Source organism: Argiope bruennichi, chromosome 9, assembly GCF_947563725.1.
Source record: "Argiope bruennichi chromosome 9, qqArgBrue1.1, whole genome shotgun sequence".
Taxonomy (NCBI): Eukaryota; Metazoa; Arthropoda; class Arachnida; order Araneae; family Araneidae; genus Argiope; species Argiope bruennichi.
In genome coordinates, this window is record NC_079159.1 from 62,163,978 (window position 1) to 62,224,925 (window position 60,948).

General features: G+C 29.2%; 1 protein-coding gene across 1 annotated transcript; it reads right to left on the bottom strand.

The window, feature by feature from the left end:
* Window positions 1-3,756: 3,756 nt before the first annotated feature.
* Window positions 3,757-60,452, bottom strand: LOC129984159 (uncharacterized). The gene is made up of 2 exons (XM_056093960.1): window positions 60,359-60,452; window positions 3,757-5,796 (listed from the first exon to the last, which is right to left on the bottom strand). Exon 2 carries the CDS (start codon window positions 5,764-5,766, stop codon window positions 4,714-4,716), a length of 1,053 nt encoding a protein of 350 aa, XP_055949935.1. The 5' UTR covers window positions 5,767-5,796; window positions 60,359-60,452; the 3' UTR covers window positions 3,757-4,713.
* Window positions 60,453-60,948: the final 496 nt, after the last annotated feature.

Consider the following 60,948-nt stretch of genomic DNA (forward strand, 5'->3'; position numbering starts at 1 on the left):
TTTATCTGACAGATAATTCAAGAAATAAGATAAAAGTTATTAGTACTCCATTAAATTAGCATTCAAATAATAATTGTTTTTGAACTGGATTGCATAAAAATGGAAAAGCTCTGTTATGCAAATGAAGTGAGAGTTTTTTTTCTTTTTTTCATGTTAATATTTTCTTCAAATTTTGTTTTGCATTTGAAAGATTCTATTTTCTAAAACAGGATTATTAATTTTTTTAATTTTGAGATCTGACTTTGAAAAGCGTACTAAGACTATATTACTGGAATTGGGTAAAATCTTATTTTTTTGCCTAGTGCACTATTTTAGAAAAATATAATCTGAAAGAAGGCACTGTACATTGAAGAGAGAAACTGTATGTTTTCTATAAGGATGTTCCTTTATCTAATCCATCATCAGTCATTTACTTTTACATCGATATAATAAGCTGTATTGACATTTCTTGTGCATGGAATGTAAAATTCATATTCATTGCTGGAAAATTTCTGTAAAATATTGCATTAATAGCTCTTCAATATGTACTAGTTGTAAAAATCATCTAAAATAAAGTACTATATTATTGAAAATCATGTCTGTTAATGTTATTTTGTTTTTAGGGAAAATGGAAAATTATTATGAATGGAAAATTTAATTGAGATACAGAAATTACAAAATGTAGATTCTTGATCATTGGTAATTATTTATATTAAAGTTATGAAGGTCATAAAAATTTTGCTTATTTTAAATAAAAATTATAATTAAATATAAAAAAAAATGCTCAAAGCTTTAAAGGGTATGCAAAAGTTTTTTATGACTGTATATATGACTACAGTTTTGCTTACAGCAACATTGCAGTTTTGTTAAGCATTCTTTTACTTGCATAGTTTTGGAATGTTCTATTTTGTTTACAATGATTCAATTTCTTCAGATTGAAAATTACATTTCAGCCATACCTTTATCTTTAAACTTAACTTGAATCTCCACATCATTTGTTTCGCTAAAAATCCTGCGTATCTGCATCACATTAAATCTGACATGGTGGGTCAAAGGCTACCCATTGATGTGGCGGCTAAATTTATCAAAGGTAAAGGGTATGCCTGCTCTGCTGTCGTCTTTGTCATCTGTCCGAGGCTCAAGGTTACGAGATCCGTCCTATAATAACGTCAAGTTGTTCCAAAATGGGACGTTACTAAACCTGAACTAAACCAACTAACTTTCCAATTGTTTTTCAAGTTTTTTTTTTATTAATATTTTAAAAATCTTTGCTTGAAAAAGTTTAAAAATTAAATTTTTCCGCATTATAAATGTTAGAAGTGGTTTCGCACTGGGTTGTTATTTTTTTTTTAAATTTTTTTTTACTGCAATTAGCAGGATAAAAACATTTTTATAGGCTTAATAAGTGTATTTTACCAGCCGCTCTTAAGAATATGTTAGCTACAAACATGTTAAAATTTGTGGAAATCGAAAACATTTTGTTTTTCTGATCAAAATAAGATCATTTTTAATAAACATAGAAGGAATCTAATTATCCTCGCAAATTATTACGTTAAATTTTTTTGGTTACACGAACTAAATTAAATCAATTAACTTGTTTCGAGTGGTAAGAAATTAAATATTCCAAAATTCTTTATTATTATTATTATTTTGAAATACCTCTACACATCAACATTTCCCCACAATATTATTAATTTTTGCTGTATTTGTAAAATTAATATTTTCTAAACTCTCAATATTTTTTAGTGTAAGATTTCAGATACCTTAACGAATTTAATGCATAAACGAATAATATCATTTTTAACAACTCGCTTTTTACGACCATCTGATCTACCGGGGATACTGATTATATACCTAATTTCAGATAAATCGTTAAGATATATGTCTCTGCTAAATTGACAGATATTAAAGCGATGTTATTTTAATTGTCTTACTTAAATTATGTTCACTGTGTACACGGAACTTTCTAATGGAAACCAGTCCCTAAATATCATAGCATTATCAAAAATGAAAGCGTCCTGTTTATCTGCCTTTTAAATTTCGCAGTATTGCAACTTCACTCTTTTAATTGTCTTGTAAACTACACCGATATTAAACAACTTTTTCTTTTTTTTTTTTGTCAATTTCCTATAATGGGAAAAAAAATATTATTAAATATTTCATGAAGCAATGAAAACCATTTGAATTTCAGGGCAATAATATAATCTTTTGATTAATATGTATATATAATATATATATAATCACAAAGTCCTACATGTTGAGAGTACTGGATCAGGGGTGATCGTTCTCTGATTCAGGTCTAAATTACGATCTGTGGATGAGTAAATGAAATGCGTGAATGAAGTCCGTCCCGTAAAAAGGGTTGTGACGTGTGTGTAGCTAAGTCGTTCTCTTGGCCCTAGATGGCGCTACTATAAAAACAAGAGACGCTCCCCCACCGGCTTAAAATCGCTGTCTCCGTAACAGCGGGCTTGTCCATGGCAAGTGCCATAAGAAACAACAACAACATATATATTATTGCATGTTTTGCCAATTCTAAAAGTATATTTTTTAAATTGGTAAATTCGGAGAATTTTTTCACAACTATTCAATTGATATAAGATTAAAAAGATAATAATTTTTTTTAATTAAAATTTATTTTTGAGTAATAATATTTATCGTTAAAAATTGTTGAAAAATACCAAAATTCAGCTTAATTTTTATTTGAATTAAAATAAAAAATTTTTCTGAAATGCACATTTCCATTCTCCAAAAAAAAAAAAAAAAATGTATGTGACAAATATGGAAGCTATAGGTAAAACAATCTGCTTGTAGAGTTCTAACACATTCACATGCGCGCGCACACAGTAGTATTATATTTAGAGATGGAGATAACTTTAGAGGCAATAAATTCTTTATTTAACAACGGACATAGTAACTAAGCTCAGGCTGTTGTATCATTCAACTACATGAACCTGTTGAAATGAAAGCAAGTGAAAAGATATTTCTGCAAACATTTAATGCAAAATTTTAATAATGTCGCATATATCCAATAGCAACTTTTTAAGAAAATAGTTCATATCTGCATTCTGTATATGCATGAAAAACTTTAAGTAGCGCTATTACATTTAACATAAAAATGCATACGAAATTTTAATTTTTTTACTTCCTCGTATACGATAAAAAAAGTTTTATCATCCTCAACAAATTCGAACTCGAGGGTTTGACGAATCTCTATGTTTAAGACCTATCTGAGTTCGAAAATTTTTCCACCCCCCCCCTCCCATCCTTTTATTTTTACTACACTAAGAAGTATAAATTTTTCATGTGCGGATTCCTCAAAATAAAAATCTGCGCACTCGTGACTTTCACATTCTACCCAAAGTCCATAATTTTATGCAGAGGAGATAAGACCTTTTATCAGGAAGTATCTGAGAATGTTCGTTCAGACCACTCCTGATGGTTGCAAAAAGAAAATGTGAAAGACCGAATTAAAGATATCAGTTGACCAATTAAAAATATTAATTAAAGCAAAGAAACTTATTTTTTTAAATAAAGCAGTTTGTTACCCCGTTAATATGGTTAAATAAATTACATTATTTTTATATCACTGCACTCATTACAGTGTTTTTATATTCTTGCATTTATTACACTATTTTTTATATTTCTGCACTTTTTAAACTGTTTTCATATCATTGTATATTATTTTTCATAAAGTGATAATCATAGCTTTAATATAAATTGTATGGTTACAGGGTATTTTCCGTGAGGATGTTTCCAATTAAAAATTGATTAAAATTCCACAAAATCAGTATTGGCTTTTATTTCTTCCTACTTTTTTTACAAAAAGAAATACATCTATTCTTTAACAGGCAGACTATTCTGTCTATTTTGAGCAGGCATTAAAATGGGAGATTATAAAGAATATTATAAAAAAAACTAAACTATCATAATACATTTTTTTCCTTCCATTTTTGTACAAATGAAATAAGCACAGCTCCGCACTGAAATATTTAGTAGAAGTTGTTGAAACAGATAACTTAGTTTGGCATTTCAGCAGTCTGTGCATGAATGAACAGAAAAATATTCCTGTTGATGATTCTTAAATATTTCACAACCAAGAAGTGATATGTTTGCATCATATGAATCATTCATTATCCTAAACAAAAAGTGATCGAGTTCATGAAAATTATAATTTTAACCTAAAATGTCACTTTTAGTCGACAAAAGAAGTCAGTAATTCTAATCACATCACAGAAAATTATTGTTCATTTCTGTCTTTGGTGTGACAGTTTTGTTGAAAAAGTGGAGGTCTCTAAAATTATGAAAGTAGGTGTCATATCCTACTAATTTTATTCCACTAATTAATTTGTTATGCTCCTGATTCTGACTTGAAGAATTAATTCTAATCTTTTTCCGAAGAGTTCTTCAGATATTTTCAGTGTATTTCTCCAAGAGGTAATGAGAAAAAATAAAACCCACAAAGCTCTGCTTTCCACCATTTATAATAAATAACTTTCAAAGTCATTCATAGAAGCAAGACAATCCAATAGCAATCCCGTTCAATGTCTTTATTTGCATTGTTACTGGGCAGCTTTTGGTACCATGTTTAGATCATTGTATTTAACCCCATTCTAATGAGGGATTAATTGATGAATATGATTGTCAAAAATTGGGAGAAAACTTGCTCTTGAAGTATTGAAATTAAATTGCAGTACTACGAGAGAGACACTATGAGTTTTTGAAATTTTCACCTCAGAAATTCCATGTCCTATCAATGAATTCCTCAGATAATTTCTTATCAAGTGCAAAATACTTCTCATCAAGAACTGCTGGATTTTGGCGGGAATCATTGACATCTCTTGGCACGGATTCTGGTATTCGATTATTCGGGCGGGAAGACTGTTCCTGTTCATGGCGTCGTAACTGGGGATCTTCCCTTTGCCTTCTCTCGCCTCTCCGTTTACCTGATCTATCTGCCTTGACCAGAGGCATATTTGTGTGGGTGGATGCCTCACCACTTGAAGAAGAGGGTGGCGAATCATTTAGGTCAACACCCGGGGGGAACATACGCATGGTGGAAGGTGTTTTCGGCCGTGTGGGGCGCTTTTGGGCAGATGGAACCAGTTTCACTGTTGGAAGATTTACCACCTTTTGTGGTGGCAGCGTACCCTGTTGAGAACCCAGCCAGCTGATCAAACGATCTCTTCTCTGGGAATGGACAACCGCTGGAGTAGGACGTCCACAGCAGCATACTTCTCGGCCACTAATAACGCAACAAGCTAGCGAAAGCAAGCAATCTGCTGTAGCTGTAGCTAGCAACAACAGCTGAACTACAAATGGGGACGCGTTTTCTACGCCTCTCCACACCAGAGCGCCAGCCACATCTTCCATGTACACTTCAGCCACCAATCCCATGGCGGTAAAGGTAGCCAATAGTCCTGTATTGAAGAAACCAAGCACTGAAAGAACTAATAATGCAACCAAGAGTGATTTCCTTTGAGGTTTCTGCTTGCGAGCTGTCAGAATGATGCAAAGGCCAGTGAAAATGGCGAAAAGTCCACTCCAGATTCCGCCGTACATCCATGCAGACCAGGCCTGGACATAAACAGCCATACCACCCAGAAGGGCCAGACAGGCTCCGCAGAGGAACTTGGCTGTCCCCATACCACTGGCCAGTCGACTTGGAAAGCCACTTTCGGATGCGATGTCATCATCGCTGTCATTGCGAACTGCTGGATAAAAGAGGGAAGGACGGCCTTGGTAGGCAAGCAATCCGTCTGGGGTTTTAGGTACTTGGTTTTCCATGAGCAATTAGCCAAGAAAAATTGGTAGAGCCTATGGGAATAAGAAAAAAAATACTGAATAACTTTGCATAGAAAATTGAATACATAGTGATATTCTACGGTACGAAATTAAGTTTACTCAGTACATGTTTTGATAACACTTTCCTTTTGAGTCTGGGAAAAATATAATTAAATTATTACCAATATGATATTAAAATGATTGTTAATTTTTTTATTCTCAATATGTTTCTTTCCAGTATAGAAATAAAAAATTTAAATTTATTGAACAAAAATTTATTCTGATAAAGATGTGATTAAAGATATATTGATCAGTAATTAATGCTTTTGCAATTTCAACGATTCGAAAGAGACTCTCTATATTCTAAGGATAAGTAAGCAAAGTATAACATAAAAATTACATTGACCATAAGAAGTTATAAGAAATTTTGGCTATGTTAAATTCCATTTTGATGCTACAAAACTTTTTTTGGCCTAATAATTTGGTACCTCGGTCAAATGATATAGGCTCCATCAACCAAAACCATCTCACTAAGTTTCCTTTCACATCAGCTGCAGGACATTTGATCTTCAATAGATTTATCATATATCAGACCTGAATATACGACAAATCAAATTTCAAACCGCCAGTCTCAACATTAACATTAACAGATATGATTTTCAATAATATAATACTTTATTTTAGATACAACTGGTACATATTGAATAGCTATTAATGCAATATTTTACAGAAATTTTCCAGCAATGGATATGAATTTTACATTCCATGCACAAGAAATGTTAATACAACTTATTCAAACCTCCAAAAATCAACCATTTTCCAAAAATCAACCAATTTCGAAGCCCAAACTGCCCGATCTTAGGTCATAGCTAAGAAATAACTTCAAAGCAAGAGTCAGGTATGTCACAGTCGAATATTATTCATTCATTGTTTTTGAATGTTTTTAAAAAAGTATTCATTTAATGAAAAAATTCAAAGCAAAACCTGATGTTAACATGCAGGGTCGGCTTTACCATTAGATGGTTCCAAGAGACTGCTAGTAATTCTTATTCGTCAATCGAAACTGTTATTCCTTTGTCGGATTTTTCCACTCAAAATTATTATCGAATTGAAATATAAATTTATTATTGTAAATTTGCTTTTAATTATGTTAATGAGTTCTTACTGTTAATTCGTTTATCATCGACCCATGCATCATATGGGTGTGGAGTTATCATTTCTTAAATTTATAAGATTAAATTAAATTATTCACTGATGCTATAATTCGATACAAAAATTACTTATAATCTGAAATACCTCAATTTTTCTGTAGACTCTTGGTTGAATCATTAAGAAATCTTTATATGACACTTCCTGAAGCGGAAGTATACTATTTTATTATTATATATAATACTATATATATATATATATATACTATATACTATATTTTTATTATTATATAATTAGATGATACTTCCTGAAGCGGAAGTATCATCTAATTATATAATAATAAAAAGAACACTGTTACAGGGGCACAGTTAATGCCGTTTAATAGATATTACTGAAAATTATTTTATCTTGTTAGGTAATCTAGATATTTGTTTATTTAAAAAAATAATACATTTCTTAACCAATTGTGTTAATGTTTTGAATTCTTTTTGAAAGTTTGGCCATGCATGCAAATAAGGAAGTACGCATTGGTAAATGCATTTTTTTTTTTACCCGGATCGTCAGGTAAGTTAGCAACAACTTCGAATCAGGCATATGTAATTCCAGCAGCTTTTTAAAGCCTTGTGTATAATTTGCTAAAAATTAGAATTTCATGACTTCAACAATTTACAGCTGTGACTTAACATATGAATCGAAACAATAACTTATGAGAGTTAATTACATTACCCAACAAGTTTCAGTAAACGAAAATGCTAATTTTGAGAAACTGCAACAAGTTCTGGCCGTGAGAAACGGGAAGTGCGAGTGAAAAATCTGGCATGTTTATAATAATGCAAAACAGAATGCCATATCATTAAAACAGCCAGTTTTTGGAACTTTTTTTTTAACCAATGCCTCGCTTGTTCACTTGGTTCATTAACCTTGAGAGTCGCCAGAGGAAATGTGGCTTTCTGAAAGCGAAAAGTTACATAGAAAATATAAAACAATATTTCCAGGAGTTCCACCCATCTCTACAATAGCAAGGAATGCAGCGGACGGCCATCAAGAAACTCGTGAGAGAAATGGGAAAATGCAGCTCGCCTTGGATTGACGTGTTGAGGTTCCATCTTTATGAATGGAAGCATCTTCCGTCATCCGAAAAGAACGCTACATAGGTCAGGTCTGTTTTTGGACGGTGTTATGTGATAATTAAAGCAACTCATTTGTTTCGCATTCGAGATTCCGTGAAAGGTGAAATCTCGAATGCGAATCTTTGTTTTGGGAAGTGAAACTGGATTTTGGTTTTTAAAGATTTGCCGTGATCTTCGGTGATAGGATGACATTTCAATTTTTTTAAAAATTTTATTTCCGATTGTTCGGGGCCGGAATTTTAGACAACCGTAAAGCCCTCTTCCTTTAACAGAACTTTTGGGGTTACTGAGATCTCATTAATTTTATTTTTGTAGTATTTTCAAAATAATTTAATTTTGTGTTTTTATTTACATTACAAGGGCTGAGTATTAGGACTTATTTAAATTAAAAACAAGAATCGTTTAAATTTTGGAACATTATTTTAACAACATTCCTGATTTATTTTTTGACAGTTTCATATTGTTTTATTAAGCCAAGAAAAATTGTGTATTTTGAAAAAATATTATTGTTAAGTTTAATTTAGATTGTATTAACAATGTCATAAAGCTTTTACAATATTGCAAAATATTGCCTTTAAATTGAATTTTTTTAAATTCAAAAAATATTGGAACATCTTTCCTGAAAATTGCTCACAATGAAAAGCTTTGTTATTTCATTACTTCATAATTTGCTCCTTCCGAATGCTTAAGAAGAGATCAAATTAAAATTAATAAGCAAATTCCTCAGTTAACTGATCAAATCGACTTACTTGTGGGCCCCTTTCAGCTTAGCGGCAGCTGCCGAGCTTGCCTGACTAGAAATCCGTCATTGATCTAAATCGAGAATTTTTACTTGCTGATTTAAAACCAGATGAAGTGGTTTAAAATCATTGGGATAAAATTTTCATGCAAACTCTCTAATAAAGATTTTATCCCAAAGTGAGCCTTGCATGGCATGAGCGTACAATAATTATGAAATGTTACCTTTGGCATGAATTAAATGTTTTTAATGACTTTATCGCGTGATCTTTGGAGAATATTTTGTCGATTACTTACTGATTTAAAAAGTGCTCTCAAATTAAATAATAATAGTTCGAACTTAAAAGAGCATATGTTTATCATATTGTAATAAATATATAGAGAAGACAATATATTATTTCGTATTTCCTTCAATTCAATGTTTTTAAATAATGCATTTACTTAAATATAATAGATACATATAATATCAACTTATAATGGCTCTTCGTAAATTCTTCAGAATAATAAATCATTGATGTATTGATCCATTCAATTAAGGTAGTTTGAAGTTATAAAATTCTTATTTATGTAATTCGAACTTATATAATGTCGCATTAATAGTTTGACACTCTCTTTTTAAGATTTGATGTTCCGCGGATTATACACACAGTTGCGCGTCCAATTTTCAAAATGGCTATGAACTTGAGTTAGTTAAATTTTTATCTAAAAAGAATAGTCATTACTTTTTAATATTTTAAAAATCTTGCCATGTGTATAATAAAAGGTTTTTAATGATTATCATTATGGTTGAACTTTTTAAAAAATGCCAATGAGAACATAATGTATGTAAGATACGGGCACTCTATTCGTGCCCAAACGATTTCCTCTTTCCAAAGTCTTATATTAGAGATGCAGTTCCAGAGAGAAAAATACGCAAAATGACATAAAGAATTATATTTAATGTTGTTTGAATCAATAAATAAGCATCTGAAAAATTTACAAAAGCTGAATTTCTATACATTCCCGGTCTTATTAAAATATACTTTGCATTCTAATATTAAAAACAAAACATATATATATATATATATATATATATATATATATATATATATATATATATATATATATATATATATATATATATATATATATATATAAAGTTGGACACTTCTGTGAATAATAATAATAAACTGCCAGTTATGAAGCTGCCAATATCGCTATTTTAGACGATATTAGATAATTTTAATGGATGTATCTATGAAAATTTACTGCATAACTCATAAACTCGAGGAGGCTGTTGATTGGTTTAAAAATAATGAAATTAAAAGCTTCGTAACTCGGTCATTTTTGCTCGATGGGAGTGGAATTTTTTTTTGTGTTCAAAATATTAGTGTGTCATAATTATTTTATTAAACACGACTAATAGGGACGGGAAACTATATTAAAATTTAGATTTCCAAATTTTTTCTGCAATTCGGTCATTGATTCAAAAACAATAGGAAATATAATTTTTTATAACATTTAAAGCATTTTTCTAGTTTGAAGAAAGCTTAATTCGTTGATGCCCATCATGTAATGTTGATTTTACAGTCGCGCATATCCTAACTGAGTGTCCCACCTTTAATTCTCATCGTATGATGTACTTAATTTAACTCATCATCATTGAACATAGGGGAATTAGGGGAAGAACCTCTAAATCAGTATATTTTTAACTTTTTAAAAGCTATTGGTTTTTATCATTTTATATAGATGTTTTTCAACATTTTACTTGCTTTCTAATTTACCTCTCAAGTTTTAATTACAGCTATTTTACCGAATTAATATGTAATGTACTTTAATGTTCTTTAATCTTTAATATACTTTATCTATTTAAACTTTTAACTCCTCACCTGGTATCATCTTAAACCATATGATTGGTATAACCTATTTTTGGCTCTTGGGGCCACTAAACTTAAACTTAGCTGGAAGCATATCCCCAACTCTAATGGTTTAGAAATTATTCTCTGCTGGTCAGCAATTAGAGTGGACGCACAATATAAAGTATTAAAAGCTTAAAACTATGTTTGTATTTCATGCTTTTTGGTATTTTATTTATCTTAATAAACGTGCAAGGAAGAAACCAACAACTATAAAAGAATCATAGTTAGTTATAGTTATCATAGTTAGAAGTAGTTGATGGAGTTTGAAGGGATGTCAGTCCTTAAAGTCGCGTGAGAAGTAGTTTCCTCTTTGCTCGATTTTTGTCTGGAATTAAGATCTGAGTTCCGCTTCACAGTTGAAGTCCGTCAGAACATTTCCTCTTGAAATCCTTTTTATTTAATTCGCATTAAAGAAATATTTCTGTCAAAATTGAATCTGAGCTTACATCTCGAAGCACTTCCGGATATTAAAGGTTCTCTCTTTTTTTATTTTTTGGTGTATCTGAAGTTCTGTTTACAAATGAGTAAACAAAAGCAATGGTGCAAAACGAAAAAACGAAATAAATAAGTGAACAATAAAATATCAGTGATATATCCATAACATCATTTTTGTATTGTTACAAAATAAATTTATTTATTCAAATCGATACAGATTTCAATGTTTGTTTTGAGGACTAAAAACGCTCCCAGAATGTTAATAAAATATTTTTGTTTCCTTATAAATGGATGATCAGAATAAACTTCAAATCATAATTATCTTTATATTATTTTCTAATTGCCTTTGGGGATCAGTTGCTCAGAAATATTGTTTTTCCTTTTTATTAAAATAAACTATTTAAAATACCCTTTTAATTATTTCAAGATAGTGAAAATGTCAAAGTTATCAAACTGAGATTTATACGAAAATAATTTACTCATTTATATAGCAATAAGTACTTTAATATTTATAGTTTTCAGTTAAAATTTTCTACTAAATTAAGAATTTAACAGCAAAAAAATTAAGAATAACAACAAAATAGTTTTGAAAATTTCCAAAATATATACGCTATAATTGCAAGACAATATAATAATAAATTGATATAATAAAGCAAATAGTATGATGATTTTGAAGAATAGAATAAAATAACCTTAAAATGGAGATAGATTTCAGAAAATATTATTAAGAAACATATTAAAAAAAAAAGGCAAATGCCTAATTATTTTATGGAGAATAAAATCTTTTTTTTTTTCCTGTGAATACTTAGATATATTATCGATAAGGAAAAAAAAAGCAAGAATTAAGCTATTTATTTATTTACTATTAATTCTTACAAATGTAATAATCTTAAATATACAAATTTTTAACATAAATAGCTATAAGCTGTCCTAAAAATTTTCCAACAAAGTTAACCACAAGTCATAAATTTACCAAATAAATCAGTCTCAATGTTTATAGTTAAATTTTTCACAAATATCTCTATGTTTATAATTTTATAACATAGCACTTGATATATAGTAATATTTGTTATCTCTCTCTCTCTCTTTTCTTTTTAAAACATTTCTGAATACAAGAGAAGTTAGAAAAGATACTTATCAATGGTCAATAAAGTGAATGCATATTTTTACCAAGTATATTAAAAATTACTCTTTTTGAAAAAAAAAGAGTAATTCTCATATTTTGCAAACTTTTTTTGATTGAAAATCAAATTTACTTCTTTCGTTGCAGTCACTTAAGTTTTCATTTTTTAAAAATAGAAATTTCTTAAGTAATTCGCATGAATGTTTTTCAACTTTCCATTAAAAAAATAAAGAATGTTTAGAATTATTATAATATTTTTTTAAATATATTATTATATTTAAAAAAATATTTCAAAATGATTGAATTTTAGAAAATTTTATAGCTGAATATTTTATGAAATGAATAATTAAGGAAATTCCATTTTCTTTTATGCGTATAAACTGAGAAAATATTCCTCTCTAAACAAGCATTTTTTACACCATTTTCATGATTATTTGTCAAAGGAAGTATTAGTAAACGTGCATATGCGATGTTTTGATTTTTAATGAATTCATGAAGTTTTAGAAAATGCTTATATTGTCATACGTTTAACAAACTTGGAATCACTGCCAATAAAACCTGGAAATTCACAAACAGTATGATTTGTAAGTTCCTTTAAACATTCTTCAATCATCATGTAAATATTTTAAAACCCCTTTTTGGAGATAGTTTGATTTTAAGTCTATTTTTTTTTCTCATTTCTTCTTGATTATGAAAATTATTTAAATATACTATTATACCATCATGCAATGTTATAATATAAATTTATTATAAATATTCTAGATAATTAATCTGAAAACACTAATTAAGTGAACAGACTATTAAAAAGAAGCAGTGTTATCAATCGAAAAAATTAGGATTTTAAAGTGAAATAAATGAATAAAATGCGAAAATAAACTATATATATTTTGGTAAAATTCGAAGAGTGCGCTTATTCGTTTTGTTAGACAAAATCTTAAGTAGTAGCTAAAATAATTAAAATAATTATTTATGTGCAGTTTGTATAGGTATACTTAATATTTTGGCATTCAATAAAAAAAATTGTAAAAGCATGAAAAAAATATTAATGGAAAAACATTTATTTAAAAGTAATGCTTGTAAAAAGGGAAAGCGAATAAAAAACATTAACTTTGTTTTTTGAAAAAAATTTAGAAAATGTCAGAATTAATTTAACTGCTACTACAAAAATAAAAGAAACATTTTATTATGCTAAAGCAAATTATGCTAAATGCGCCATTTCTTGTCACTAGCATTTCCCAGTAATCAAAACTTTTTTTATACTAGAATTCATTTTTTTAGCTGTAAAATCTGCTAGCATTTGCTTTGAATAACATTCTCAGTTTTAAAGTAAAGAAATAGTTAGACTATGCATATACTTAGATCCTTCTATGACAAAATAATTAAGTCGATTTGTGTTCCCCCGCCATTTATAGTTAACTAAGATTTAACAGTCGAATCATTAGTTGTCTCAGAGATTTCCTCGATAGCAGTCGTGTGCTCAGATATTTATACGGCTTAGTTCTGTGATAACGGAGTGACTGGCTGAATTCATTCTTTATTCTATGCAAGCACACTAGATAAGCGCCATCGGCTCCATAGTAATAATTTTTCTTATAGATACTCCATTTCATTATTATTCGAAATTCCACAAATTCATTTCCAGTTTCCTTTTATTTTCTATACCTACCAAGCTCTTTCGCTTTTGGATAAACATCAGAATCTTTTATAGTGATTTTTAAAATAACCCAGGCCTCTTTCCTATACACTCATTCAATAATTCCAATTCGTTCGTAATACCCCCTCCCCCTCCCCCGTTTTCAGAATTAAATGCTGCTAAATGTAGCACAGGTTTCTTTTTTACTCATGCAATTTCTTCCTATCATTTGTAATTGCACACCAAAAAAAAATAAAAATTGCACACCAATTTCAGAGTTCCAATCGTGATCTTCAGCTGAAAATGAAAGGAATGGAATAACTATTCAGCCGAATATACGTGTGAGCTAATACACAGTCGTGATAATTGTCCAATTGTGTAGTTAAAAGTCGATCGACTCGATCCTTTGATTATTTAGTCGAAAACTGTCGTGTCGATAATATACGGTCAGCAACTTATTCCCGCAGATTTTCAATAGGTAACCTAACAGCCAAACTATTGAAAATCACATGTTCGCGCATATGGCGCTTGATCTTAATCTTAGAAGTCGGTTTTTCTCCACTATTTCCATTCGTAAACATTTCTCTACTATTTCGATTCGTAAACATTTCTCTACTATTTTCATTCGTAAACATTTCTCTACTATTTCCATTCGTTCTGTAGCATTTCCATTCGGAACATGAATGTTTTGATAATAGTTCTTACATTTTTTTTGAGCTCCACTGATTACTATATAATTAAAATGATCTTTATTTTAGAAACTCCTACTTTACTAGTTTATATTTCAACATTTTAGAACACCGTCATGGCCTGTTGACAAAGTTTAGACTTTGCGACAGGAGAAACTCAATTCAGTTGATTATTTGTTATGTTTGTGGGTTTGGTATGTTGTAATCTAACGTAAAGAGTCAAATTTCCTTTGCTGGTGTGGCATGAAAGTTTAGAGGGGCGATGTCAAAATTCAAATTTTATACGTATCTTTTTTACAACGATTCAAAATTACAATGTCTATTCCAATACAGTCCTCGTGTTGTTTTGAAACGGGAAGCTCATATAACTGAACCAAACTATATAATTAAAAAAAAGTTCCTTTCAGATTATTGGTAATGTCTAAGGAATATATAAAATAACTAGATTTTCATTGAATATAATTCCATTTTTAGTGTTCTGTACAAACCCTAATAGCACAAGATGCTTACAATAATATAAAGATAATATCTTCTGGATATTGTAAGCATTCAGAATATCGAATAACGTTGTGGAAATATCATAATATATCACATGCTAATAGGGATGGTCATACGCTGTCATTTCTTACTAAAATGATAAATGTAAGGCATGTATGTTAAGATTTCATCTAAAAATGGTGGGATGGAAAAAGGAATAATGCCAAAGTTTTGTTTGCTATCATCGGATTAGAAGTGGAATTTACAATGTGAAGAAGCTTAAATGATTCTTGAGCAAAGGACCCAATGAATATTTAAAACACTAATCAATAAGAAGTTTTCACAAATAAAGGAATTTCAAATATTCATTAGTAACTTCTCTGTATTATCCACACAGATAATATATTTTAATAAACTTCTGGGTTACTGAAGAAAAAAGAGTTTAATAATAAAATATCAAACCATAAGATAAATGAGAAAATTATTTTTTTAATAAAAAGTTTCAAAATTATATAGCCAAAGTTAAAAAAAAAAAAGCTGAAATCTGAGAATGTTTATTTTAAAAAAAATTCAATAAACCCTAAGAAAAAAGCGCATTTTTATTTGACCTTAACCTAAATCATAAATAATGCCGAATATCCCATACTAGAAATTATCCACCGATTCGGTTGAAAAAACAAGTTAAAACTGCTTACTTCTCTCGGAAGAAGAGAAAGCCGTATGTCCTACTCACTGTTGTCCAAATGTAATGAGATTTTCAATACGATCTACCAACAGGTGTCCACCTCCGTATCCTTGGTGACACATTTCGCGAGTGCTGAATGCTAACGAAGGGAAATGTCTTTGAAACGATTCAATTCACAAACACTGCACAGGCGACGACGCGTGAATAGGTACACCAAGCTTACAATCTGTCGAAGCCTTCTCTGGAGTGTGAAAAACATCCTGGAATAGCAGGACAGATTAAGGAATTGAATCTCCAAGCATATCAAAAAACGCACCTTAGGAAAGATAAACATCCGTTCAAGAATTCTTTCGAAAAAGCACTGTTCCAACTGAAACATTTCAGTTCCCTTTGATGTTTTTATACAAAATTGAAGAATTTTTGTTCTCTTCAGTTTTCGACATTCGTACTAAAATTCGCCAAATCCTTTCTAAAATAGTCTTAAGACAGAAGATGCAATAATTCGAATTGACAGAACACTATGAATGGCCATATTATTGATTAATGATTGCATATGTTACTCGTTTTAGAGTAAAGAAAGAGCCTTTAGAATAAGGAATCAAATCTCAAAACATATCAAAGATATACACCTAATGAAAGATAAAGTTCCATTCAATGATTCTTTCAAGGAAATACTGTTCCAACTCGAACATTTCAGTTCCCTTCGACCTTTTTAAATAAAAGTGAAGAACTTTTGTTATCTGCCGGCGACCTGGCTTAGGGGTAGCGCATATTCCCGTTGATGTGGGCTTCCCGCGTTCGAGTTCTGGTGCGGGCATGGGTGTTCTCTGCCCTGTGTTCTCTCTCTGAGGTGTGTGCTAGAGCACCCCTGTAAATAGGGGTTGTGCAAGCGAATGTGTGTATCATCTTCATATGAGCTAGAAGTCGAACATCTGTCTTCGGGTGCTCAGGCGCCTATGCACCCAGAAGCTACTGCACACTCGGCTTAAATCGCTGATAGTTCGTCAGCGGACTTGTAAAGTGCCATAAGTAACAATTAACTATTGTTACCTTCAATTTCAATGTTCTTGTTAAAATTGATCAAATTCTTTCTAAAATATTCTTAAGTTAGAAGATATAATAATTAGAATTAATAGAACACTATGAATGGTCATATTATTGACTAATGGCAGCATATGTTATGCGTTTTAGAGTACAGAAAGAGTCTCATGAACTAAAACAAATTTAAATGCATACTTTTGTTACATAGAATGTTGGTTTAGATATTTCAAGTCTATTTTTTTCTAATATACTCATTATTTTTTATATACATTAAGATTATGTTCAGAACTAATTAACAGAGTATAATGATATTTAATATAGTTTTTATCTAAATTATCAACGTGTTACCAATTACCATTTTACCAATTATATTTTCTAAGGAAACTTTCGAAAGATTCTGCTGAAACTTCCTTTATAACTAGATTTCAACACTATTTAATAATCCTGACACTTTTAGCATCAAAATATGATGTTAAATTTGCATTGTTTTAGCTGTAAATGAAATATTCAAGAGAAGCACATAACGTTTCAAAGAAGTCCAAAAAATGAAAATTAAAAAAAAAAAATTACCCATATATGTTAAAGAGATCTGAAAGAAAGCTTATTTACGGATAACAGATATCTTAATATCAAAAGAAAAGATTGAGATTGTTTTCTCAAAAAATTCAATTTAATAGTAAAAAGTAAATCACGGCAGAGAATTAAACAATCACAAATTGACTCCTCCAACCCGCCTTTAGGCACATGAAAAAAAGAAAAAAAAAAAAAAAAAAAGAATCACCGGACCACCGCGACAGCAACACTGGCGGGAATTGTGGTCCAGTTCTAAGAGCCATCACCGGCCACGGTACGACCCTCCTGTGAGAAGTACGTTCCGTCATTGATGGGAGGTAGCCCGCCCCCACTTTTTTTTGTACCCACCAGAGTGGCTAGAACCAGCCACCATATCGGAAACTTCTTATCCTCATTTTGGAGGTCCCCCCCCCCAAGTGGCAGAGAGAATTAAGTAAAATTAACAGAAATTTTTTTCTGTGTAAATGTGTATGAATAAAAATTCCGTTAAAATTTTTGAAACAAAATTTTACATCCATAAAGAGCAAATAATTAATTTAGTTTCCAACTCTCAATGCATTAAAATCTAATAAAAAATGTATAACAGAAAAATAAACAAAGTAATTTTGTATGGAAAATTATATGGAATTATTAAATGTTTTATATGTTTTTTTTTGACGATTCTATAAATAATGAGCGTGATATCAGTCAGTATTTTCGTTTACGATATAAATTACCTAAAGCTATGAAAATAATCATCCATTTCCTTGAAAGTGAGAGTCAATATTATCACGTTTTTGCCTATATTTGATAAAATGCGGAAGAAGAAAAAAAGGTCTAACAGTAATTTGCCCCCATTTATTTGTATTTAACCCTTTTTATTATTACTCGGAAAGTCACGTTGAAGAACGTGAAGAATATTGACCTGAAAAACCACTTATTTTCACATCATATTTTGAATATCACACATTTCAACTGCCGAAATAGCTTTCTTATAGATTAATTTTCCATCACCTTATATCAGATTTCCCGGAAAAACTTTTCCTTTAACGAATGCGACATGCCATTTTTTTAAATATAAAATCTGGTAAGTAGTTTACATGGCAGAAGTTCCAAAGAACACACGTCATAAATATGACTAGAACACAATAGGAAGCGTCGATCGCAGAAAGGTTGCACGACAACAATTGAAAATTTATTTGTGGATGAATAGGAAATGTAGGTCAGGTAAATAGAGGTGGAAATCTGAAAACTCCCTCAGAATAATTACACATGGAGCATTCTTTTCTTTTAGAATTCAAAATGAAGGCAGCGAGGATCACGTGTAGAACATCAAAATTCCATCATCCTATTAACAAAAGAACAATGACTATACAACTGTTCTCGCAAACGAACATTAGCTTGTTAGAATGTTTGGCATACTCGTTTCACAGAACATTAGTTAGTATACTTAGTTTTACATAATGTCTGCTTTCTTTTTTTTTTTTTTTTTTTTTTTTTTTTTTTTTTGAGTAATGAAATGGTAAAAAAATCTTCTGGAAAATGCTGTTGCCATTTTCGACAATATACATTTAATTCAATGTTGCTTTATTAATCTTAAAAATATTTGATAATGAATGAAAATGTAAGTTTTACTACTTTATAGAGGAATGTATTACTTTAATATCTGAAATTGAAAGTATTTAGTAATTAAATGACGAAGTAAATTTAAATAATGAATACAAAAGTTAAGAGTTGATCAGAAAATCATAAATGATATAACACGAAAGGAATTTTATTATTATTATTTATTTTGTGTGATATTTTTTCTATTGCGATCAAGTAATTGAAAACTCAATATCGGCAAAAAAAAATTTTTTTTTTGTTTTTGTTTTGCTGATATAGATATCTATAGATATTCAATATTTTGACATTTTTTGCCGCATTAATGCACTCAAAAATGTTCAAAGTTGTATTTGAAACTTATGGAAAGAGCGAAATTAAATACGTTTTACAAATTATAAATATATTGTGAAGCCATTGAAGAGTAGAGTGATGAATTTTCAAAACAGCCTTCTATGCAGTCTTCTTGAGAACTATATCGATTTCAAATCGATATTATTAATTAAATCTTAAAATTCTTGACAGTAAAAGAATGCAGCACAACGACAAAAAAATTTATTGTCCCTTAGCGGAAAAAAAAAGACTTTAGACGTGTATATTCCACACTTGATTCCGAAAAAAAAATTGGAAAGGCTGTGTTTAGATCTTGGCATGGGTAATACGATTATTAAATGAAAAATTTTATCTACATAAATGAACAAAAAAAATTATTTTGAAGCCAAAATCGCATTTTTCATTATCGGATAATTAATAAAATTAATTTTGCTTTTCGAATGCATTTAAATTTTAAAATTTCTTTTCAATGTATACAAAGGAAGTAGAAATCCTGATACCACTTATCATTTTAAAAAAGCATAAGCATTAATATATTTATTGTAAATGCATTCCGGGCAACGGCGGTTGTAGACATTTTGCAATGTCCTCTTAATGGCATTATTAGGATGGCACATCTAATGCTGTGATGGACTTTTAGTGCACATTATTATATAGGATATAAGGAATGCACATTATGAAGCACTTTTCTTAGTAAATTGATCAATTTTCTTTTCCATTTCAACAATTTTTTAATTTTTATTTTGTTAACGTTGAGTTATTCGATCTGTTTTGACTTTAGACTGCTCATCATCCATATTTTTGCTCAAAACTATTGAAGCAGACTTTCTATATTGTTAAATATTCTAGCAGTTAAGTGAAATGTAATGAAAAATATAGAAACTTCACCAAATACACTAGATGAAATTTAATACTACTCGATTATTATATAATTTATAGAATTTGTCTTTTTTTTTAAACATTTATTTGGCAACTAAGAGAATCAAGTTTCCTAATTGTTCTGTTTAAGACCCGAAGCAGCTATCTAGTCTTAAAGTCAGAAATCCGCCACAGATTCGATGAGAAAGCTGTTTTTTTTTTCCCTCTTCGAATTCTACTTATTTCCGGATGAAACCATTCATTCTTAAGAAAATTTTAAGCATTCATAACAAAAATTCTTCAAATACAGAAGAAGATATGAAACCCAATTACGAGTAATTAACAATGCAATGAAGTATTAACGGTAGCCATTGTACCAAAATCAGAAATCTGCCACCATGATAAAGCTGTTTTATTTCTTTGAATTCTACTTATTTCCGGATGAAATCATCTATTCTTAAAAAAAAAACTACGCATTCATAAAAAATAATTCTTTACCTACGCGAAGAAGATATGAAACCTAATTACAAATAATTAACAAAACAACGAAGTATTAACGGTAGCCATTGTACCGAAAGCAGAAATTCGTCTATTAGAAGCCAATGTCCACCTAGCGATGCGTAACTGATTTGAAGTTCCCTCTCCAAGGTCATGATCATCGGAATCGTGATAGCTAATAAATCCGGAGAAGCAAAAAAACAAAAAAAAACAACAACAACAAAAAAAAAAAACACGATTTCTTTTCTCTAAAAAACCGATATTGTTTCCTTTTTCAACTTGAAACCTCACGAAGTGGCTGTTGCCGATAACATTCGATACCTTCTGCTGCCATAAAATTGATACAAACAGGGAAGTTAAAACACAAACCTTACACTTTTGTTAATGAGGATGCGTAGAAATTATCATGATTGTTTTAAAATGGTGTCTATTTTTATCATGATGTTTCAAATAATCGTTATGTGTTTTAAATACCGTTATCATCTATCTTCATTTTCTGAATTTGTATAGACGTTGGAAGAGAGGTTTTTCATCTACAACGAGAACAAGAATAGAAGCTTTAATTACTTGTTTATAAAATGGTAGATTTTTAAACACCGAAAGGAATTTCGTTTTCTTTCAATTACCTGAAAAAAGGGGAAAAAAAAAGTTTTCCTTTTAGAATTCAACTTTCGTCATCCTTGTTCCTCAATGCGAAAGATACTGAATGAAGGTATGCAGAAAATGATTCCATACTTTTCGATATTTAATGAACATATTCAATTATTATATCACATTTAATTTTGAAGTCATTAATGCATCATATATTATTATCGTCTGCTTTTAAGTTTTGTAATTATTTTATTATTAAAAATTATTATTTTGAAAAAAATGAATAAATTACGCTTGCGTTATACTTGGGGAGGGGGGGGGAAATCAGAGTAACTGAAATTTTCTAAGACAAAAAAAAGCTTCATATAACAATTAAATTCAACTTTCCTTATCATTTCAATTCACTGTTATTACAAAATAGTATTGAAAACAATGGAGTTGTTATAAATAAGTTGTTAGCTTTAACAAATTGAAATGCAATTCGAATTCCTTCAGTTTTTTTCATACAAATTTGATAAAGCGTCCCCCTGTAAGACGAATCTCCATTTTTTAATTTTTTTCAAGGGTCTCCTTTTGTAGAAAACTGACTGGTTACGAGATTATTTTTAAACTTTGTTATATCTTTCTTGTATCTGGCAACTTCTTTTTATGCGCACTTCTGTTTTCAATGTTTATGTTTTCATGTAATGTTTGTGTGCGTCGTAGTTTTAGATGTCCGTGAATGTAATTAGATGTAGTTAAAGTAGATTAAAAGCTGTAGTAAGTCTTAGAAGAGCATTGAGTTTTATATACTACATCACATAAGTATTGAGAATATACAGAAAAAAAAAATAAATGTTCTACATAAAATCGTCTTTTATAAATAAATTAACGTTTTCTGTAAATATATAAAAATTGAAAGTTCATATTTCGTTTAAAAATATATAATTGCTTTCAAATCAATTCAGTATTTTCCTTCAAATTTAGCTTTCATGTGTCTTAAAAAGCTTTACAATTTATATCAAGAAAATCTACCCAAAGTTCAGTGTATTTGCACTTATTTCAAAATCTATCATACAAGCATTGAACAAGTTTCACTTGCTTTCATAAAATAAAAATCAAGTTTTCATTGTTGCCCGTTCTCTAGCTTTAACTGACCTCGCGTTACTTGATCCACGACTTCAGATTTAGATGCGGAATCATTTTTCTTTACCCAGTTTTGTTGTTAAAAGAATATGCTAATCTCTGTCTGAGCTAGAAGGCCCGATCTCACTCTGGCACAAAATTCAGCACTGGGTGATTAAATCCACACTAGCCTTGATTTAAAGCGGAAATGGTTAGAGCAAAAAGATTTAATGTCTGCCGAGAATCTGGATTACAATGCAAATATAATTACTGTTCGAGTAAAACTTGATTTGAAGTATAGAAAGAGGATAGGAAACTCAAGGAGTTTCCATTTTTTTAAGGAAAAGACAAATAAATATTTTTTGAATTGCATTAAAAAAACTGATTTCTGTTTAAATGCTTTAAAATTGATTGTTTTCTGATTTCATCAAATATGAATCAAGAGTGAAAAGTTTTGATGCACATATCTTCTGGATTATATTGATTAAATTGGTGCAATGCCAAATATTCATCAGCATATCAGGTCAACCTTTTTAAGCTTTATATTTCCATAGAACGCAGGTCAAATTTTCCAACAGTATGTATATAAGAGAAACGTTAAATATGCTCGAAGATCATTTTTCTAAATCTTAGCTTCTTTGATAAAAATGAACATTGGTACCAGTACTAATTTTTTCTATCAAAAGATTTAAATAATGTTGGTGAGAAACCGTTAAAAATAACCAATCGAGATAGACGAAAAGTTTTTTTTTCTTTCATAAAAAAGTTACACAGCTTTTGTCAATTTTCTGATACAAAAAAATCCCCCCCCCTTTTTTTTTTTAAAGAAAGGAAGTCAGATTTTTTTTTCAACAAACGCATGCTGATACTATTTAATTTGTTTGTAACTTTATTTTTTATTTTTATTTTGAATGCAAACAAGGGATGGAGTGTGTGCGGGGGGGGGACAAAATCAAGATACTATATATAATTTAATTTCTTCAACTCTTCAACATCAGCTGTTTTAGTCCTTTATATTAAGCTTTTATTGTGATGAGTTAATATTTGCAGAATATATAAAACAGAAATATGGATCGTTTAGGTTATTTATGATCTTATCAACTAAAGAAAACTTAAAAATTCTTAGAAACTTAATGATTAAACAAAGAATTGAAGAAATGGATAGTAATGCAATTTTATTTTAAAAAGGAATGGAAAAAAATATCAGATTAAATTTTGTTGATCAAACCTTGTTCATAATGGATTTTCAATCGTTTATTTTTTATTTCAAACAGAAAGCTCACAGTATTCAAAATTAGCGGACATTATGCAGACTTCTAGTAACTATAACTAAGAGAACTAACTTTAGATGAAAGTATTTTTTAATGTATTTCCAACTGTTTGATATTAAATTTGTGGCTTAATGTTTGTATCTTGCTATTATCATTTTGTTTGTATTTATGCACGTAAGTACATATTCCTTATTTATTATTAAGTTATAATAAATGAAGCAGATTTTTTTTAGCTCACCTTTCACTCACTTTTTTAGCTTTTCAAGGTGTTGGGTAGACCGCAACACCTTGAAAAAATTAGAAGTAGCCCGTTCCCTGGGAAAGCCTGTCCAAACCTGTTTTAAAGTGTAAAAGGTTGCACTTACGAGTTATAATTATAAAAGAAATAGTTATAAAATCAGTATACGCATTTAACTAAGCCAATTATTATGTCGCAAGAAAGGTCCACAATACATGTTTTAATCAATGGCTTAATGGTATTAGATTTGATCCATTGATTCAATAATTTCTAAATTATATTCTTGAGATCTTTTAAATATTTACTTGAAAAGTGATTGATATAATTTTCAATGCATTTCCTATTAAGTATAAAGAACTCTAACCTCTGTTTCCATAGAATTATAACTTATTTCCTCCCGAGATTATTAGCTAAATAACTAAATCTCGTTCAAACCTTTGTTAAACAAGTTGCAACGACAATTTGCTTCCTTATTTTCTTCCATTAAAAATTTTTAAACAAAATTCATTATTTGATTCTTTCAATTCAATCTCCAGAAATTATGAAGTATTATTCTGTTCCATGCTTGTTTATAATAATTTGCATTTTCAACAACAACACTAATTTATGCCAATTGGAACAACAATGGGCAATCAAGGATTTCAACAATCAATATTGACTCTTAAGATGAGTCAAATTAGGTTTTCGCATTGCGAATTTTTAAACTTCTACCTGGGAAAGCTTTTTAAATTATGCACCAATTCATGCTCTTTTTTTGTAGACAGCAGAAGAACCACGTATAAAACCTGATTTTCAGTGTACGTTTTATGAATTCGATTCCAACTCCGGCAGCAGTAATATTTTATCACATACAGATTAAATATTACTATTAGGCAAGGATTTAACTGGATTTAAATAGGTAGAATCTATAATAATAAAACTAATTTTGATGTTTTTCTTACTTTAAATCACTTTTCACATTCTTCTATTTGTTCATTGTTCGTAAAGATGGAATTTTGTAATCAATTTCTCATTCAATTTCTGATGCGCTAAATTACGTGTTCTAAATGATAATATACTATTTAAAATTTTTGGAATTTTACTATCGATTAATCAATTACTTTAATTAAATTTTAATTCCTTAGCTTAACGTTTATATTGTTTAATAACTAATTAAAGGAAAAAACTAACTATGAGATTCCTTAATATTTATAATAATGAATTAAAAATAAAAGCAAATATTTTAATTAAAATACTTTTTTTAGAATTCCAATAAAAGTATTTTAAAATTCATTTTTATTATATTATTTTTTCATTAATACTTATTACACTTTTCTCTTATACAGTTAATATGTTCTTTGGGAAATATTTTGAAGCGTTGTTTAAAAATGCAAGCATACAAGAGTCCGAACGATTATTTAAAAAAAAAATAGTACGTTCATTAGTTCGATAATATGATTCATTAACTTTGAATTTTTGAAATAATTTTATTCAGGTGAATTTCGAAATAATTTTTTTATTTAAAGTTTATGTAAATTCTATTTTTTTCCGATAAAAATAGGCTATTCCTAGATATGTTTCAAAGATCATCTTGCATTGGATAAAAATACATTTATTTTCTTATTTTTCGATGATCTTTTAAGTAAGTAATCAAGTGAAAATTATCAAAGATCAGCTGAAGCACGCGAAGTTATCTGAATTATAGCCATTGCTGTAACACAGAGGTGGAAATTTAGAAAGAATTCTAATGGCTATCATCGGCCACAGTGCAACCCCTCCTGCAGGAGGTACGTCCCGTCATTGAAGTGAAAGTAATTCGATATCACACCATCGCTGTACCTCACCAGATAAGCGAGTCAATCACTTCTCATTCCCACATTTGAAACGTTCCCTAGTGGGGTTTTAGAGAACGCATTTAATAGCTATAGATAACATGAAATAATAAGGATCTTTAAAGTTAAAGAAGACAATCTAAACGTCTTTATATGTTAGGCAAAATATTATAAGTTAGTTGTTGGCGCAGATCAAATACAATATTTTAATAAACGACAGTGTTTTCAGGAATAAAAGAATATAACTAAATGAAAATTTACTTACTAAAGCATATACGCACTTCAAGTTTAACGCAATTCTGCGCAATAGAATACGATAACCATGAAAAAGAATAAATGTGCATAAAAATTCCACTTTTATTTTTTGCTATAATCATTTTTCTAGAATAGCTCAAGGACATGAATTCGGAAAATAGCTCCTGATATTATTCGTTATTCGATTAGAAAATTTTAAGTGAATGTGAGAAATTAACAAATTAGCGGTTTCACTTGTCTGTAGAGCCAAAGTCACATAACTGCTGTGTCTGTAATTAACTGTTCATACAGATGAGCTGTACTTTTACGTGACAAGAAATGAAAATGAAATGATTGTACTCAAAACAAGTAGAGGATTTGATGAAGCGCATTTTTAAAATTTCGTTAGAATAATTAATTAGAAATGCTTATAGATGATAAATATATTTTAATTCCCTTTTTTTATATTTTCATGTATTAAGAAGGGGAAGACACGGGTTAGGACGGCTTCGTATGAGGCTTGGTATAGTAGAGGATATTTTTATGATGCCTATTCATTAAAATATTAATGCGCAATTGCCTGCTAATTCCAAGAAAATAACCTTCGTTTTCTGCATAGCGTATATTATAAAAGTATTTTGTCGCTTTTGTAAACACATGCAGTCATTTATTAGTTGTGCAAGATGTCAGAATATTTTTTTTGTTTCCAATATTTTTATGGTAATTATAATTTTGGTTCTAGTACATAATTAAAAATCAATAGAAGAATAATATATATATTTTTTAAATTTTCGAAAGAAAAAATAAAAGAACACGCGAATTTTTTTTTTCATGATGAGAATATATTTAATCTTCATCATCATTAAAGTTGTAGTAAATTTTTTTTTGTTTCAAAATTAAATTTTAACTTTGATTTAAATATCATATGATCTTTATAGACTATAATGCCTAGTATTTTAATGAAAAATATTTGTAAATTATTAATTAAAAAATGAGCAGGACCAGTCTTTGACCACATGGCCCGAAGTTGGGTACACTACCAAACACCCTGCGTAGCATCTGCGTGACAATTTACAAGCATATAAGTTATGTTGAAAATTTGAAAGTTATTTTTTCTGAAATAACCTATAATACTTTACCGTGACCTTCCCTTGTCAGAATTCGAAGAGAAAAAAATACTGCAATTATAAAAAATTTGTCCTCGAAGTTTTGAAAATCTCGAAAAAATTTTGAAATTATTTCTGCTGTTTATGACCACGCTAACTCAAGAATAATACAAGCAGGATTTGTGAAATTTATTAAGGGTTTTTTTTATATAAAAATTGTAGATCTATATTAAAGTTTTGGAGAAATCTGTGATTAGAAAATCCAAATATTCGTCTATTTGTTTATACGGAATTTGATAATCTCGAATGTAATTAGCTAGATAAATGGTATTTGGCATTTGATTATATAACGCATTTTAATTTTCTATCAAATTTTACATGAATCTATTTAATGGTTAATCTGCCTGTAAGGGATTGTCAAAACAATCAATCAGTGGGAGGGGTCCCCACAAAACTTTCTCTCTCATAAAGGTATGCCTGCTGCATAAAATAGTGGACCTTGGGCAAGGCAGCGAAAGCTTGCAAGGCATTGGCGAACAATAGTTACATTGTTAGATTAGCATTTTTGCTGGATCTATTGTATGACCATTGACGATTTTTTAAAACATAAGTATCCGAGAATCGAATTTTTATCTTATGCGGATTTTTTCAGAGAGATCGAAACTAAAATTTGAAGCAGAGTACAATTGTGGCAAAAGATCATATACCAAATTTTATTTATTTGATTTTCGAATTACATTGCATTGAGGTTTAGAATTTTTGTGTTAACATGCGTATCAAATACCGACATACAGATAATCAATCCTAGTATATATTTGGTGCAAAATGTGGTAAGATGTTAAATCTATGTCCAAAATTTTATGCTTTGTATTTTTAATGTTCGCTTATATTCGGGCAGATGAACAGACAGACTACCTCAGAATAGATTTTATTCAAAACTTGATAGAAATCTGCAAATGTTGTGTAAAATCTATAAAACCAAATTTCATATATAGAGCGAAAGTCTTAATATGAATATATTTCATATATTCAGCTCATAGCATTTAAGCGTAATTATGTTCATAGGCAGAAATAATTCCAAAAATAAGTTTTTAGGATAAAGTAAAGTGTAAAACGTAGAGATTCGTTAAAAAACCAATTAAAATACTTTATCTTCGCATACAAGAAAATTAAAACATAACGACTATATTAAAGGAATCTGGTATGTGATCTCGTCGTTAAACTGTAGATCTCACAATATTTCAAATCTAGAAATAATTTAGCAATAATTCGAGGAAAAAAAACTAGACGAGTGAAATTAAGTATTTTGAAACGAAAAATATAGGTATGTATTAAAATTTGGCTGGAATTTGTCGGTTTTTTTTCGTATTTTTCCAAATTTCATACTCGATTCTTTTCACAATTCGACAAAGTTAAACTCAAAACATGCCATACTGTGGAATTATACTAAACAATTGAAGAAAAGCACTTCCACAGCTATATTTAGAAATTTCTGAAAGGGAGAACAATGGGAAAAATCAACTACATTAAATTCATTTCATTATTTTAAAATTAAATGGGAAGTTAATTATGCTACACCTACATATTATTTAAGAAAATGAAATTGCTCAGTTTTAAATTTATTTCCTTAATACATATGTTTTTGTCATGTTTTGTTTCCTTTACATATGTTTTTGTCACTAAGACCTTTTACGAATATATTTGCGAGTTTTAAAAAAACTTTTTGTTATGCCATATCACTTTTATTAAGAAACTATGGTTATAAAAAAATTTTAACTCAAAAATTAGAATAAAAGATAAAATTTGTATTTGTTAAAATAATAATAATAATAGAAAGGATAAATTGCGAATCTCGATGTATGCGTTGCTTTCGGGTAGGAATAATTTACAAATAAATTTTACTCGTTTAAACTATCACTTCAAAGAATTAATTATTTCTAAGAGGTAAACAATAAGCAGACTTTATTCTCACTTAAAAAACATTAAAACAAAACATAATGGCTATAATCCACAACAATTTTTATCAGAAATGACTAGATAATCAAAATGGTAGATGTCTTAAGACGTTAACCTTGAAATTTATAAATGACGCCACTTTTACTCGTTCCAAACAGACCTTTCCAGAAAATGCCAATCCTGCCTCCCAAATACCCAATTACTCGAAAGAACAACTCAGGACGTCATTTTCTGTGTGTGAAGATTCCATTTCCATTACAAAGCACGATGATCTTCGACATCCATTTGCAGAGACTCAAGGTAAATTTGCGGAATCTGATTTCTCTTGCGTCATACTCTGGAAGAGAAAACAGCCTCAAGCAGTTGTTTTGGTCCCCTTCTCGCAAACAGGTTGCTGGTGTTAGCTTTCTTGTCACGACCGCGACCTCTGGCCCATCGGTTCAGAAGATTACAGCAAGTGTACACGATGCAAGTGGTATCAGAGATGAGTGATATCCTTTTCACGCCTTAAGTTTATTTCAGTTCTTAAAAATACCTGAAGGCAAGTTCTTACGATTTACTGTGATTTCATTGAGTAAGCATTAGGTTTCAGGATATAAAGACTTCTGAGCTGGTTTAAGGTTCTGAAGACCGTCTGTAAACCGATCAAATTGATTATGTTTCAGGTTTTCATTGTTTAAACAGTTGATTCTCAGTCTTTTACAACAATTTCGTACATATCTTATATGGTCATATGTTAAATTTTGAATATGGCAATTCCGTTTTTAGGTTTTATTCTGTCTCCAATCTCAAGTTCTCGAGATGGACATGAGTAACCCATCATAACAATTTAGAAGGAAGAATAAAAACGAACCGAGATTTAGAAGTATTAGATGAATATTTACATACTTTTAACTACATTACACCGAAAAAAAAAAGAACATAATGGAGCATCGTGAATATTAAAAAAAAAATCTTTGAATTATTTATCCATTTACATATTAATAATTTGAGCCTTAGAAGACTTCATATAATTATTGTATGTATTTTATACCTGCCCAGCAACAATGTATCCATGGAAAAAAATTCTTTTCTTTTATGAATAAGCTACGGACGAATGAAAAGGTACAGTCACAGCTCTTAAAGAAATGTTGCCAAAGTAAATCCTGCCAAGAATTTCATTTATATTTGGAATTAGCATCAAATATATTTAAACAAATTTGTTTTTCAGAAAGAAAATGATTCAAAAGAAATCCTGAATAAAGAAGAATGCTTAAAAAATAGAACAGAATAAAAATTAGAAACATTAAATGAATTATTATTAATAATTAATAAGAAATTAGAAACACTAGAATGAAAATTAAACATTAGAATAAAATGTTTCAATTAAATATTTATGTACTTTGTTCTCTTAATAGTTTCTAAATCAAATACAGACTAAGACCAAGTGCAGAATATTCCCTCCCCCCTCCCCGGTTACCAAGCCATACTTGGTTTCAAAAGCGAAATAAACGCACTACTAATTTGTCTTTGGGGAATCTTTGAAAATTAGCATCTGGGACATCAACCCTCACGCCTTGGAGCCTCGTCGCTAATTCCTGTTATGCAAATCATGCCCACGTGGTTAAATAATCTCACACTTAATTTTTATAATTTTCAAGAATAAATTTTAAGACTATTAAGATTGAACTTGAAGATAATATAGCCACAGTTTTCTTATTTTTTTGTGTAGAAAATGTATAAAAATTTTGCATCCAAAATATATATATATATATAGATATGAGCACTATTTACATACCGCACATACACACACACACACAAAAAAAAAAAAACCAGCTGAAGAACTTACTGTTTATATTTGTTCAAATAGAGTCAGTGTAAAAGTTCTAATCTACTTTATTTAATAATCCAGAATGATTTTTCATTCTTTACATCGAATTGACCTGAATACCAAGTACTTTTAACTTTAAAATGTTATAGCCAAGAATGTAATAGTCAAGAAGTGATTGCCACACCTGTATTTAATAGTTTCCCATTTTATTGCGTATGCGAAAGCGACATGACGGGAAAGTAAGAAAGATAATGCGTAAAAACCTGCGATTTTAGAGAAAAGGTATTAGAAAAATATGGACTTTGCTAAAGATTTTGTGGTTAAAATTTTTTTATAATTTTCAAAAATAAAATTTAAAACTATTAAGACAGAAATTGAAGATAATATGATGAAAGTTTTCTTATATCATTATATATTTAAAATTATAGAAATTTTGCATCCATAATATATATAAATATGAGTACTCTTTGCATATTGAACAAAAGAAGTTAAATAACTTGCAATTTTATTTGTTCAAATAGAGTCCTGTATAAAAGTTCTAATCTACTTTAGTAAATAATCCAAAATGATTTTTCATTCTTTACATCGAATTTGACCTTGTCATCAAGTACTTTTAACTTTAAGATGTTGGTCAAGAAGTGCTTGCCACACCTATGTCTAGGGAGTTCCATTTTATTGCATATGCGAATGTTACATGACAAGAAATTAACCCCCCCCCGCCCAAAAAAAATAGCGCATAGGAACCTGCGATTTTAGTGAAAAAGTGATAGAAAAATGTGACTCTTCTGAATACTTTCTAGTTAAAACTTTTTTTTAATAATTTTATTGAAACAAAAGTATTTGTCAATGAATTCTGCAACAGATTCATGTATTGCAGATCAGGAATCAGTAAAAAACTTTTGCTCAAATAATTTATTTTGATTACTCAAGTATAATCCGAACAAATAGATTAGCACTTCTTTTATATTACATGTATAAAAGTAAAAAATTGGAAAAATTCAAACTTTTTGCTGATATTCTAAGTTTATAAGTTTCACTAATTATTATCATTAATTATTTATGCAAATTTATTCGTTTAAATGTTTTGATGATAATCATTAATGTTTCCTAGATTATTCAGCTTTTATTGTTATAATATTAAAATGTAATTTAATTCTTAAGAAAGTACTTTCTTATTCTTCGAAATTCTTAAAGATGAGTGATTTCAAAATCAGGCAGGTGCGGTTTCTAAAACGACAAAGACCGAGCACTTATGAACTGGTATGACCTAAATATCCAGGTGTTTCGATATGCAAGGAAAACTTATTTCTAAAATACTTCTTCAAACTCTTCTAGTTGACGAAAAGAGTTTGGAATTTTAATAATGAGAAAGGAAATAATTTTTTTTTCTTGATTATCGATTCTTATACTAGTTAAAACAGGGATGGGCTGAATGTAGTTCTATCTGATAGCAACAATTTTGAATTAAAAACATGAAGAGTTCAAACACGCTGGAGAAAAATCGGATGAAGACCGATAGAGGCCTTAAAGCATCTGAAAGCTTGGGAACCCTCTGAAAACATAATATGTTTTCAGATGTATATGATAAAAACATAACATATATTTCGACTATACAGTCATTATGTTTTAAAATACTATTTATAATGTTATAGGTTTTAAATTAGCGTATTACTTCCACAGTAATCCACAACCATACCATAGATTAATCTAATTTTAAATCACAGTTTAATTCTACAATTTCATCCATTTTTATTCGTAATATTTGCGGTTTATACTTTAATAATTTGCTTGAAAATAAGTTGTGAGATAAAAATGGAGGAAAATTTAAATGAATTTATTTTTTATTTTTGACTTGGTTATTAAATGACATATTTAATTAAATAAGGATATAAATTAACTTTATATGCCAAACCGTTCTATTAGTAGTTATAATTATAAAGAATTTGTGAGTCATTGAAAACTAAAACCCATCATTTAGCTTCATGACTTTATACTATATAAGAGAATTTCTTTCTTAGAAACATATACCTATCTCTAAAGGTTTTGAAATCAACGTTTGAGAAATCTCTATCATGTATTTTTTTCCATTCATGCAATTTACGCATTTTTCATTCCATATTTCCACAAAGCAAAATAAATTTAATATTTATTGGCGCATCATATACATACAGCATTTTTCAACATTTTTCAACATTTTTCGTTAAAATTTCTGAAAATGCATAAAGAAATAATAAGAATTTTATTATGACATATGAATATGAATACCATGAAATAGAAAAAAAATCATATTAAGAAGGCTATTTTTACATAAAGGGGGAGCATTTGTGATGTAATGTATCCTAAAATTTTAAATAAATTTTAATTAGTAAATCAATGAGAAATATTTTTATACTTAGAACATCAATAACTGCTAAAGATTCAGGTAGCATTAAAAATAAATTTTTTAAAGATTGAAGAGTCATTAAATGAATATATTTTCAGGTTTATTTATTTTTATTTATAGATTAATGATTGATATTCAGTAATTAAGTTATATATTAATATGAATATTAGAATGCCAAAAGAATCTGCTTTGCTTCCGAGTTAGTTCAGACTTTATGTTAATCATTGTAAAAGTTTTCATTTTACTATGAAAGAACAGTGATTATATAGTAAATATAGGTAGTTCATTTTGAATGTAGAATGTAGCTTTATTATATAATATTGTAAAGCTATTATTATATTATTTTAATTTTATAAAATATGAATGAAAATTAATTAAAATCCCACTTTTTATTCACTTTCATACGCATGTTTTAACAGCAAAATGAGTAAGCAGAATAGAGAAAAAAAAATAATCATGTCATTATAACGCTATAGGCATCTAAAGATAATAAAGCTCGTCGCTGGTTTAAAGAAAACATTCCAGTTTATTAAATAGCACTCGTTTTAAATCTTATAGCGAATTTAAAGCTGCATTTTCGATTCCAGATAGATTAGCATCAGTTACTGGTTCAGTTACTTTTATTTCATTATTGTATTGCAGATATTTAAGATTGCAATGTACATTTGCTGTTCTAGTTTTATGAAACATGCTTCTATAGATATAATCATTCAGTATTTCTGTTTATCGTAAAAAAGTCAAAAAATCGGACCTGTTTTTTGCTTTCTGGAATTGGTGTGGTTGTTATCCTCAATTTGATAATATATCGAGGGAGTAGAATTTCATAATAAGTAGAGAACCGAGCTGCCAGAAAAATTTCACAATTCTTTTAATTGCAAGTCATTATATCTAGTAAAGTATCTACAGTTTTGCTCTTTCTTAATTCATTTCAATTTATGTAAAAGGAAACTGTCGATTGTTTAATCTTTCAAATAAAAAAAATCATTTAGCAGTTCAAATAAAATAATTTGGGTTATAAATGTTTTTAAGTGCATAATGAAAATTTAAATGGATTGATAAAAAAATCTCATTATTAAAAAACATCAAAAGAGGGAATATATTACGCTTTTTTACACAATATGAGAAAAATAAAGCATGTGTTAACTACTTTTCAATTAATTCTTGCAGAGGAAAAACAGATGCAAATGACAGTTCTTGCATAATTTTGTTTTCACTATTCTCAAATACAAACACTTGATAGAAATGTCAAGTATAAAAAATTTTAAAACTTATTATATAATTAAAAAAATTGAATTCAGATTGGATTAGTAAAACTAAGCATTTATTATCAAAATAGATTTTTTAACTTGTAATTATATTGTTAATGGTAATCATACTCTGTTAATATTATTATCAATTAAGAGACTATATAAAAATTATACTGTAACAACGCTTTTTATATTAGCTTTACAGCACAAAATTATTTCTGAAATTTTTTTCCCATATGTAAAATTGCACTTTCTTGTCCCTACTACTAATAAAGATAAATATATGTTTGTGTTTTGGTTCACTACAGGCCAGACTGTTTGGCCTACAACTACTGATTTAGGAACATATGTAACTTGGAGAGTAGAAATATGCATCTCTGTACGATTCTTTGAAATTTTAATAAAATAAAATTATGCTGAATTTTGAGTTTATTAAACACTATTTTGTACAATAAAGTGTTTTCGAAAACACAGTTAATTGCACAAAATTAAATATTACAAGGTTTTAAAATTTAAAAAAATGTCTTTTGAATAATATCAATTTAATGGTTGTGCAAATTTCTTCTGAATTCTGACAGCTAAAAAAATTTTTTTTTCTAATTTTCGACAAAAGATGTTATTGTTGCCCTGAAATACATATAGTTTTCAATGTTTCATCAAATATTTAATCGCACGATTTTTCTTTATTATTGGAGGCTAAAGAAGAAGGATGCCATTTAGTATTTGTGTACAGTTCATTTCAGTATCCTAAGACGACCACTTTTCGAAGATTTTATCCCACTAAGGGGTAAGAAAAAGAAACATGAGCACATTTCGAAATTCTTCGTCATTCTTTGACCTTGATTTCCGCCCTATTAGATACCTTTTCGCTCATTTCCTCCCACAAGTATGTAAGTGTCGTATTGCATTGCATGATTGCATTATTTCATTTTTAATAAGTTCACGAGTAATCTGAGTTTACTTTATTGTTAAATGCAAACATCTCCTCCTTTCCTCTCACCCCTATTTTAATGAATTAAACCCATCCTAACGCATGCGCAAAAGTGCGGAAGGTTTTAGAATCCGTTGGCGAACAATATTTCACACGATGAATGAAAAAGTGAACTTACTGTACCACGGAAGTTGGAAGATAGAAGAAACTGACATTTATCTTAAAAATGTTGTAATGCCATGAAATTGATCTCCATTAATAAGGTTCATTACAGAATAAACAGAAGATATATAATATATTTAAAATAGCATGGTTTTAGTGTCTAACAATTTCACAGAATTTTAGGCACGAAGCTATGACTAAACATTTTAACTGAAAATAAATTTCACCAATACCCTCGACGAATCTGCTGATCATCAGAAGCGTCTATAGTTTAATGAACGATAACACTTCCTATATCAATGAAAACACAATAGTTGATTATATACAGTGTGATTAAAGCAATTTGTTTCATCTATTAAGGTCACTGACCTTTTTCAAGAATTTGAAAAATAATTTAATACGAAATTAAGGAAGCAATTACAATTCAGAAAAGGTAGAGAAAGAACCGTTTTAAAATATTCCTTTAAAGTTGAATTGTGAAATGTGTTTTATTTTAGCTATTGTAAAGGAAATAGAACAAATATTCTTGACAATTCCAATTTGTGAAATTGCTCAGTTTTTCATCTTGCATGATCAGAACGATTTAAAATATTGAGGTCAACAAGTGTTTATTTTCTTTCTCCCAATCCATTGAGCTTTATGTGATTGATGCAGAAATAATTACAAAAGCAATCAGTCTGTTGATAATTTAAAAGAGAGAGGGGAAATTGAGCATATAATTTACTATAAAAATGTTTTCAACGTATTTTTAAATTTCGTTATTTGATTTCCTTTTATTTAAAAAACAAAGAAAGAAAATTATCGAAGTCATATTTCAGAGTAAAAGGAAATGAAGAAAGGTATATTCCATTGCATTTTGTTTCAAATTTTATTTCGTTACTGAAATTCAAATCTGGACCAATTTAAATTAAAGAGAGAACGTTCATTTAATTAACAGAAGTAAAATGAGCCTCTTATCTAGTTAGTTATAAAATAATAGTTATAATTTTGTTAGAGCATTCTTATTGGTTCTTGGTTGGTTAAAAAGCAGAATTTTAGAAGTAATCGCCTTTTTGGAGCAACAATTTGTTCTAGCTAATTAGAGAATATTCCACCACAGAGGACAGGGAAAATTTAAGAAATAGCAATAAATTAGAAGCGATGTGGTTCTTCAAGCATGAAAAATGCATTTTAAGTTTCTAATAATTTAAAATCTATCGAAAACCACAAACGATTTTAAGGACGAGGAAGTTGGAATTTGATGTCATTACATCGATTATATGTTATTTTTAATGTGAACACGAATACCATAAACAAATCAGTACGATTGTGTTATTGATTTCTTTTTATTTTATTAAGGACCAATCAGTTCACTCTTCTGTCAAATCTTTACGACTACTTGAAACATTTTTTACTGCTTCTTTTATTGCTCAAAACACAGGAAACTAACAGCAAATATTTTATTGATTCATAAACGATATACATCCGCTTAGTCATAGAAGTACTTATCTTAATTGTTTTAACGCCAGTTTTTTTTTTTAACATTTGAAGAATTGATGTCTTATAATCCTCACATTAAACATTATTATCTATTTTTCTTTTTTTAACCGATTCGTCGTGCTTTATGTGGCATGACAATGATTGAATCTAAAATCCTTCAATGATAGGGATTGAACTAAAGACGATAACGGATGTAGCAGTTTCGTGCTGACTAATAACATAGATAAACTACTGAAAAATTTGAGTGGATTCTTATTAATAAAGATTATTTAGATTATTTTAATTATTTCAAACTGTATCAATAATTTATTACAAATTAGTACCCTTTATATACTATTGGATGGCAAAGAATATTGATTGTATTTAAATTTTATTAAATCTCTTATGCATAACCTCGTACGTGACTGCTTCAAAAAAGTACTTTTAAGCATCAAATTTTGATAGAATTGGAACAGTGTCACTATAATAGACTAACACTTATTTTATTTATAATTTAAATTAAGCTTCTCAGTGGAATCAAATCCCATGATATCATAATGCTATTGAAAATGTAGCTATCTGAATAATCAAACTGCACGTCGTCTTTCGCAATATACACTTTTCAATTTCATTTTTAATACAAATATTTCTCAAATAATAAACAGAATCTTTATTTAGATCAGTAGAAAAAGATCATCCAATTAAATATTGTTAGAAACAATGAAAAGGCTTACATTTCCATTGTAGCAATGAAATGTATTCTTGAAAATTATGCAAAAAATATTTTGAAAAAATAGCCTGAATATATACATAAAAAAATAGATGGCAATTCAAAAGATAATTTTTTCAATTTTTAAACGGCGTAAAAATTATTTCTGAAATAATATTGTCGGTTGTTATTATGAATAAAAGTTCAAACTCTTGCATACTCTTTGATTTATTAATTCTTATTCAAATTTCAAAAAAGATATATCCCGAGGTTCACTTTCTCATCCTCCAACGTACATTTGTATTTAATTTGTTGCTTTTGGTCAAAAGGTATTTTCTGTTGAGCGCCAAATACACAGAGATATATTTTCGCTTTTATTTTTCTAGAAATTTCCTAAAAGATACTGCAAAGGCTTAATCAAATAAACATTTCATTTATTTTAAACTCTATTTTAACACTCTGATTGCTTAATTTTTTAAAATCACTATTTAGATTCGATTTTTGAAAATAAGTTCAAATATTTTTCAAACGAAGTGAACTGATAACGATAATAATATGATATAATGACAATCTGTAATCCTAAAAATAAACACTCTAAATTCCGAAAAACGCGGGATGCAATAGAAAATGGACTGATTGCCAACCCGCGGAAATCGCGGATAAGCAGCTGGAGGGTTAAAAGAACAAATAATAAAATAAAATAATAATTTTAAATAATTATAAAAAAATGTATAAAACAAAATTTCTGTTTATAAACAATGTTTATAATTTATATATTCCGATTTTAAACTAATTTTTTTTATCTTTTTGCATAAAAAAACAATAAAACATTTGTTTTTATTCCTTTTACATCTACCATTGCTATATTATTCTATCACATCCGTTTCAATAGAGCAGTTTCATATATTAATCTACATTTTCTTCAAATACATACGTAATTCTTTAGATAGACAACATTTCAAACACGAGTTAATCGCATCTTACAATTTCTAATATTAAAAGTTCAAGTCAAGATTAGCCACAGATAATATTTTAAATAGCAAAATTTTACAGAAATTATATTCTAGATTTTTTTTTAGATAGCAACAAACAGGATTGAATCTGAGAGTTGAAATTTTGAGGTCGGATTAAGTCTAATTCCAAAATTAGAGTATTGATTATATAAGCAAACGTATAACAAGATAATAAAGATATAACAAATTCCTAAGACGCCCTCTCCCCTTCTCTGAAGCCAAATAGAATTTCTTTTCCCAAATTTAACGTCTTTCAAATCCAAATTTCTTTTCTGAAAACGTCGTTATTCAGATATGTTGAACGTAGCGTTTTTATAATTCTTTCAAAGCACAGCAACTGCAACTGTCATGAGAAAAGACCATTTTCTTTGCCTAGCAGGATATCTTGTTTCTCTACATGCATTCGGAATTAGAGTCCTTTGTCTCTGATCCATTGGCTTAATAGCTTCGTGATCCTCCATTGACAGAAACGAGTAAAATAAGCCTCGAGGCTTCTAATGCCATGTTTCGTATATATACGTAGGACAAAGGTTAAAGCTTTCGTTTAGTGGCGCACCCACACTTTTTCGGGGGAATGGACTTACTTATTTGACCATACGTGCGTTCTTACGCATGTGACTCGGAAAATCTTAATGGACCGAAACATAGTATTGGCATGTGTTGGCCACGGCACGCATGCGTGTTTCGCACGGATGCAATCAATCATATAAGTTGAAGCCAGAAATATGTTTTTTCCGTTTTGATTTGTTACTCTTTGCACTCCTATGATTTTAACCGATCGTGCAAGGCTGCATTATACCTTTGCACGTCATCATATTTATTTAAAGGGTATTTCTGGATAGTTTAAGTTTTTATTAAGATATAAGAAAATTTACTTAGTTCATCAGCCTTTATATATATATACAGGTGTTTCCATTACTTTGATAATATGGTTTGACAAATCATATTTTACACTTTTCCCTACAACAGGACGGGTGTATGTTGGGAGAATATCTGCCCAAGCGATGATCGTGATTGTCTCCTTACAATTGTCAAGCATGAAGGTGGATCTGTCATGATAAGTTCAGCCATGTCGTGGTTTTCTGCTGAACCGATCGTAACCCTGAAAGGAAGGATCACTGGGGAGAAGTATAGAGAAATTTTAGCTGACCAGGTCCATCCTATGATGCAAAATTAGTTCCCTGCAAGAGATGGAATTTTCGAGGATGATAATGCACCTATCCATACAGTGAGACTTGCCCAATCATGGTTTGATGAACACGAGAATGAAGTTAAACATCTGCTTTGGCCCGCACAGTCACCCGACCTCAATATAATTGAACCGTTATGTTACCGTCTGTTTTAGAGCGTTCAATACGGAATCGATATCCTCCGCCGGCATCTCTTCCAGAACTTTCCTAATATCTCCAAGAAGAATGGCACAATATCACTCTAAACATTATTCAATACTTGTAGGAATCGATTCCTAGACGAATCCAAGCTGTATTACATGACAAAGGCGGTTCTACACCATACTAATAAAGAATTCTTTATAAATCTAGGGTGTTTCAATTTTTTGGCAACCACACACACACACACACACAGGGTGTCTCAAAAACCTTGTTAAATATTGATCATAGACATATACTGTAAATTACAAAGTTGCGTAAAAAAAGGTGTACAATGTTATGAAATCGATTAAAATTTTCAGGGGATTAAACTTCAAAAAATACAAATTTAAATTTTTATTTGGCCCCCGTACAAAAAATTCCCAATGAGTAAAATGTGCCCCATCCTTTATTAAGGTCATGTACAAAATTTCAGCAATTTATCACAAAAAGTCTCAAAGATATGAAATTACATAAATGCTGACTTAAACCACTTTTCGACGCCTGGATATGAGTTTGCAAAAAGGAAAAATCATGTCGGATGTTCGTGTTTTAGAGTTCGTACACAAATTAACAAAGAAAGTAATAAATAATAATTTTGCTGTTTATTGGTTCAAAAATATTAAAAATTTGTAGAGATAATAACTTAAAGGAAAGATTATGTAAAGGAAAGATTACATAAGTTTTTTTACATGTTCGTTTACTGTGCTATAAGATATTCAAGATATAAAATTTTAAAGTATTTTTCAGGAAGTATAGATTTTAAAATTTTTATTTAAAACCAAAGATATAAAGCATACTTTTATTTCCTTATGATGCATTTCTGCGTCGCGTCATCTGTACTGAAGCTGTAAACATTTGCATTTTAATTTGTGATTGACCCTTCAATAACTTTGTTTTAACATATCTTTGAGGTTTTCATGATAATATTCTGAAATTTTGTACACGACCTTATTAGAGGATGGGGTACATTTTACTCATTGGGATTTTTTTTGTACGGGGTCCGTATAAAAATTTAAATTTTGTATTTTTTAAAGTTTAATCCCCTGAAAATTTTAATTTAAGGAATAAAAGCCGTGGTCAAGGTTTTTGAGACATATATATATAGGAATAATATATGCCTGTATATATATATAGGCATAATTTATTTACAAGAGGCGCGGACAAAGCACGTCCGCTCACAGCAACAGATTAGGCAAGAAAAGAAAGAAAGAAATTATCCCTGGTCTTATATAACATGAGATATCGATTTGGAAAATATTTTTTCACAGTACTAATATACTATTAAAATTCTGATAGGGTTTTCTGACACATGATAATCACAAGCAAGGGTACACACAGTGATCTTTTAAAAAAGATTTTGTTTAGATCAGCAATTTTTATCCCTCGGAACGTGGGAACTGACTAAAGCATTTTACAAAACTTCTCTTAAATTAATTAAATAGAAAAAGTGGAATGGGATCAGGAAATAAGACAATATTTTAGAATGAAGTTAATATGGGTTAAATTAAGATAAAACTTTGTAAATTAATTAAATTGAAATTAGAGTTTAAAATATCATTACACACACACACACACACACACACACACACACACACACACACACACACACAAGGTCTGTAAAGAATAAATCTACAAATTAATTCTCAGATTTCAAGCATTTATGTTCATCTTTTTTTCTCTTTTTAACATTTATTTCGTATGTTTAATTACTTTGCGTACACTTCAGATTGCGAAAGAAATTTTGTTTATCTGTAACTGGCGTTGCACATTTTTTTGTGACTTGCTATGAGTTCGCTGAAAAAAATAATTCATGATGATAAGATTAGTAAAGTGTAGCGCATTTATCTTTCTGTACTATTAGGGAATCAGATATTTAATGATTCAGTGTCATATAACTGGCTTTTATTACAGCCCTAAAAATTTCTAAGCTTATAAAATACGCAGAAAGTGATCATGGTCACACTATGAAGCGACTTATACTTACTAATTTAATGGAATTATTTTTCGAAACCTTTTGATTTTTTTTTATGAAATAAGTGAGTACAAATATTCTAACAGTGAGCAATAAATGCATATCGGAAATCTCCCGAACTTTTTACCTTTGAAATCATTAGCGGCGACCACGTTTCGCTATATTTTGAACAAATTTTGGCAAATACTGATAGCAAACGTTATTCATGTGAAAATATTATTTCATTTTGATTGATTTCTCATTATATAATATACTAACCTACTAATAAATGTTAAGATAATAAACATAGCAAAGAATTTAAAAAATACATATAAAATCATCCAAAATTTTGAATGACATCAATTTTCTTCGTATTCACATCTGAAAATAAAAGAAAGCAGCAGCTGTATACTTTTTTTAAATAATGAGTGCTCTAGATTTTTGCTTTATTTTTAAAAATACATTTCTTTTTATCAATAATATGCATCTTCTGGAAACACCTTATCTTAATTTCTTCCTCTTCTGGATGTGGTATCCCATATTCACTTTGTAGCAAGCACTTATTAATTGAACTGAATAAAAATGCTCAATTAATAAAAATTGCACCCGCGGTTTGAAGCGTGCTCATTTTTATCTTAATTTCCTGAAACTAGATTCTTTTTTCATCCTCTCCACGAAAAAAAGATATTTAAGGAAATATAGGAAGATGCAAAAGGAAAGTATCACATTCGTAGTTTTACCTGATGATCTAAAGAGATATCACCTCGGTTATTTCTACATGGATAACAAACAGTTAATTAAAGAGAATTTATTTTCAGCCCGTTCCACTGTGCATCCACACTCCACGATTCAAAAATGATCACCCAGATAAACGCCATGACGCTGTCACACATGAAATATTTTTAACGTAGTAAATAACACCTGCTGCATACTTACAAATATGTTTTAATTACGATGGCGTATGAGGCAGCACATTTTCCTCTTGATTTCGCTTTTTTAAGTATTAGCTTTTGGCGAACAAAATGCCCTAATTCAGATGAAAAAGTAATTGTTTTTCTTCTGGCTTCAAACATGCGTTTGAAATCTTATTTGACATACTAAGAGGAAAGGATAAATTGTCGTTTTATTTATGAAAGACAGGCAAGACTACTGGATGAGCATTCTAATGAGAAGACAAGGCCATTCGCAGTCTTTCCATGTGAATTCATTTGTTGAAATGTCTATATTTTAATAGCAAAAGTTAATGATTAAAACGTGCCGCCTTTAGAAATATGTGTTGTAACTCTATCAGAATAAATTAAATAGTTTCGATAGTTTCACGACTGAAGATTTTATACATGTAAGTTTAAACTTTGTTACGACAAATTTTAAATAATAAAACCTACATGTAACTCCTATTATATGATTCCTATTCGTCTTTGTACTGCCAACAATTTTTAGAAGTTTATGTGTATCATATAAACATAAATTACGAATTGTTTTGTATAATTAGCAAATTATCTGCATTTAATATTTTGAGGATGGAGTATTGTGAAAAACATGAGGCTTTAATTACTATAAATTATTGTACCGATTGTCAAAAAGTTCGAATTGCGTCTGAAATGTTAACAGTAAAGAAAAAAAGTTGACCAGGCAGTCTGGCCAGCTTGAATACGTCGAAAATGTTGTGTTTATAATTAAAATATACAGTTTCAAAAACTACACAAGCAGCTATTTAAAGCTTTAATTCTGACTATTGCCATTAATTAATTAGTTTCGAAAAATTAGTTTTTGAGAGAGGAAGAAAGGAGTGGGGGGGGGATTTGAGTAGAGCAGACAATCTTTCTGAACAAATAACTTAAATCTTTTTTGATGAAATAAAAAAAATAGTAATTTTGATTTGACCATCATTATTTTTGCTTTATTAACAACTAATTATTTTTGGCCATCAACTGGTTCGCCGAGGATATTAGTAATATTTAATCTCAGTTATATTGATAGGATATAATTTCATGTCTGTGATACCATCAATAATATTTTTCAATAATTTCATGTCTATAATTGTGAGACATTAAAGCCGTGTTACTTTAATTGTCTTACATAGGTACTGTTTATTGTGTACACAAATTTTTCCAATGGAGATCTTCCATAACAACAAAGCGTCATTAAAAATGTAGATGTCCGGTTAATCAATTTTCTAACTTATCTTCTCTCTCTCTCTCTCTTTCTCTCTTTTTTTGTAAGCAACATGGGGATGAAACATAATCTTTTATTCTTCAACTTTCAAAAATTGGAAGAAAATTAAGTGATTTAATATTAGATGAAACAATGAAAATGATTCGGATTTCAGGGTAACGTTGCAATCTACAATTAAAAATTAGGCAAAAAAAAAAAAAAAAAACCCACCTTTAAAAAGGTTGCCAAAATTTAGGAAAAATCTGCCTGATTATTTAATTCGTATCATAAAACACACTTTTTAAAATTTTAAGATGCATAAAATCATTATTTTACAATAATATTTTCGGAAATTATCACGGGAAAATCAGTTTCATTTTTGATAAATAAAAATTCTAATTAAATTTTTAAGAAATCGCTCCGAGGTGCTTATTTCTATCTTCCAAGATATATATATATGGCAGAAGGTCTTGCCTGAAGACAGCCAACAAACACAGTTATTTTTATTAGTAGTAGAAATATGCGATGATAATTGCGGTCAACAAAGATGATTATATACAGTTTTTGTAGTTTTGTTTTCAGCAAGAGTTTTTCAAACAAATATGCACAAGGATGACCTTAGAGAAATTAATTAATTTTATAGGATCATCTACAAAAATTACGCAATTCTAAAACATCCTAATTGACGAATGAATTAGTGAGTGTAATCTGATTCTGTCCAATTTCATTTGTTTCCGCTGTCTTTCTCTCTTTTACAATAGACCTGTCGACAATGGAAACTGGACGTGACTAAGTTACGTAATTAAGAAACAGTAGGAAAAAATCAAGGGTCTCAGACCACACGACAGACGAGAGACTCAGATTCCAACAGAGATCAGCCAGAAGAGATGTCTATCTTAGAACAACAGTTATTCTAGCGAATGCTTGCATTAGTTTCGTTATCAGAGAGCCTATTACTTCGACTGTTCAGCTTAATGAAAGTGAATATGGATTAGAGCATTGTGTTTGAACCGCAAGCTATTAGATATATAGGGCTTAGATGCACTGAATGATGTCAAACAAAATGAACTATGTATGGATTTCGATGTATGAAGTGATACAATTTGCAAGATACATATTAACAATTCGGATAGGAATACAGAACAGAGGATGTCATCTTAATTTGTTAGAGATAAAAGAAATGACCTGATGACTGGTATAAAGAATGTTTTTCAATTCATTACTGATTACTTAGACAACTCATTGCGCGCATGCTGTTTCATGACATGGCGCCTGAATTTTCAATGATATAATAATAGATGAATTTTCATTTTTTCCATTACATTAGTTTTTTTTTTCTGCTTTTTATAGGATCTTTTTTGCTTGATATTTTTTGACCACAATTTATTTTATTAGAAAACTATTTAGTACTCTTAAAATTTAACTTAGATATAAAGTTGAAAACCTTTGTTATAAAGTAAGTGTAGGAATATATTATCCTTTATCAGAATGCTGCGTTAAATATTAAAGTTTTGTTTTGTAGATTTTTTTAAAGCGATCTAGAGATCTGATTAAAATGCCATGTAAATTATTTCAAACGCCATTTCCGATGCATAAGAAATAAATATAGAATAAATATGCCACAGACTTCTGGAAGCATAAAAAGATTTCTTTTTTAAAGTGTAGGAATATATTATCCTTTATCAGAATGCTGCGTTAAATATTAAAGTTTTGTTTTGTAGATTTTTTAAAGCGATCTAGAGATCTGATTAAAATGCCATGCAAATTATTTCAAACGCCATTTCCGATGCATAAGAAATAAATATAGAATAAATATGCCACAGACTTCTGGAAGCATAAAACGATTTCTTTTTTAAATGTAAATCGAAATTTGTCAACTACTTTTTAAATATTCTTGTCTAATATTTTAATGTGACAATAAGAAAATTTTTTATTACAGGTCTTTGAAACTTAAAATGCATAGATAAGTTTGGACTTGTATTTAAATCGTGTTTTGAAAAAAAAAATCTTACTTTTTCGCTAATTTAAGAAATATTTATGGTGATCTCACAAGAATTTCCTAGGTCGGCTTATTTGTATAGCTTTTACGAACATTTTAGGCCACCAAAGTAGCATTCACTTTGGAGAATTCATACCAAAATAACAAAGGTTTTATATATATATATATATATATATATTATATTGCTTCATCAGTAACATAAAAAATCATAAATTGTATGATATACGAGTCATGAAATGAAGCATCCAAAGAAAGTGTAGTCACGCAACAAAACTATCATCTTTACACAAGCCAGAAATCCTTTCTAAGAACCAAGAAATGTGAAATAATTGACGAGACCAAACATTTTAGGAATCTTTTCGATATTATATCTAAACACCATTATTATCGTCATAAAGATGTCAGACGATGACAGAGGCTAAGATCCTTTATTAACATTGGATCTAATGTGCAGAGAATGGTCTTAAAGGAGCCGACTCAATGAAAATTAATGACCTACTGTTTGCTTTGAGGTTTGATCGGATTGAAGATAGGAATTTTGTTGCCCTCCAGCATCGCATGAGCTGTATATAACCTAAATAACATTTTCTACATAGATAAAATAGTAACCTAGTAATAAAGATCAGATTTTGAGAACTTTGACCCGGGTGGAGGTTGGGGGAAGAAATGAAGAAAGTTAGACTAAATCTCCCTTTCTTCACAGACAGAATATAAAAAGCAGAAATAAAAGTAATGATACAAAGTTACGAAAGAGTCTGCGGTCTTTTTATCTGGCGATTAATCGCTGATATAGGCACCAGAAAACCGAATGCGCGTTTTGGACAGCTTTTTTCCGACTGATTAAAAACAAAATTTGACACAAAATTATAATTGTAATCACATATCAGATTTTATATATTTAAAGCCAATCCGTTTTTGAGTTATCGCGTTTGTATGCTTGTGAATGTACAGATTGATAGATGGTTAATCCTTTGACGGATTTGGTTCTAAATTTGGTACATGTCCATATTTTAGACGTTAATTTGAGTACCAAAATTTATCCATTTAGCTCTCTTTGTTTTATAATTATCGTGTTAAATTATATTCAGACATTCCAGATATAAGTCCCGATTATTTTCAAGTTTTGACAGAAATCTACAAATTTGGAGTAGAGACGCTATACTAAATTTCATCTAGCTGAGAGCATTTTTGAGATTTTGTTGACAGTAGACAAGACATAATTCCGAAAATGGGTGTTTAGGATTCAGGGGGGGGGGGGGTCTGGCGTGAGGAGATTTGACAAAATATCGAGTTCGAATTTTTTCACTATTATAATAATTTAGTATACGAGAAAGTAAAAAAATTGTGTTAAAAAACAAGGAGATGTATTATTTTCATGGCTTACATTTCTTTTTCTTCAGAATGGTAAATAGAAATCGGTTATAGGAAACCGATAGTTTCGAATTTATGATTGAAAACAGCGGCTGACAATAATATTAGTTATCTCGTGGGCGTCCTAGCATTGGGGTAGCGCGTCTTCCCCGTGATCTGGGAGTCCTGGGTTCGAGCCCTGATTTGGGCATGGTTGTTGTTCTATCTGTGAGATGTGTGAATGTGCCCTCCTGTAAAAAGGGGTTGTGCTAGCAAATGAGTGATGCGTGAGTGGCAAAGTCGTACTCTTGGCCCTAGTTGGTGCTACTAAACAAACAAGAGACGCTCCCCCACCGGCTTAAAATCGCTGCCTTCGTAACAGCGGGCTTGTCCATGGCAAGAGCAATAAGAAATAACAACATTTAGTTGTCTCAGAATGTGATGGATTTTTTATTAAACAGTATAGCTCTTATAGACATGAATTATGACATATTCTCGTCGACCGAGATAAACATTAATGTAATGGTTCTATGTTTTGATCTAAAGTTAACTAATGTATTGATCAATATTACTGCAAATAATAAAAATACTTACTGAACGTGAAAAAAAAATTAGTTTTTGAATTGTTCAAAACAATAGATAAAATAAAATTGAAAACAAATGCAATTTAAACTTAATCAAAAAGATAATAATTAATTTTTAATCGAATCAAGATATTCCAAATACCAATACACTGAAAAATTTCTATTCTAGAAAGAACTTTCAGGTAATTTTTTTCTAAAAATAATGAGTCCAATAACTGCAGATAATGTACATACGATAAATTCCATTTTTGACAACAATTTCAAAAGAAATACACAGAGTAACTACAAGGAATGAAACAGTTTGCTTGGAAACAGAATACAAATAAACTGAACAGAAAAAGAAGGAAAGAAAGAAAGAAAAAAAGAACACGAGTATTAACGGCTGAAACTGCAGTTTATGCAACCAAAGCTGTCTATCCAGACCTAAAGGGGTCAGAGCACTGAGAAAGCTTTCCAAATCGTTCTGCAAACTAGATTTAAATGACAAAAGAGAACAAGAACAGACCAACTCTCTCTGAGCTTTTGTTTCCCTGAGAACTGTTTCACCATTTTGATGAGCTATTCGCTTCACTTCATGCTATTCTTCTGTCGTTTGAGTTTATTGACGTTCTCAAGATTATTCGATTTGGGAAATTTCGTGGCATTATGTCATCTTCAATGTTTTCCCACAGAATTTTGGTGAATTTTGGCTTATTTTCCTCAACTGGATGTTGCGTGATTTTATTCTTGTTTCGTGCTTTAGTAGATTTATGTGGATGTATTTTTTTAATGCTATAATTGAAAATACAAGGAAAATTGTTATTTACCCCGAAATATTGCTTTATTTAATAGATCATATCTTTATTTATAAATCCAAAACTTGAAAAATCCTTTAATATCTTTCCAAAATTCGCACTTGTTAGTTAAATAACAGAAAAAAAGGATTAATGCACATTTAAGGTTGAAAAAAGTAGTAATAAGATAAAAAAAATGATTCTTAATATAAAACTTTGATCATGGTGAAAAAATCAAAATTTCCAATGTTTTTCTTTTGAAATTAACTATTGATTATACTTAAAATAAAATTACAACATAACTAATTTAACCTATTGTATCGAATATTATATTATTAATCCTTTTGGAGAAATATATACATACATATGATGACGAAATGAAGATTACTAGTAATTTTTTTCTTTTTGTATTAGTACGTTGAAGTCTTTAGATTCATTGCTAATTAGTCACCTCAGGTGATCACAGCCGAGGCTCATAATTCTTTAAAGACAGAATAAAAAGCAGTAATTTACATCGTACAGTATTGTTTCAAAGTTGTCATTTATCCGAAATTCTTGAAGTATAGAATAAGAGTTAATAGTTTACATCGTGTGCTAATTTTTAAAGTTGTTTATACTACTTTATATTAATTGATAAAAAATAAAATAGAATAGAATCATGTTATAATAAGCTTGAATTAAAAAATAAGAATTATATGTTTCAAAGTATTTTTATTAAATAATATTTGAATATCTATTAGGATTTAAATGTGGTGAAAAACAAATCAATCAAAATATGTAAAATAAGCACATATCAATGTAGTCAAGTTCTCACAAATTAACTTTTTATCCCATCTTATAAATCACCTTTGATGTGATTTTCGGTTCTTTATATGGAATTTAATTATTTTGAACATCTTATCGTTATCAAACAATGATGTTTCGTTACTAAAGGGCGCAGAACAATCCCAGTAGTGTTAAAAATTCCCACAAAGATTATAGCATCAATATGGCAAAAAAGAATACAAAAAAATAATTAAGAAATGATTTCAATATATTTCATCAAGGATACCAAAACTAAAGCTACTGTAATTGAGAAAGCATGAAAATCATTTCTATTTATCACAAATGAAAAGGCTGAATACAAAATATCAAACTAGCTTTCAACAATCTCAAGCTCTTTGAAAACTTATGAAAAAGCAACAGACTATTACTTCTTGAAAGTGCTTTTTTTTCACAATAGATATGACCCTCAAGACCAATAGGAACAATAGAAATTAGTTCGCATTTTCTTTACGATCATTAAAAACAAGTGACAGCCCCGCCCGTTACAGAGAACTACAGAACACAAGCAAGAACTGTTTCTACTTCATTTAGAAAAAAAAAAAAAAAAAACTGAGTTTTGATCGACATTCGTTTTCTTAAAGTGATTTAGGAGCAATACAGGTGTTCCACTGTTCCAGACGATTGGAATAGCGGCAGCAATGTCACGATCAAAACGTTATATTTCGTTACTTCCTCGTAATCGCCATTAGCGATTAGAATCACGTGCAGTTCTGGAGCTGTTTTGGGGGGAGACCCACGCAATGGAGCAGGATGAACTATGCCAAGAATTTCCTTCAAGGTTCTGAACAAATGTTGTTACTTTTTATTTCCTGTTAATCTGGTAGATAAGAGATGGAAACTAGAATGACAGTAGGCGACATTGAAACACTGGACTAATTTGATTAAAAATGTAAATCAATATTTTTTTTTAGTTTATCTTAATAAATTCATTTTTTTGTTTAGAAATCATTACATAAATTAATCGCTAATAATAATTATGAAGATTTTTTCCCCAAGTTTACCTTCAATAATTTTTTCTTGTGTTTTGTTAAGAGAAATGATTGCATAATTATATCGTTTGGTTTTAAAACTATACGACAATTTCAACATTTGAATAGTGAGTTATTTGAAATTAAAACTTCATTTCAGAATCAAGCATTTCTTGACAAAATATATATTTAGAAATTTTATTGAAATTCCTAAGGACATATGACCGAATTGATATGTATTAACCTATATATTCATCTAATTAGCACAAAGAAATATTAAGGAATTTCATAAATTTGTCACATTATAGAATTTTTTTGTCAGAAAAGTCATTTAGCTCTTCATTTTTCTATCGTTCAAAATAATTTTCTCGTAATTTTAAAAATCAATTTGGCATTCTGTTTCATAAAAAAATGTTTATAATTTCATGATAATTTTTTTAAATTTTATTCTCAGTTGAAATCAAGGCAATTTTAATCAGCGAAGCTGCGTATTCCTTGCTTGTATGGAGATTGTGCATCTGGCCTCATAGGCCCGGATAATTTTTTAAAAAGGAAACACAAAAGAGCTTATTATGTCCCTATGCTGTTAGAAACACAAAAGAAAATTTTCAGATAAATATCATTTTTGAAATTCAATATTTAAAAATATTTTAAACATGAAATGCTTAAAAGATACTTAAGAATTATTTAGAATTAAAAACTGAGAAATACAAAACTTAAGAAGTTTAAATTATTATTTATTGATAACAAAATAAAATTATATTACGGAATTTGCAAAAAATTGGTTCTGATCTTCCTTTTAGCAATGCAATTATGAAATGTGAGCACGCTCTCTGCGCTTCACAGGCCCTAATATCAGTTTTCTGAGATAAGAATATGGAACAAATTCACAAAATCTTTGTGGTCAGCTTACAAATGATTCTGAATGAATCATCTGTAATCAAATTAAATTTTTCCACATAAAACAGTTTTTTTGGATATATTTTTAAAGCAACAAGTCTCGGAGACTCGATGCGCATCCTATCAAATTAAAAACAATATTTTAAGCATGGAAATTGTAGTTATAAAACCAATATTTCAGCATTAATTTTAATATTTTACGAAGAACAAAGAAAATTAATCAAATAATTGAGAAAACAATTGCTATTGCCTGTGGCCTTATTTCATTTGCATGACTCAGAGAATTCATTGAACCTATGTGATACTTCGTCGCACGCTTGCATCTTTGTAAAGACAACGTACTTTTGAAAGCAATCCTTTCCATTACATTTCTACTTTTCTGAAATGAAATTCTATTGCTGATATTTGTGCCATTATTAATATTTCCCAAGCCTTCATTACTTTATTTTATCTTTAATGCATAAGTAAGTTTTATTTAAAGTCACAATTATCTTTTAAACTGCTAAAACATTATATGAAATGAATTTTTCTAAACGTTCAACTTAAAGAATGATAACTAATTAACAAAATAATCCTATAATTGTAATATAATTAAAATTAAGTAAAAATAGAGAAAATAGACATAATTTTAAAAAATAGAAGAAATTAGCAATAACTGAAAATCATGCTTTTTTTAAAATTTTAAATTCAAATATGATATGCCAGGAAAAACAACAGTTATGCCGCGTTTAATATTTATAATCTGTTACTATATCATATCCGAATATTGTTAATTTTGTTTTCCTTGCTACTTGATTAAATCACACGTTCTGTTTTGGAATGCAGTGTTTTATTAACGGAACATGGATTCATGGAAGCCGGTGATGCCGAAAAGCAAGATAGCATTGACTATTTGGCATCCATTGGCGGTTGAAATCATCCATTTGACATCCATTGGCGGTAATTTTTGATGTATAATCTATTCCCCAGTGATTGGTAAAAGGGCATTAAATGATACTTCAGTGATATTTATATTTCTCACAAGAAAATACAAAGTTTTTTCCGTTCAGACAGTAAGAAGTTTTGGCAACATCATTTCCTCTTCCATTATTCTAAATAATCTATTGTAGTAGTATTTTTTTTATTCAGTTTTAACTAAGATTACACGAATGCGACAGTTTTCATTTTCAGAAAACCAAGGCTTAAAAAATACAAAACCAGATCTCCTGATTTAAACTAACACAGCATATTTACCAATAATTTAAAGTATCGTTATATGCATTTATTTTTTATATTAACTTCTTAAATAAAGCTAAAAACTACGATAATCTAAAGATAAAATGATTATTATCAGGATAAGTATTTTCTACCATTTATGATGTTTAGATGACTGAAAAACTTATCTTTAAAAATCTGAGTTTTTTTATTCATTTTTTTTTCTACTGACACAGTTTAAATAATATCTCGAAATCACAATTTTTAAATAAAATACCAATTTTATCAAAATATTAAAATGTATTTAGCATATAATTCTTATATACCACCATCTAACAATAGTTAAGTTCTATTCATTATGAAGTATAGCACAAGATTATTTCTGCTTTTGAATTAATACGATTACAGGTGGAACATTAATGTTCCTTTAGTAACGCTTCAGTTGTTGAATTGTAGCAATCAAAGCCCTACGGCGTTCTGCTTAACAGACACTTCAAGGAGTTTCGAGTTATTTATGCAACAGAAAATGCCGATAACCTATTTTCAAAACAAAAGCTTACCGAAAAAAATCGATAAAAAATATAAAGGATAAGAAATTGCAACTAATCTCTGTCGTAAGCTTTGGAAAATGTCTATGAATGATTTTAAATTTTAGTTAAATCTTCTAAATTTTGAAAATAACTATATTCTTATCTTTAAAATTTAAGTGAATTTTAAAAAGATTTAAGAATAGAATGCATCAATGATAATGTATTTTTCGTAAGCTTTAGTTCATTAACCTTTAGTGAATTCTTATATCAGATATAGGAAATATATTCATTGTTTATCTGTTATTTGGTAAACTCAGTTTATACGAAGATAATGGGCTAAAAAGAGTTTCTATAACGGATATGGTTTTTTTTTAAATATTTTCTTTCGCTTTTAAATGTTATTTTTGTATAAATATTCGCGATGTGGTTTCCAAATTCATTTTTAGCAAACAATTTTGGAGATAAACAGATTTAAGCATAGAATGCATTAGTAATGAATAGATAAAATATATATAGGTATCTCCTTGAAAAAAGAATGACGCCTAAATAAATCGATATTTTTTTTTTCTTTTCGAAATTTTATCACGTATTTCTTTAAAGAAAAAAAAACGGGGGCTAAAGTAACATGTAGTTTTCCCAAGATTTTTTTAATTCGTTAGTGATACTTTTCTCTATATAAAAAAGATGTCGTGACTTCAAAATTACTATCCTATTTTTTTGTCTTATTTTAAAATATTCTTCAACAATTCCATTTTAACCACGCTTTTGATTGGTTCTTTATTCTGTTAAAATATTTTATATTTAATAATTGCAATTTATACAAAGAGTCTTCGAAGAGAGTTTCGAAAATTCTCAAATTTGAAATCCATTATATTTATGAATAGTAAGGGTTTTTTTCCAATAATGATTTGCATTTGGAATTTTTCCTACTAAATGAAAACATCTCTCTTTCACTTTATCTATAGTGGAATAAATTTATGTGACATCACAGACACATGGTAAACTGAGTATACCATCTAGACCTAGAGGATCTTGCATCTGTGCAATGGATTATGAAGTTGCTTTAACGTAGCACGTTTAACGTACCCACTAGTCTGAATTAACTTCATGAAACTTATATGCGTGGATTCATTCCTTAAATTTATTGGGGCAATACATCATTTGTTATCAAGATACAAGGAAAAAATAAAGATTATTGGACTATTTTATTGGTATAAAACCTTTCTGTATGTTTCCTTTTAAACTATGTTTTTTGTATGACAAATTTGACCAAAAAAAATACCGCCCCCAAAAAGAGGGAGTTTGGATTAAATTCAAATCTAGAAGATTCCGTTCTAACTTTATAATTTAATAAACAAAACTATATATAGTAGATTTTCAACGATGCAATACTGCATCAATCTGGCATCTTTTCTAGTGTGGCATTTTCAGCAGGACAGATGGGTATTTTTAAAGGGAAATAAAGTTATTGTACGTGGATGTTAGTAATCTAAACAACTGACTGCTGTTCAAATTTTGAATTATATTACATATAATATAATTTTGTATATTTTGGGTAATAGATAATGATTTTGATATAAAATGACTTTTTAACGAATCTATAGTAATTTGGTAACCCTCTGATCTGATACTGAAAGTCTACAGCGCATTACTATCCATTTGCTGTTTTTTTCAACTTCTCAAGACTTTCGGACAACTTAATTCTGGGAAAAAAAAAAAAAAAAAAAACTGATGCGCAGTAAAATGAGCTGTTCCAGATTTCTATATTAGACGTTGACTTGCGTCCCGTTAGACACATTTTCTTTATTATTACATCTATTTTGATATAATAAACGTCTCCGGACGCATGCACAAAAGTGCTCCGGTTTTCCGTATCTGAAAAGAGTCTTTATTCATATGTCTAAAAATATACCAGGAATATAGAGTTGATACCTTCTTTGTAAATCATAATAAAAGTTTGTTTTGATGAAAAAAAGAGAAAAACTCTTGGATACCTTCTGACAATCATTGACAATTGAATCATTGTGACAGCTATGCATTGAAAAGAAGTTCAATGAAGGATGATTTATGGATTAAGAAGCCATAATTCAATTTATTAATAAATAAGATTTTCATACGGGATTAAATGACATCACTGGAAAAAATGCAGCTAATCATTTTGAAATGCAAGTCTGTAAAAAGTAATCATAAGTCATTTTCTGTGAATGGCAGTAGTTATAGTTGTAACTAATTAGTTTCTGACAGTTACAGTTCTGCTGCCGGTAGAGAGCAGGATTACTTTTTAAGTAAACTTTTAAAATTTTTTCTTCGTTTTACTCAGCTCTAGTTAATATTAATGGGTAAAAATTTCAGTTACTGTTAAAAATAGCAAAAATTTTCATTTAAAGTCTGGCAATTAGAATTACACATCTGCTGCGATTTCGGTCATTTGCATTTTTTCCCCCTAAATCATTTAAACCATTACTCAAAATACCGAAGCGGCAAATTTTATTTCGAGTCCTGTTTACGACTTTAAAAATTTTATTAATTTGTTTATTGATGTTTCTATTAAATTGTTTTTGTCTTTAAAAACGCAAGCAAAGTGGTAGGGGAAAAACTGCTCCTATTTTTAGTTTTTCCTAAGAATTAAGAGGCGAATATTATAGAACGGAATAATTACAAATCAAAACTTCTAATCAAAACTTTTATATTTTTATTAATTTGCTCATATTGAAGACCAAACTCATATATAGCATTTGTAATTCATGACTAAGCCAATGAAAAACTATTTTTTTAAATTAAAAATCATAAAACACACTAGATAATTCTGATTGCATATGAGAAAAGCCATTTCTGGTATGGAAAAAGTATTTATGTATTTAGAAAATTTTTTCTAAGTTAATGTTTATATTTTATTCTAAATTTAATAATAATCGTTGTTTGTGATTCACAGAGCTTATACAATTTGAAAATCTAACCTACATTGACCGGATATAATTTTTAATCATTTTTCCTAGCTACGATAGTAAAAAACCGATTGATCCATAGCAGGCCTCTATATTGTGTCAGAAATAAATTGCTGGTGACGATGTTTTTCCGTATCATACTTTAAATGACTCTGATTCCTCATTTGATTGATAAGATAATTTATGATTGCAGTAATAACTATGGCTTAAATAACTTTTTATTGCGCAATTATTAATGACTATAAGTAGCCAAATATGAATATTGAATATATGAAATAAAATTAATGATGGTCGAACCTGAACGACTAATTTTGGATGTCAGGGAAAAACTTGCAAATATTTTTTTTTAGTTATAAATTATATTAGAACATCCAGATACACAAGAAACGAATCAATATAAAATTATGAACACAAGTAAAGTAGCATGTTTGAGCAGCAAGTTAACAATTTTTCAGGAAAGGCTTTCACAATTTCAAAAATATGTGATCATATAATTAATTATGCGACTTTATTAAGAAAAGAGAGTATCTGTCTTGGAATCTTGATATGATAATGCTTTTTTTTTAAAAGCCGGATAGCCATGCGATTATGAAAATACAATGCACAATACAGAATTTTTGAGCCACGCAGCAATTTGCCGTTAATTTCTGGAGTGAATTCAAGGCCTGCTGTTTTTTGGCACGCGTATCCACTATTAAACCGGAATTTCTTGATTTCTTTTTCTTAGACTGCATGGATAATTAATTCCACTACGTCGGAAAAATATACCGTTTTTTCCCTTCCTTTAACTGGTGAAATATACAGATTTAAAAAAAAATGAAATTTCACTTCAAAATAAAACTAGGAAAGGCAGAAAATTCTCTAAACAAATAAATGCATATCTTCGTATCAGATGCTTATATTCCAATTTGATTCCGACGTAAAGAACGTCGCAAAAATGCCATAGGATCTTAATTTTATTAAGGAGCTAACTGGCGTTTTTAAGTTAATTAGAATATTTTTATTGATACAATGAGAGGAGGGTTGTCAAATAGCAAAGTAGGCAACTGTCTATGTCTCCTGAAATTTGACGGGGTGGGGGGGGGGGCTATAATCTTGGGCTTGAGACCGCAAGATTTTTTTTCCATTACTTTCAATGAACAAATTAAAAAAAACGTTCGTTTAAATTTCAGAATATTATATTATAGGTTTTTATTTTTTTTATTTTGTCCTTTACGAAATATATAAAAAAATATGTCTTGTAATCGTCAAAAAATTCGAACTTGAAAGCTTGATGAATCATAGCGATTTAGACCTCCCTGTGAGTCTGAAAAACACATTTTTGAAATTATGTCTGTCTATCTGTGAACATGATAAGTAAAAAACGCTTTGAATGAGGTGGATGAAATTTGGTATATGGTCTTTGCAGTAGCGTACTCGATTTTTATCAAATTATTTACGAAATCTATTCGGAAAAAGTGCTTCTATCTGGATATAATTACTACGGTAACTAAAAAAACGAAGTAAGCTGGATGGATACAATTTGCCACATAGATTAAGTATAGATTTACATACAGATTAAGTGTAACAGTTTAAATGTAGATATGTATCAATTTTGGAACCAAATTCATCTGGGGATTGATCGTGGGCGAGTCCATATTTTCAAAAGCACTTAGACGTGATAATTGAAAAACGCATTAACTTAATTATATGAAATTCAGTATGTGACTACAGTTGCAGATTTGCGATAAATTCTGGGTTCAATAAATCGGAAAAAAAGACGTCCAAAATACACATTCGGTTTCCTGATACTTGTTCATCAACCGCATTTCAGTGATTTATCAACAACGATTGCATTCTAATTGCATCTTTAGCAATTATTACTCTCTAATTAATGGAATGCGATTAATAATACACAAATACATATAATAGAAAGTGTAAGGGAATGATTCGAGGAAACCAATGCATTATTTTTAAATTTAAACTTTTTTTACAAGATACTGGAACCATTTCCACTGAATTTCTTTTTACACGCATTTAAATATATTTTTTTATTTCGTTATAATAATTGTCCACTAAAAATTGTATATCTACAAATTAAATTAAAATAAATCAAAAAATTTGATTTTGAAAATCTGAGAATGGAAAACGGGCTCCGAAACATGCATTATCTGACGGTTCTTATTTCAGTCCATCCTAGATGGATATATTGAATAAGGAATTCACTCCAAAATACACATTTTGAGAGACAACTGTTTTCAGGAAACTGTACTCCAAAAATTCTAATATTGCTTTGTTAAAAACTAATTATTGCGTTACATGTAGGCAGTTGCGTTTCAATAACCAATTGTTTCAATTTTGCAAGATAAATTACAAACACTTCAATGCTGTTGTCAATAATGATTTTAAAACACAATCATTGGCTCCCCGTTCTTTAACTGCTGTAACATCATTGTAAGTATCATTGATTTAAAAACCGCTGCAATATATACTATTAGAATAAATTATTAATTCATTTTATCATTTATCAACGTAATAATAAAATAAACCATTATTTTCATTGAGAATTCCTATTTAGTGAGATCCACAAACGCTGTAATTTTTCTTTTACCACTCAGAGATATTTTAGAGAGAATTTGATAGGAAGTATAATAGTTACTATAACATTTCATTTTCTTGATATTTGCATTTTCATATAATTTTAATTATCATATTTATAATAATGCCAATTTATTTTGATTCGAATAAATATAATTAAAAAGAATTATATTTATTCGAATTATATGAAATTATCATTTGTCAAGTATAAGCTTGTTGACAAATGAAATTTCTTTCACCATAACATGAGATATGTTTTCAAGCATCAGTTATTTATGATATTATTTAACTCTGGAAACCGCTTACCTTCAATACTCCACTGATACTAATTAATAGTTTGCAAGTGAATTTTTTCTAAATACAGTTTGTAACTATAAAGTCTTTATCTGGAAGGCGGTTTTTAATATAAAATACATATAAACTTGTCCTATTTTACCAAAAATTTTTCAATACGCTTCAGACTATCACCTTTTTTTAACTACCTAATTGAATAGCTTGTAAAAAGGAGTAATAAAAAAAGAAAAGAAAACCAAACTATGTTAAGCTAAAAAATTTTTCTAGTTTTCTAGTTTTTTTCATGAAAGTAAGTTGAAATGCTGTGAAAACATGTTTTTTTTTCGTTGATGCAAAATGTTACTTATTTTACATCAATGCTAAATATTTTGATATCCGCAGAAAAATCTTTCTCAAAATTATAGTTTAAATTAAGATAGGAATAATTTGTATAAAAAGGAAATACACACTTTTCCATTAGAATATTCTGTCTCATAGAATATTAATTATTTTAATCAAGTTTGATATTAATAAAGCTTTTAATTAAGCATATTCTTCTACCTAATGGAGCAGGAAAAAATTTAAGTAAACCAAAATATCAAATTTTTATCATATATAAATTTTTTTCATTAATCTTTTAAATTTTGAAAGTGTTGACATATGTGATTAATCAAAAACATAAATAGAAAGATAATAATAAATAAGTTATGAAAAATTATTTACATTGATTCAAAGTATCATTTTTAAAATAAATAAAAAATGCAACAAGTAATTTTTGTTTCTATTTTATAAAATAATGAAATGGCCAATAGTATTAATAAAAAAAGATGAAAAAAGTCTTTCATAATTTTTGAAATTTTTCTTTATATTATGCACAAAAACCCAAAAAAACGCATGAATCAATCAATGTACAAATTTTTTTTGATGAAGCTTCTTTCGGAGGACTATTCAGGAAGTATTTTTTTAAATAAATAAATAACAAATATCAATAGAATTTTTCAAATTTCAAATTTTTTTTCATGCAATTCAAATTTAACCCAGTAATCTTCAAAACAAATATATATTTTCTTCATAATTTCTTAAAAATAATGAAAATTCTTTATTAAACATAGTAATAAATGCACCATAGAAAAATGCATTCTGTTTAGCTTCTGAAAAATTAACCGAATTGAATTCGGTGTAAAAATTTCCTATTAAAATCCAAAATTTTGAATTTGTACAGTATTTACAAACATTAATATTTAATTCATAATTTTTGTATTACTCCATAAAATACTAAATTAGCAATTGTTAGAAATATGTAAAGAAGTTGCAATTAAAAATTTTTTTCTCCTTACCTTTAAAAATTCCTCAAATCATGCGTAAACCAAGAAAAATTGCGAATCCGCCAACACACAAAATCTTAATTCATGCTTTTCGTGCGCGGTTCGGAAGACGAATGAAACGAAAGCGGTCGTGTTGAGAGGCGACCTACTTCATTCACCGCCAGGGGGCAGTTTTCGATGCTTCCATCAGTGGGCTAGTGGGACAGCCTCATTTTCTTCTACCGGCGCATCTTCTTCGTCAGAAGGGCCGTGATATCCTTACCTAATCTTAGCAACTCCCCCAGGCGAACACGGTATTTAAAAAAGAGTGCCCGGATCTATATTGTTTGTCATTCTCGCCTCTGCATAGACAGGTGTGCAAATGACTCTACAATCGCTCAAAGGGATGAAAAGCAGTTATATCATTTCCCTCACTATTTGTTTTTCTTCCTTTCTCATAAATGCCTGTCAAGTCATTAATTTGCTTGTAATATTTTCTTTGTGGATTTTTGGATTTTAGATAAAAAGAACACATAAATTTTAACATTATTTAATAACACCTTGAGGAGCATCATTTGAAATGTGACAATGTGAATCGTTTTGCTTTAAAGCTATTCAAAGGA

Coding starts and splice junctions, on each gene's coding strand:
- LOC129984159 (XM_056093960.1), bottom strand. CDS start 5,766: ATGGAAAACCAAGTACCTAAAACCCCAGACGGATTGCTTGCCTACCAA.